Source organism: Mchenga conophoros, linkage group LG1 (assembly GCF_057382185.1).
Source record: "Mchenga conophoros isolate Kocher_MC1m ecotype Shallow Benthic linkage group LG1, M_conophoros_male_GT1.1, whole genome shotgun sequence".
Classification (NCBI taxonomy): Eukaryota; Metazoa; Chordata; class Actinopteri; order Cichliformes; family Cichlidae; genus Mchenga; species Mchenga conophoros.
Genome location: NC_140526.1, coordinates 1,397,306 through 1,467,696, shown reverse-complemented (window position 1 = coordinate 1,467,696; position 70,391 = coordinate 1,397,306). Strand labels below are relative to the sequence as shown.

General features: G+C 43.0%; 5 protein-coding genes across 6 annotated transcripts; 2 read left to right on the top strand and 3 right to left on the bottom strand.

The window, feature by feature from the left end:
- Nucleotides 1-26,479: 26,479 nt before the first annotated feature.
- Nucleotides 26,480-30,037, bottom strand: LOC146582651 (protein C19orf12-like). The gene is made up of 2 exons (XM_085279558.1): nt 29,950-30,037; nt 26,480-26,718 (listed from the first exon to the last, which is right to left on the bottom strand). The coding sequence occupies exons 1-2, from the start codon at nt 30,035-30,037 to the stop codon at nt 26,480-26,482; spliced, it is 327 nt and encodes a 108-aa protein (XP_085135684.1).
- Nucleotides 30,038-39,601: 9,564 nt separating this feature from the next.
- Nucleotides 39,602-44,429, bottom strand: LOC146582650 (protein C19orf12 homolog). The gene is made up of 3 exons (XM_085270946.1): nt 44,007-44,429; nt 42,722-42,907; nt 39,602-40,293 (listed from the first exon to the last, which is right to left on the bottom strand). The coding sequence occupies exons 2-3, from the start codon at nt 42,879-42,881 to the stop codon at nt 40,028-40,030; spliced, it is 426 nt and encodes a 141-aa protein (XP_085127072.1). The 5' UTR covers nt 42,882-42,907; nt 44,007-44,429; the 3' UTR covers nt 39,602-40,027.
- Nucleotides 44,430-46,052: 1,623 nt separating this feature from the next.
- LOC146582649 (tumor protein p53-inducible nuclear protein 1) lies at nt 46,053-46,753 on the top strand. Its single transcript, XM_085270831.1, has 3 exons — nt 46,053-46,187; nt 46,262-46,406; nt 46,525-46,753. Exons 1-3 carry the CDS (start codon nt 46,064-46,066, stop codon nt 46,751-46,753), a joined length of 498 nt encoding a protein of 165 aa, XP_085126957.1. The 5' UTR covers nt 46,053-46,063.
- Nucleotides 46,754-47,195: 442 nt separating this feature from the next.
- Nucleotides 47,196-52,563, bottom strand: LOC146582648 (uncharacterized protein F13E9.13, mitochondrial). Its single transcript, XM_085270705.1, has 7 exons — nt 51,903-52,563; nt 51,567-51,730; nt 50,477-50,559; nt 50,208-50,388; nt 49,970-50,120; nt 49,295-49,422; nt 47,196-47,386 (listed from the first exon to the last, which is right to left on the bottom strand). Exons 1-7 carry the CDS (start codon nt 52,082-52,084, stop codon nt 47,196-47,198), a joined length of 1,080 nt encoding a protein of 359 aa, XP_085126831.1. The 5' UTR covers nt 52,085-52,563.
- A 497-nt stretch (nt 52,564-53,060) lies between these two features.
- Nucleotides 53,061-59,429, top strand: ccne1 (cyclin E1). 2 transcript variants are annotated; one of them, XM_085270577.1, is made up of 12 exons: nt 53,061-53,778; nt 54,247-54,297; nt 54,468-54,555; nt 54,972-55,034; nt 55,137-55,303; nt 55,414-55,549; nt 55,779-55,925; nt 56,015-56,110; nt 56,699-56,833; nt 56,951-57,062; nt 57,148-57,305; nt 58,478-59,429. In XM_085270577.1, exons 2-12 carry the CDS (start codon nt 54,284-54,286, stop codon nt 58,646-58,648), a joined length of 1,287 nt encoding a protein of 428 aa, XP_085126703.1. In that variant the 5' UTR covers nt 53,061-53,778; nt 54,247-54,283; the 3' UTR covers nt 58,649-59,429. The 2 variants fall into 2 exon arrangements, with proteins under 2 accessions (XP_085126703.1, XP_085126622.1); XM_085270496.1 differs by lacking the exon at nt 53,061-53,778 and adding an exon at nt 53,878-53,971.
- The last annotated feature ends 10,962 nt before the right edge of the window (nt 59,430-70,391 follow it).

Below are 70,391 nucleotides of genomic sequence, written 5' to 3'. Positions count from 1 at the left end.
GAGTTTAAAAATGAGTAAGTTGAATGAGGATTTGAAGGGTCTCCCCATTGAAATACATTATAAATTTTTGTTGAATAAAGTTGAATAAAATTAAAAATATAAATGTTAAAAATATGAAAAATAGAAGCAGTGTTGTCCAAAAGAATAGGAATCTAACGGTGTTTGAATGGTTTTTCTAAGTTGAACGGTTTTGAAGTTATAGGATTACAAAAAACGTACGGAATAGATAAAATATAATAATAATAATAACTAGAAAAATTTGCATTTCCTGCGAAAATGCAGTGTGGATGCTTAAAGCTGAAGCTGTATGCAAAAACTAGCTGAAAAAGCTGAAAAGTTGCAGAAATTGTAAAAACTTTGCAGAAGCAAAAGAAGTTTGCTAAAATGGAATAACTTAGCAGAACTGCAATATCTTAGAGGAAACATAATACTTGGCAGAAATACAATAGCATAGCAGAATTTAGCAGAAATATTGTAACTTACCAGAAACATGATAACTTCTCAAAAATACAAGAATTTAGGAGAAATAGTATAAGATAACAGAAAGAATATATTTAGCCAAAAATACTTAAACATTACAGAAACACTATGATTTAGAAAAATAGTACAACAGAGCAGAAATATTGTGATTTACCAGAGACACTGTGATGAACTATGAATATTGTAATTTTAAATTGAGACTATGTTTTAGCACAAATATTATAATTTGGCAGAAATACTATAATTTAGCAGAAATACTATATTAATCACAAATCCTATAAAAAGCAGAAATGGTATGATTAAGCACAAATACTACATTTAGTAGAAATACTTTGTTTTAGCACAAATCCCATAAAAAGCAGAAATACTGTACTATGATTTAGTAGAAAAACTATAATTAATCAGAAATACTAAATTTAGCAGAAATACTATATTAAGCACAAATCCTATGAAAAGCAGAAATAATATGATTAAGCATAAATACTACATTTAGCAGAAATACTATATTAAGCACAAATCCTATAAAAGCAGAAATAGTATATTAAGCACAAATCTTATAAAATAGCAGAAATAGTATGATTTAGCACAATAGTAATAAGTTAAACAGAAAAATTGGAAAAGCAAAATGGACAGCTGAAAAAATGCTGAACATGCTGAGGGTCCCTCAAATATACTTGTTAAATGACAAAAATCTGCAAAAAAATTTATTACAGCCACACAATCACAAATATGTACACATGAGGAAACACACATGCACAGAGAGACCCACACACAAGATCCAATTCAGTCAACCAGTCTAAATATATTGAATTTAAATCTTAGAATGAGATCATCCCATTAAAAGCCTTTCTCTCTCTCTCTCTCTCTCTCTCTCTCTCTCTGTCACACACACACACACACACACACACACACACACACACAGGGAGAGAGAAGTAAGTTTCTAGGTCAGCCTGGGAGCTGGTGAATTTGAATCCACCAATCAGAGAGGCTGTGCACTTTTCCCCACCAAAACAGGTGCATCTGTTTACACACGCAGCAGCACAGAGAGACACAGGATTTTTGCAGTCTATTTCTCATAGTGACGACTCCCCTCAAACAAATGACCGTAATTTCCTAACCGTAGGGGCTAGAACGGTCATTCTTACACCGTTTTGTTCAGAAGAGATGGGGTAATCTTCCAGTGTTAACAATTTAATATTAAAATATGAATTTTTAGAGATATATGACATGGATGACTTGTTGACTTAGAAGCCACGAATTCCCCAATATGCAAATTTGAATGCCTGAGACCACATATGTGATTGGCTGGCTGGGAAGCCGTGCAGGCCCTGATTTGTGGATTTGAATTCCTCAGCCCTCAGATATGATTGGCTGGCTTAGAAGCCACGAAGGCCCCAATATGCAAATTTGAATGCCTCAGGACACTTATTTGATTGGTTGGGAAACTGTGCAGGCCCTGATTAGAAAATTTGAATGTCTCAGTCCTCACAGAGGATTGGCTGCCTGGGGACCTGGCAGAAATATATAGAAATACTATTATTAAGCATAAATACTACATTTAGTAGAAATACTATGTTTTAGCACAAATATTATAAAAAGAAGAAAAACTATAATTTAGCAGAAATACTATATTAAGCACAAATCCTATAAAAAGCAGAAATACTATAATTTAGAACAAATAGTATAAAAAGCAGAAATACTATAATTTAGCAGAAATACTATGTTAGGCACAAATCCTATAAAAAGCAGAAATACTATAATTTAGCAGAAATACTATAAAAAGCAGAAATACTATAATTTAGCAGAAATACTATATTAGGCATAAATCCTATGAAAAGCAGAAATAGTATGATTTAGCAGAAATACTGTATTTAGCACAAGTACCGAAAAGTACCAGAAATACTATGATTTAGCAGAATAGTAATAACTTATTGAAACACAAATGCACAGAGGGACACACAAACACAGGCTCTAATCCAGTCAACCAGTCTAACTATGTTCAATTTAAATCCTACAATGACATGCTGTCAAATAAGGGCAGGGTCCTCTCTCTCCCACTAAACACACACACACACACACACACACACACACACACACACACACACACACACACACACACAGAGGGAGAGAGCTGCCGAATTTAAATCCACCAATCAGAGTGGCTGTTTACGTTTTCCCGCCAAAACAGGTGCATCTTTTTACACACGCAGCAGCACAGAGAGGCACAGGATTATTGCAGCCTATTTCACATAGTGAGGATTCCCCTCAAACAAATGACCATAATTTCCTAACCATAGGGGCTAGAGCGGTCATTCTTACACCGTTTTGTTCAGAAGAGATGGGGGAATCTTCAAGTGTTGACAATTTATCATTAAAATATGAATTTTTAGAGATATATGACATGGATGACTTGTTGACTTAGAAGCCACGAATTCCCCAATATGCAAATTTGAATACCTGGAGCCCACATACATGATTGGCTGGCTGGGAAGCTGTGCAGGCCCTGATTTGTGGATTTGAATTCCTCAGCCCTCAGATATGATTGGCTGGCTTAGAAGCCATGAAGGCCCCAATATGCAAATTTGAATGCCTCAGGACACATATATGATTGGCTGGGAAGCCGTGCAGGCCCTGATTTGAAAATTTGAATTTCTCAGTCCTCACAGAGGATTGGCTGCCTGGGGACCTGGCAGAAATATATAGAAATACTATGATTAAGCATAAATACTACATTTAGTAGAAATACTATGTTTTAGCACAAATACTATAAAAAGCAGAAATACTATAATTTAGCAGAAATACTATATTAAGCACAAATCCTATAAAAAGCAGAAATAGGATGATTAAGCATAAACACTACATTTAGTAGAAATACTATGTTTGAGCAAAAATCCTATAAAAAGCAGAAATACTATATTAGGCACAAATCCCATAAAAAGCAGAAATAGTATGATTAAGCATAAATACTACATTTAGTAGAAATACTATGTTTTAGCACAAATAGTATAAAAAGCAGAAATATTGTAATTTAGCAGAAATACTATATTAGGCACAAATCTTATAAAATAGCAGAAATAGTATTATTTAGCACAATAGTAATAAGTTAAACAGAAAAATTGGAAAAGCAAAATGGACAGCTGAAAAAATGCTGAACATGCTGAGGGTCCCTCAAATATACTTGTTAAATGAAAAAATCAGCAAAAAAAATGCACAGGGAGAGAGAAGTAAGTTTCTAGGTCAGCCTGGGAGCTGCTGAATTTGAATCCACCAATCAGAGAGCCTGTGTACTTTTTCCCGCCAAAACATGTGCCTCTTTTTACACACGCAGCACAGAGAGGCACAGGATTATTGCAGCCTATTTCTCATAGTGAGGACTCCCCTCAAACAAATGACCATAATTTCCAAACCGTAGGGGCTAGAGCGGTCATTCTTACACCGTTTTGTTCAGAAGAGATGGGGGAATCTTCCAGTGTTTACAATTTATCATTAAAATATGAATTATTAAAGATATTTGACTTGTAATGCACCATAACTGAGTAGAGCGAAGCAAAAACTGCCTTGACTTGCCCTCAAACAACGCTTTCTAACTCGAAATCTATTTGGAGTATCGATATCATTCTTTCACCGTAAGAGACAGCAGGCTTTGGTGAACAGTCATGGAAATTTTCAGGTCTCTGTGGAAATCCAACAAAAAGTTATGACGAGAGAAAAAAGTGGTTCATTTCCACAGTTTGAAATCTGAAGAAATCTGAGCGAAGGACGAATTTCCTACCCTCAAACAAGTCCAACTCATTTCAGAACGGTAATAGGTGAGAAAGAAATTCTTGAATTGTGAGCGTCAGGGGTGTCTGAAGATATTCGGGGACAAGCCTCATGTCTTAACTTTGCTTCGTTAAGGAGATATGACGATTCGAATATGCCTCTCATTACAGAAATCCAGCGGTGATTTTGAACAAGCTCTCCATTCACTTTATATGGAGAGTTTTCTGACCTTGTGTTAGTCTGAGGAGATTTGCAAAAATTCTATAAATCCCACAACAATGATGGTGACATTTTCTGAAACCCAGCAAAAATACCTACGTTTTGATGTATAATTTGTGGAAGTTGAGTGAAAATTGAGCAAGTAGCAGGAAGTTGTTCGGACATGAAGTGAAAATTGCAAAACCTTCAGTGGCACACTGGAAGCCAAGAGCATAGCAACCATAACAACACATGTATTTTGTGAAAAATCACAATTTTGCAACTCAAAACTTTAAGAGGCATAAAAGTAAAACAGTAGAAGATTTGAAAAAGCTGAATCATACCTGAATAGCCAAATAATTTGTGAACATTTTAAAATTTGAATGGTTGTTCTAGGTGAAAATATGAGGAAGTAGTTAAGTTTCAAAAACAGGCAAAATTTAGCAGAATTGCAGAAGTTTCCCATTCATTTCAATGGGACAAATTAAAGGAAAAAAGCTTAATATTTTAAAAAGTATAATAGTTAAAAATAGAAAAAATCGTAGCAGGAATTAGCAAAAATAGCTGAATAGTTTAAAGTTTGAACGGTGAAAATAGCACAAAAATTGTGGAAGTAGTTAAACGGCGAAAAGTGTACGGAAGCAACTAGAATAATAATAAAGAATAAAGAGAAACAGGAACTCAATAGTGTGGATGCTTAAAGCATCCACACAACTAGAAAGTGCATTTTCTGAAGAAACTGCAGTGTGAATGCTTGAATCTGAATGTATGCACTGAAATGAAATAATTACTGAATTTAAGTTAAAAATTTTGAATGAGATTTAAAAAAAAAAACCCGAATTTAACCTGAAAACAAAAGTGCTGAACTGCTAAAAGCTGAAGGTTACACAGAAGAAGAAGTTGGAAAAAAGCTGAAAATGTTTTAATTGTAAATTAGAAAACCCTAAGAAATGAGAAAAGAACATTTAGAGTCAGAAAACATCTGAATGAATATTAAAAGGTCATATTCTTTGAATCACTGAATGACTCAAATGTGATCCCTCCACTTTGATCCACACAGTTTAAAAAGTTTAAATGCCTGAGCTTTGAAAGATACGGTGTTGGAAAGAGAACAATAATGGCGACAATTTGAGGGTAAAATGATGGCTGTAACACTGTGGACACAGCAGCAGTTGAAAGAGAAGTGCTTAAGATGAATCTTGGTACAGTGGCAGGCAGAGCTCGTTAAGCAGGCAGGTGTGAGCCTGGTTGCTATAGTGACCGCACCCAATGGCTCCATACACACGTACACAGACATGCGCCTCACTTTTGCTGCTTAAAATGAACAGAAAAGTCAGGCCGAAACAAATCGTTCCCAAATGAAAAGTAAAAGTCGTATTGACAAAATTCTTTCACCGTGAGCGACAGCAGCTTCTAGTCTACTGAATTCTCAGTTTTCATGCCTGTGGAGTTTATTATATGGACGTGGTGACAGTGGAAAGACACCATGCTGTTCTGATTTTCAAACGAACCTTCTGAGCCATTTTAACATTAGAGTCTATGGAAGAGTTGGAGGGAGGAGGCTGTGCATTGGTGACATTTATGAAAGAACCATAACACCTAGTACAATAGTAAACACATTGGATGAAAGAGGACAGCCATGGCTACGTTTTGAGGGTAAAATGATGGCTGTAGAGCAAACACTGTGGACACAGCAGCAGTTTTAAAAAAGATTTTAAGATTAATTTTTTTGCTCCTCTCACTCTAGCAGTTGAGCTGCCTCACTCTAGCCCCAACATTCCGTCCCATACACACCCATTATAAACTCTGAAACGGGTGAAAAAACATCATGAAACTTAAACTGGAACTGAAGAAAAAGTATAATAGATATTGAAAAGATAAATACAAGTTGAATAGTTGAATGTCTTGTCTTCGTTTTAAAGTTTGAATGGTGGCTCTATGTGAACGTATGTTGAAGTAGTAAGAGTTTAAAAATGAGTAAGTTGAATGAGAATTTGAAGGGTCTCCCCATTGAAATACATGGGAAATTTTTGTTGAATAAAGTTGAATAAAATTAAAAATATAAATGTTAAAAATGAGAAAAATAGAAGCAATGTTGTCCAAAATAATAGGAATCTAACGATGTTTGAATGGTTTTTCTAAGTTGAACGGTTTTGAAGGAGTAGGCTTTCAAAAAACGTACGGAAAAATAAAATATAATAATAAAGATTAGAAGAACAATACTGTGAATGCTTTTCAAGCATTCACACTAATAATAAAGATTCGAATAACAATACTGTGAATGCTTTTCAAGCATTCACACTAATAATAAAGATTAGAACTAGAAAGTGCATTTTCTGAAGAAACTGCAGTGTGAATGCTTGAATCTGAATGTATGCACTGAAATGAATTAATTGCTGAATTTTGAGTTAAAAATATTGAATGAGATTAAAAAAAAACAAAAAAAAAAAAATTTTAACCTGAAAACAAAGGTGCTGAACTGCTAAAAGCTGAAGGTTACACAGAAGAAGGAGTTGGAAAAAAACTGAAAATGTTTTAAATGTAAATTAGAAAACCCTAAGAAATGAGAAAAGAACATTTAGAGTCAGAAAACATCTGAATGAATATTAAAAGGTCATATTCTTTGAATCACTGAATGACTAAAATGTGATCCCTCCACTTTGATCCACACAGTTTAAAAAGTTTAAATGCCTGAGCTTTGAAAGATACGGTGTTGGAAAGAGAACAATAATGGCGACAATTTGAGGGTAAAATGATGGCTGTAACACTGTGGACACAGCAGCAGTTGAAAGAGAAGTGCTTAAGATGAATCTTGGCAGAGTGGCAGGCAGAGCTCGTTAAGCAGGCAGGTGTGAGCCTGGTTGCTATAGTGACCGCACCCAATGGCTCCATACACACGTACACAGACATGCGCCTCACTTTTGCTGCTTAAAATGAACAGAAAAGTCAGGCCGAAACAAATCGCTCCCAAATGAAAAGTAAAAGTCGTATTGACAAAATTCTTTCACCGTGAGCGACAGCAATGTCTAGTCTACCTAATTCTCAGTTTTCATGCCTGTGGAGCTTATTATATGGACGTGGTGACAGTGGAAAGACACCATGCTCTTCTGATTTTCAAACGAACCTTCTGAGCCATTTTAACATTAGAGTCTATGGAAGAGTTGGAGGGAGGAGGCTGTGCATTGGTGACATTTATGAAAGAACCATAACACCTAGGACAATAGTAAACACATTGGATGAAAGAGGACAGCCATGGCTACGTTTTGAGGGTAAAATCATACCTGTAGAGCAAACGCTGCGGACACAGCAGCAGTTTTAAAAAAGATTTTAAGATTAATTTTTTTGCTCCTCTCACTCTAGCAGTTGAGCTGCCTCACTCTAGCCCCAACATTCCGTCCCATACACACCCATTATAAACTCTGAAACGGGTGAAAAAACATCATGAAACTTAAACTGGAACTGAAGAAAAAGTATAATAGATATTGAAAAGATAAATACAAGTTGAATAGTTGAATGTCTTGTCTTCGTTTTAAAGTTTGAATGGTGGCTCTATGTCAATGTATGTGGAAGTAGTAAGAGTTTAAAAATGAGTAAGTTGAATGAGGATTTGAAGGGTCTCCCCATTGAAATACATTATAAATTTTTGTTGAATAAAGTTGAATAAAATTAAAAATATAAATGTTAAAAATATGAAAAATAGAAGCAGTGTTGTCCAAAAGAATAGGAATCTAACGGTGTTTGAATGGTTTTTCTAAGTTGAACGGTTTTGAAGTTATAGGATTACAAAAAACGTACGGAATAGATAAAATATAATAATAATAATAACTAGAAAGTGCATTTTCTGAAGAAACTGCAGTGTGAATGCTTGAATCTGAATGTATGCACTGAAATGAAATAATTACTGAATTTAAGTTAAAAATTTTGAATGAGATTTAAAAAAAAAAACCCGAATTTAACCTGAAAACAAAAGTGCTGAACTGCTAAAAGCTGAAGGTTACACAGAAGAAGAAGTTGGAAAAAAGCTGAAAATGTTTTAATTGTAAATTAGAAAACCCTAAGAAATGAGAAAAGAACATTTAGAGTCAGAAAACATCTGAATGAATATTAAAAGGTCATATTCTTTGAATCACTGAATGACTCAAATGTGATCCCTCCACTTTGATCCACACAGTTTAAAAAGTTTAAATGCCTGAGCTTTGAAAGATACGGTGTTGGAAAGAGAACAATAATGGCGACAATTTGAGGGTAAAATGATGGCTGTAACACTGTGGACACAGCAGCAGTTGAAAGAGAAGTGCTTAAGATGAATCTTGGTACAGTGGCAGGCAGAGCTCGTTAAGCAGGCAGGTGTGAGCCTGGTTGCTATAGTGACCGCACCCAATGGCTCCATACACACGTACACAGACATGCGCCTCACTTTTGCTGCTTAAAATGAACAGAAAAGTCAGGCCGAAACAAATCGTTCCCAAATGAAAAGTAAAAGTCGTATTGACAAAATTCTTTCACCGTGAGCGACAGCAGCTTCTAGTCTACTGAATTCTCAGTTTTCATGCCTGTGGAGTTTATTATATGGACGTGGTGACAGTGGAAAGACACCATGCTGTTCTGATTTTCAAACGAACCTTCTGAGCCATTTTAACATTAGAGTCTATGGAAGAGTTGGAGGGAGGAGGCTGTGCATTGGTGACATTTATGAAAGAACCATAACACCTAGTACAATAGTAAACACATTGGATGAAAGAGGACAGCCATGGCTACGTTTTGAGGGTAAAATGATGGCTGTAGAGCAAACACTGTGGACACAGCAGCAGTTTTAAAAAAGATTTTAAGATTAATTTTTTTGCTCCTCTCACTCTAGCAGTTGAGCTGCCTCACTCTAGCCCCAACATTCCGTCCCATACACACCCATTATAAACTCTGAAACGGGTGAAAAAACATCATGAAACTTAAACTGGAACTGAAGAAAAAGTATAATAGATATTGAAAAGATAAATACAAGTTGAATAGTTGAATGTCTTGTCTTCGTTTTAAAGTTTGAATGGTGGCTCTATGTGAACGTATGTTGAAGTAGTAAGAGTTTAAAAATGAGTAAGTTGAATGAGAATTTGAAGGGTCTCCCCATTGAAATACATGGGAAATTTTTGTTGAATAAAGTTGAATAAAATTAAAAATATAAATGTTAAAAATGAGAAAAATAGAAGCAATGTTGTCCAAAATAATAGGAATCTAACGATGTTTGAATGGTTTTTCTAAGTTGAACGGTTTTGAAGGAGTAGGCTTTCAAAAAACGTACGGAAAAATAAAATATAATAACTAGAAAGTGCATTTTCTGAAGAAACTGCAGTGTGAATGCTTGAATCTGAATGTATGCATTGAAATGAAATAATTACTGAATTTAAGTTAAAAATATTGAATGAGATAAAAAAAAAAAACCCGAATTTAACCTGAAAACAAAAGTGCTGAACTGCTAAAAGCTGAAGGTTACACAGAAGAAGAAGTTGGAAAAAAGCTGAAAATGTTTTAATTGTAAATTAGAAAAACCTAAGAAATGAGAAAAGAACATTTAGAGTCAGAAAACATCTGAAAGAATATTAAAAGGTCATATTCTTTGAATCACTGAATGACTCAAATGTGATCCCTCCACTTTGATCCACACAGTTTAAAAAGTTTAAATGCCTGAGCTTTGAAAGACAAGATGTTGGAAAGAGAACAATAATGGCGACAATTTGAGGGTAAAATGATGGCTGTAACACTGTGGACACAGCAGCAGTTGAAAGAGAAGTGTTTAAGATGAATCTTGGTACAGTGCCAGGCAGAGCTCGTTAAGCAGGCAGGTGTGAGCCTGGTTGCTATAGTGACTGCACCCAATGGCTCCATACACACGTACACAGACATGCGCCTCACTTTTGCTGCTTAAAATGAACAGAAAAGTCAGGCCGAAACAAATCGCTCCCAAATGAAAAGTATAGGTCGTATTGACGAAATTCTTTCACCGTGAGCGGCAGCAATGTCCACTCTACCTAATTCTCAGTTTTCATGCCTGTGGAGTTTATTATATGGACGTGGTGACAGTGTAAAAACACCATGCTCTTCTGATTTTCAAACCAACCTTCTGAGCCGTTTTAACATTAGAGTCTATGGAAGAGTTGGAGGGAGGAGGCTGTGCATTGGTGACATTTATGAAAGAACCGTAACACCTAGGACAATAGTAAACACATTGGATGAAAGAGGACAGCCATGGCTACGTTTTGAGGGTAAAATCATACCTGTAGAGCAAACGCTGTGGACACAGCAGCAGTTTTAAAAAAGATTTTAAGATTAATTTTTTTGCTCCTCTCACTCTAGCAGTTGAGCTGCCTCACTCTAGCCCCAACATTCCGTCCCATACACACCCATTATAAACTCTGAAACGGGTGAAAAAACATCATGAAACTTAAACTGGAACTGAAGAAAAAGTATAATAGATATTGAAAAGATAAATACAAGTTGAATAGTTGAATGTCTTGTCTTCGTTTTAAAGTTTGAATGGTGGCTCTATGTCAATGTATGTGGAAGTAGATACAGTTTAAAGAGGAGGAAGTTGAATGAGAATTTGAAGGGTCTCCCCATTGAAATACATTATAAATTTTTGTTGAAAAAAGTTGAATAAAATTAAAAATATAAATGTTAAAAATGAGAAAAAATAGAAGCAATGTTGTCCAAAAGAATAGGAATCTAATGGTGTTTGAATGGTTTTTCTAAGTTGAACGGTTTTGAAGGAGTAGGCTTTCAAAAAACGTACGGAATAGATAATAATAATAATAAAATATAATAATAAAGATTACAACAACAATACTGTGAATGCTTTTCAAGCATTCACACTAATAAAGATTAGAAGAACAATACTGTGAATGCTTTTCAAGCATTCACACTAATAATAAAGATTCGAATAACAATACTGTGAATGCTTTTCAAGCATTCACACTAATAATAAAGATTAGAACTAGAAAGTGCATTTTCTGAAGAAACTGCAGTGTGAATGCTTGAATCTGAATGTATGCACTGAAATGAATTAATTGCTGAATTTTGAGTTAAAAATATTGAATGAGATTAAAAAAAAACAAAAAAAAAAAAAATTTAACCTGAAAACAAAGGTGCTGAACTGCTAAAAGCTGAAGGTTACACAGAAGAAGGAGTTGGAAAAAAACTGAAAATGTTTTAAATGTAAATTAGAAAACCCTAAGAAATGAGAAAAGAACATTTAGAGTCAGAAAACATCTGAATGAATATTAAAAGGTCATATTCTTTGAATCACTGAATGACTCAAATGTGATCCCTCCATTTTGATCCACACAGTTTAAAAAGTTTAAATGCCTGAGCTTTGAAAGATACGGTGTTGGAAAGAGAACAATAATGGTGACAATTTGAGGGTAAAATGATGGCTGTAACACTGTGGACACAGCAGCAGTTGAAAGAGAAGTGCTTAAGATGAATCTTGGTACAGTGGCAGGCAGAGCTCGTTAAGCAGGCAGGTGTGAGCCTGGTTGCTATAGTGACCGCACCCAATGGCTCCATACACACGTACACAGACATGCGCCTCACTTTTGCTGCTTAAAATGAACAGAAAAGTCAGGCCGAAACAAATCGTTCCCAAATGAAAAGTAAAAGTCGTATTGACAAAATTCTTTCACCGTGAGTGACAGCAATGTCTAGTCTACCTAATTCTCAGTTTTCATGCCTGTGGAGTTTATTATATGGACGTGGTGACAGTGGAAAGACACCATGCTCTTCTGATTTTCAAACGAACCTTCTGAGCCATTTTAACATTAGAGTCTATGGAAGAGTTGGAGGGAGGAGGCTGTGCATTGGTGACATTTACGAAAGAACCATAACACCTAGGACAATAGTAAACACATTGGATGAAAGAGGACAGCGATGGCTACGTTTTGAGGGTAAAATCATACCTGTAGAGCAAACGCTGCGGACACAGCAGCAGTTTTAAAAAAGATTTTAAGATTAATTTTTTTGCTCCTCTCACTCTAGCAGTTGAGCTGCCTCACTCTAGCCCCAACATTCCGTCCCATACACACCCATTATAAACTCTGAAACGGCTGAAAAAACATCATGAAACTTAAACTGGAACTGAAGAAAAAGTATAATAGATATTGAAAAGATAAATACAAGTTGAATAGTTGAATGTCTTGTCTTCGTTTTAAAGTTTGAATGGTGGCTCTATGTCAATGTATGTGGAAGTAGTAAGAGTTTAAAAATGAGTAAGTTGAATGAGGATTTGAAGGGTCTCCCCATTGAAATACATTATAAATTTTTGTTGAATAAAGTTGAATAAAATTAAAAATATAAATGTTAAAAATATGAAAAATAGAAGCAGTGTTGTCCAAAAGAATAGGAATCTAACGGTGTTTGAATGGTTTTTCTAAGTTGAACGGTTTTGAAGGAGTAGGATTACAAAAAACGTACGGAATACAGAATAAAATATAATAATAATAAAGATTAGAATAACAATACTGTGAATGCTTTTCAAGCATTCACACTAATAACAATACTGTGAATGCTTTTCAAGCATTCACACTAATAATAAAGATTAGAAGAACAATACTGTGAATGCTTTTCAAGCATTCACACTAATAATAAAGATTAGAAGAACAATACTGTGAATGCTTTTCAAGCATTCACACTAACTAGAAAAACTAGAAAGTGCATTTTCTGAAGAAACTGCAGTGTGAATGCTTGAATCTGAATGTATGCACTGAAATTAATTAATTACTGAATTTAAGTTAAAAATCTTGAATGAGATAAAAAAAAACCCCGAATTTAACCTGAAAACAAAAGTGCTGAACTGCTAAAAGCTGAAGGTTACACAGAAGAAGAAGTTGGAAAAAAGCTGAAAATGTTTTAATTGTAAATTAGAAAAACCTAAGAAATGAGAAAAGAACATTTAGAGTCAGAAAACATCTTTAAAAGGTCATATTCTTTGAATCACTGAATGACTAAAATGTGATCCCTCCACTTGGACCCACACAGTTTAAAAAGTTTACATCTCTGAGCTTTGAAAGACAAAATGTTGGAAAGAGAACAACGATGGCGACGTTTTGAGGGTAAAATGATGGCTGTAACACTGTGGACACAGCAGCAGTTGAAAGAGAAGTGTTTAAGATGAATCTTGGCAGAGTGGCAGAGAGAGCTCGTTAAGCAGGCAGGTGTGAGCCTGGTTGCTATAGTGACCGCACCCAATGGCTCCATACACACGTACACAGACATGCACCTCACTTTTGCTGCTTAAAATGAACAGAAAAGTCAGGCCGAAACAAATCGCTCCCAAATGAAAAGTAAAAGTCGTATTGACAAAATTCTTTCACTGTGAGTGGCAGCAATGTCTAGTCTACCTAATTCTCAGTTTTCATGCCTGTGGAGCTTATTATATGGACGTGGTGACAGTGGAAAGACACCATGCTCTTCTGATTTTCAAACGAACCTTCTGAGCCATTTTAACATTAGAGTCTATGGAAGAGTTGGAGGGAGGAGGCTGTGCATTGGTGACATTTATGAAAGAACCATAACACCTAGTACAATAGTAAACACATTGGATGAAAGAGGACAGCCATGGCTACGTTTTGAGGGTAAAATCATACCTGTAGAGCAAACGCTGTGGACACAGCAGCAGTTTTAAAAAAGATTTTAAGATTAATTTTTTTGCTCCTCTCACTCTAGCAGTTGAGCTGCCTCACTCTAGCCCCAACATTCCGTCCCATACACACCCATTATAAACTCTGAAACGGGTGAAAAAACATCATGAAACTTAAACTGGAACTGAAGAAAAAGTATAATAGATATTGAAAAGATAAATACAAGTTGAATAGTTGAATGTCTTGTCTTCGTTTTAAAGTTTGAATGGTGGCTCTATGTGAACGTATGTTGAAGTAGTAAGAGTTTAAAAATGAGTAAGTTGAATGAGAATTTGAAGGGTCTCCCCATTGAAATACATGGGAAATTTTTGTTGAATAAAGTTGAATAAAATTAAAAATATAAATGTTAAAAATGAGAAAAGTAGAAGCACACCATTCCAAAAGAAGAGGAATCTAATGGTGTTTGAATGGTTTTTCTAAGTTGAACGGTTTTGAAGGAGATAGTCGGCGAAAAACGTACGGAATAGAAAATAATAACTAGAAAGTGCATTTTCTGAAGAAACTGCAGTGTGAATGCTTGAATCTGAATGTATGCACTGAAATGAATTAATTGCTGAATTTTGAGTTAAAAATATTGAATGAGATTAAAAAAAAACAAAAAAAAAAAAACGAATTTAACCTGAAAACAAAGGTGCTGAACTGCTAAAAGCTGAAGGTTACACAGAAGAAGGAGTTGGAAAAAAACTGAAAATGTTTTAAATGTAAATTAGAAAACCCTAAGAAATGAGAAAAGAACATTTAGAGTCAGAAAACATCTGAATGAATATTAAAAGGTCATATTCTTTGAATCACTGAATGACTCAAATGTGATCCCTCCACTTTGATCCACACAGTTTAAAAAGTTTAAATGTCTGAGCTTTGAAAGATACGGTGTTGGAAAGAGAACAATAATGGCGACAATTTGAGGGTAAAATGATGGCTGTGACACTGTGGACACAGCAGCAGTTGAAAGAGAAGTGCTTAAGATGAATCTTGGTACAGTGGCAGGCAGAGCTCGTTAAGCAGGCAGGTGTGAGCCTGGTTGCTATAGTGACCGCACCCAATGGCTCCATACACATGTACACAGACATGCGCCTCACTTTTGCTTCTTAAAATGAACAGAAAAGTCAGGCCGAAACAAATCGTTCCCAAATGAAAAGTAAAAGTCGTATTGACAAAATTCTTTCACCGTGAGCGACAGCAATGTCTAGTCTACCTAATTCTCAGTTTTCATGCCTGTGGAGCTTATTATATGGACGTGGTGACAGTGGAAAGACACCATGCTCTTCTGATTTTCAAACGAACCTTCTGAGCCATTTTAACATTAGAGTCTATGGAAGAGTTGGAGGGAGGAGGCTGTGCATTGGTGACATTTACGAAAGAACCATAACACCTAGGACAATAGTAAACACATTGGATGAAAGAGGACAGCCATGGCTACGTTTTGAGGGTAAAATCATACCTGTAGAGCAAACGCTGCGGACACAGCAGCAGTTTTAAAAAAGATTTTAAGATAAATTTTTTTGCTCCTCTCACTCTAGCAGTTGAGCTGCCTCACTCTAGCCCCAACATTCCGTCCCATACACACCCATTATAAACTCTGAAACAGTTGAAAAAACATCATGAAACTTAAACTGGAACTAAAGAAAAAGTATAATAGATATTGAAAAGATAAATACAAGGTGAATAGTTGAATGTCTTGTCTTCGTTTTAAAGTTTGAATGGTGGCTCTATGTCAATGTATGTGGAAGTAGTAAGAGTTTAAAAATGAGTAAATTGAATGAGAATTTGAAGGGTCTCCCCATTGAAATACATGGGAAATTTTTGTTGAAAAAAGTTAAATAAAATTAAAAATATAAATGTTAAAAATGAGAAAAATAGAAGCACACCATTCCAAAAGAAGAGGAATCTAATGGTGTTTGAATGGTTTTTCTAAGTTGAACGGTTTTGAAGGAGATAGTCGGCGAAAAACGTACGGAATAGGAAAAAATAATAATAATAAAGATTAGAATAACAATACTGTGAATGCTTTTCAAGCATTCACACTAACTAGAAAGTGCATTTTCTGAAGAAACTGCAGTGTGAATGCTTGAATCTGAATGTATGCACTGAAATGAATTAATTGCTGAATTTAAGTTAAAAATGTTGAACGAGATGAAAAATACAGAAATTTTCACCTGAAAACCAAATTGCTGAAGTGCTAAAAGCTGACATTCACAGAGAGGAAGTTGGAAAATAGCTGAAAATGTTTTAAATGTAAATTAGAAAAACCTAAGAAATGAGCAAATAAAATTTAGAGTAAAAAAACATCTGAAAGAATATTAAAAGTTAATATTCTTTGAATCACTGAATGACTAAAATGTGATCCCTCCGCTTGGATCCACACAGTTTAAAAAATTTAAAAGTGTGAGCTTTGAAAGACACGGTGTTGGAAAGAGAACAACGATGGCGACGTTTTGAGGGTAAAATGATGGCTGTAACAATGTGGACACAGCAGCAGTTGAAAGAGAAGTGTTTAAGATGAATCTTGGCAGAGTGCGAGAGAGCTCGTTAAGCAGGCAGGTGTGAGCCTGGTTGCTATAGTGACTGCACCCAGTGGCTCCATACACACGGACACAGACATGCACCTCACTTTTGCTGCTTAAAATGAACAGAAAAGTCAGGCCGAAACAAATCGCTCCCAAATGAAAAGTAAAAGTCGTATTGACAAAATTCTTTCACTGTGAGTGGCAGCAATGTCTAGTCTACCTAATTCTCAGTTTTCATGCCTGTGGAGCTTATTATATGGACGTGGTGACAGTGGAAAGACACCATGCTCTTCTGATTTTCAAACGAACCTTCTGAGCCATTTTAACATTAGAGTCTATGGAAGAGTTGGAGGGAGGAGGCTGTGCATTGGTGACATTTATGAAAGAACCATAACACCTAGTACAATAGTAAACACATTGGATGAAAGAGGACAGCCATGGCTACGTTTTGAGGGTAAAATCATACCTGTAGAGCAAACGCTGTGGACACAGCAGCAGTTTTAAAAAAGATTTTAAGATTAATTTTTTTGCTCCTCTCACTCTAGCAGTTGAGCTGCCTCACTCTAGCCCCAACATTCCGTCCCATACACACCCATTATAAACTCTGAAACGGGTGAAAAAACATCATGAAACTTAAACTGGAACTGAAGAAAAAGTATAATAGATATTGAAAAGATAAATACAAGTTGAATAGTTGAATGTCTTGTCTTCGTTTTAAAGTTTGAATGGTGGCTCTATGTGAACGTATGTTGAAGTAGTAAGAGTTTAAAAATGAGTAAGTTGAATGAGAATTTGAAGGGTCTCCCCATTGAAATACATGGGAAATTTTTGTTGAATAAAGTTGAATAAAATTAAAAATATAAATGTTAAAAATGAGAAAAGTAGAAGCACACCATTCCAAAAGAAGAGGAATCTAATGGTGTTTGAATGGTTTTTCTAAGTTGAACGGTTTTGAAGGAGATAGTCGGCGAAAAACGTACGGAATAGAAAATAATAACTAGAAAAAATTGCATTTCCTGCGAAAATGCTGTGTGGATGCCTTACGCTGAAGATTTCTGCTGAAAAAAGCAGAAAAAGTTGAAAAAACAAAAAACATTGCCCTGAGCGAGATTCGAACCTGGCCTTTCTGATCTATAGGCGGCGTCTCACCTTACTGGACCAAACTGATTCTTACAAAGAAGAGGTGGAGAGACTGACAATTCTGGTGAAATTAGCAGAAGCTGCTTAGTATTGTGCTAATAAGAGGTGAAAAGGCTAAACATTTAGCAGAAAAGAGGTGAATCAGAAGAAGTTCTGCTGAAAAGAGGTAAAGAAGCAAAAAGATGAGTTGAAAAGAGGTGTAGAAGTGCTTGCTGAAGATGGCTGTATGTGTAATGACACACTGGAGAGTGTCAAGAAAGCAGAGCGCATGCAAGCAGGGAACATGTGTAGCAACTGTCACAGGTAGGATTCGAAACTCTGCCCCCGGGTCTCACGGCAGCTGCCCTACCCTCTGAGCCAAATGAGTTCTGGTCTCAAGCAAATATATGATGAGAGAGAAAATGTGCACTGTGGAGCAGAAGCTCAAATTAGCAGAAAAGAGGTGAAGAGGAAGAACTTTGTTGTGAAATGAGGTAAAGAAACTGAAATTTGTGCTTAAAACAAGTGAAAAAGCTGAACTCTGAAATCCTGCTAAAACAGTAGTAGAGGCTGATATTTTTCAGCTACTCACTGAGCCAAACTGGTTCTCACGTAACTGAAAAAAGGTGGAAAAGCTTAAAATTCTAATGAAAACAGCAGAAGAGGCTAAGTGCACTGTGGAGCAGGAGCTCTAATTAGCAGAAAAGAGGTGAAGAGGAATAATTTCTGCTGAAAAGAGGTAAAGAAGCAAAAAGCCGAGTTGAAAAGAAGTGTAGAAGCAGAAGTGCTTGCTGAAGATGGCTGTATGTGTAATGACACACTGGAGAGTGTCAAGAAAGCAGAGCGCATGCAAGCAGTGAACATGTGTAGCAGCTGTCACAGGTAGGATTCGAACCTCTGCCACCGGGTCTCACGACAGATGCCCTACCCTCTGAGCCAAATGAGTTCTGGTCACAAGCAAAGATATGATGAGAGGGAAAATGTGCACTGTGGAGCAGCAGCTCAAATTAGCAGAAAAGAGGTGAAGAGGAAGAACTTTGTTGTGAAATGAGGTAAAGAAACTGAAATTTGTGCTTAAAACAAGTGAAAAAGCTGAACTCTGAAATCCTGCTAAAACAGCAGAAGAGGCTGATATTTTTCAGCTACTCATTGAGCCAAACTGGTTCTCACGTAACTGAAAAAAGGTGGAAAAGCTTAAAATTCTAATGAAAACAGCAGAAGAGGCTGAGTGCACTGTGGAACAGAAGCTCAAATTAGCAGAAAAGAGGTGAAAACAGCAGAAGAGGGTGAGATTTGTGCTGATAAGAGGTGAAACTGCGGAACCAATCAGAGGTACTGCTTCTGTCTGCTTCATCAGGCTGTGTACTTGTATGTATTTCTGCCATAGACTGTTAACCAGAATCTGAGGTCCATATTAGAAAAGCTGCTAAAATCATTAAACTTTGCAGAATTGTAATAAATTATCAATATGAATTACCGGTCTGTGATAGTGTATAAATTTGTAGTTAAAAAAAAAACATGTGGGCCAAGGTGGAATCGAACCCACGACCTCTGGTCTGAAGAGCGGTGTCATTACCAATCGCGCCACCTCTAAGGGGGCGGGCACTTTGAAAAAAAGGGTGATGAGGAGTCAGAATTAGATCGCGGTGAGACGCGAAAAACGCCGTTTTTTGGAGTTACAAAACGTCGTGTAACTCAAAAACTAGGTGGGATAGAAGCATAATTCTTGCACTGGGTGAATCAGCGGACTTTGGTGTACTTTGACTGCGATTTACATAGCTCTTTGTATCTCCGTCGCGGAGATATGACGAGAGAAGAAACGGCTTCATTTTCGGAATTTGAAAAATGAGAGGAGGACAGATTTCCACCCCTCAAACAAGTCTAACTCATCTCAGAACGGTAATAGGTGAGAAAATAATTCTTGAATTGTGAGTGTCAGGAGTGTCTGAAGATATACAGGGACAAGCCTCATGTCTTAACTTTGCTTCGTTAAGGAGATATGACGATTTGAAAATGCCTTCAGTTTCAGTATTTCAGCTCTGAGTTTCACAACCTCCCCATAGACTTTGAATGGGGAGTTTTTAGACCATGTGTCACTTCGAGGCAAATTGTGAAAAAAACGTAACTCTCACAATAATTATAGTGACACTGTCTTAAAGCCAGCAAAAATACCTACGTTTTGATGTATAATTTGTGGAAGTTGAGTGGAAATTGAGCGAGTAGCAAGGAGTTGTTCAGACATGAAGAGAAAATTCAGAACGGACAAGTGTGCAGTGGGAGTTAATTGCATAGCAACCATAGCAACACATGTATTTTCTGAAAAATCACAAAGTTGTAACTGAAAACTTAAAGAGTCATTACATGAAAACGGTAACAGATATGAAAAAGCTGAATCACACAGGAATAGCCCAATCATCTGAGAACGTTTTAAAGTTTGAATGGAGTTTCTAGGTGAAAGTATGAGGAAGTAGTTAAGTTTCAAAGACAAGCAAGTTTTAGCAGAATTGTAGAAGTTTCCCATTCATTTCAATGGGACAAATTAAAGGAAAAAAGTGTAATATTTTAAAAAGTATAATAGTAATAAGTACCAAAAGATATAGCAGTCGAAAGCAGAAATAGCAGAACAGTTTAGAGTTTGAATGGTAAAAATCGGCTGAAAACTGAGGGAGTAGTTAAGCGGCAAAGAAACGGAGCAACTAGAATAATAAAGGATAAAGAATAAAGAGAAACAGGATCTCAATAGTGTGGATGCCTACGGCATCCACCCAACTAGAAAGTGCATTTTCTGAAGAAACTGCAGTGTGAATGCTTGAATCTGAATGTATGCACTGAAATGAATTAATTGCTGAATTTAAGTTAAAAATGTTGAACGAGATGAAAAATACAGAAATTTTCACCTGAAAACCAAATTGCTGAAGTGCTAAAAGCTGACATTCACAGAGAGGAAGTTGGAAAATAGCTGAAAATGTTTTAAATGTAAATTAGAAAAACCTAAGAAATGAGCAAATAAAATTTAGAGTAAAAAAACATCTGAAAGAATATTAAAAGTTAATATTCTTTGAATCACTGAATGACTAAAATGTGATCCCTCCGCTTGGATCCACACAGTTTAAAAAATTTAAAAGTGTGAGCTTTGAAAGACACGGTGTTGGAAAGAGAACAACGATGGCGACGTTTTGAGGGTAAAATGATGGCTGTAACAATGTGGACACAGCAGCAGTTGAAAGAGAAGTGTTTAAGATGAATCTTGGCAGAGTGCGAGAGAGCTCGTTAAGCAGGCAGGTGTGAGCCTGGTTGCTATAGTGACTGCACCCAGTGGCTCCATACACACGGACACAGACATGCACCTCACTTTTGCTGCTTAAAATGAACAGAAAAGTCAGGCCGAAACAAATCATTCCCAAATGAAAAGTAAAAGTCGTATTGACGAAATTCTTTCACCGTGAGCGGCAGCAATGTCTATTCTACCAAATTCTCAGTTTTCATGCCTGTGGAGTTTATTATATGGACGTGGTGACAGTGTAAAGACACCATGCTCTTCTGATTTTCAAACCAACCTTCTGAGCCAATTTAACATTAGAGTCTATGGAAGAGTTGGAGGGAGGAGGCTGTGCATTGGTGACATTTATGAAAGAACCATAACACCTAGTACAATAGTAAACACATTGGATGAAAGAGGACAGCGATGGCTACGTTTTGAGGGTAAAATCATACCTGTAGAGCAAACGCTGCGGACACAGCAGCAGTTTTAAAAAAGATTTTAAGATTAATTTTTTTGCTCCTCTCACTCTAGCAGTTGAGCTGTCTCACTCTAGCCCCAACATTCCGTCCCATACACACCCATTATAAACTCTGAAACGGGTGAAAAAACATCATGAAACTTAAACTGGAACTGAAGAAAAAGTATAATAGATATTGAAAAGATAAATACAAGTTGAATAGTTGAATGTCTTGTCTTCGTTTTAAAGTTTGAATGGTGGCTCTATGTCAACGTATGTGGAAGTAGTAAGAGTTTAAAAATGAGTGAGTTGAAGGAGAATTTGAAGGGTCTCCCCATTGAAATACATGGGAAATTTTTGTTGAATAAAGTTGAATAAAATTAAAAATATAAATGTTAAAAATGAGAAAAGTAGAAGCACACCATTCCAAAAGAAGAGGAATCTAATGGTGTTTGAATGGTTTTTCTAAGTTGAACGGTTTTGAAGGAGATAGTCGGCGAAAAACGTACGGAATAGGAAAAAATAATAATAAAGATTAGAAGAACAATACTGTGAATGCTTTTCAAGCATTCACACTAATAAAGATTAGAAGAACAATACTGTGAATGCTTTTCAAGCATTCACACTAACTAAAGAAAATGGAGAACAAAAAAAGGAAAGAAGGTGCAGAAAAAATTAGGGCCAAAAAGAAACGAGCCCTTCAGGCAGACGCTGCCAAATGTGTAAAAATAACTGAATTGTTTGGCGGTAGCTATGGCATAGCTTCCACAGATTTAGCAACATCAGCAAGTGGTGGAGGCCAGCAGGTGGATAAGGGAAAGGGGAGGCAAGAGGAGGAGAGACCGAGGCGGCCGCCGGTCATAGTGGCAGAGGAACTGAACTTCAGGCAAGAAGTTATGACCTGCTGTCTGTGTCAGATATAAACCAAGTTTAGTTGTAGTTTGTTTTCGTTGTGCTGACTTTTTACAGGCGCTTAGAATAACTGGTATTGCGTACTAGCTAGCATGATGGAGTTTATATACTGCTGGGCGGGTGCTATGAAGTTACTGATAGTAAATTTTATTTTATGCTTCAGGTTAGTTTCTCAAACTCCTCAAAATCTTAACAAATTGTGCCAATCCTTACATGTTGCACCAGGCTGATTTATCATCAAAAGTGGAGAAGTCTGTGACAGAGGAGACAGAAGAGCAGCAGAGAGAGATGGAGAGATGACTTCATGTCATCCATGAGGGATGCATTTGACATATGTTTCACATATTATAGCCCAACAAGTTACTCATAGCAATTTAAATACCAGCAATCAGTTTTTGGCAGACAATCACTTTTTGGCACAACACCGGCTATTGCAGTTAATAATACAACAGCTTCTTGCCATTTTTTGTGTTTCTTTTTATCGCTGTGTAACTGAGCTCAATTGAAAGCCTGCATGCGCTAGTACCTCTTGCCACAAGTTCCCAGAATCCTTTGCGGTTTTACCCCTGAATGACGTCACATTTTTGGTGGGCCGGTCTCTAGTCAAAATGCCCGGGCCGATTTTTTGTCCCAGTCCAGCCCTGCTCCTCACGCTCCTCTCAAACCATATTTTAAAGCCACCACCCGATCTTCCTGCTGACGTCCAAACTGTATTTGTCCATATTGGGGAGACCAAGAGATACAGGGGTGGTGGGCTTTATACCACCTGTCACTAGTGGGGTTTTTGTTTGTTTTAAACATTTTGGACATTAACATTTTAACATTGATCGGTGATATGGGCATAGTTGCTCAGGTGTTTCTTTGACTTACTTCAATAAACAGTCATAGTTTGTCAGTTGATTTAACATCAGTGGTTGGATAATTAAGTCCTATGTTGAACTGATAAAAAGGGTTTTTATAACTAGATTTAATCTTTCCACCTTATGTAAGACTGCTTTCTTAAAAGTAGAATGGGAGGCAGAGCCTTCAGTTTTCAGGCCCCTCTTCTGTGGAACCAGCTTCCAGTTTGGATTCAGGAGACAGACACTATCTCTACTTTCAAGATTAGGCTTCAAACTTTCCTTTTTGCTAAAGCATATAGTTAGGGCTGGACCAGGTGACCCTGAATCCTCCCTTAGTTATGCTGCAATAGACGTAGGCTGCCGGGGATTCCCATGATGCACTGGGTGTTTCTTCTTCACTCACTGTGTGTTAACAGACCTCTCTGCATTGAATCATATCTGTTATTAACCTCTGTCTCTCTTCCACAGCATGTCTTTATCCTGTCTTCCTTCTCTCAGCCCAACCAATCACAGCAGATGGCCCCGCCCCTCCCTGAGCCTGGTTCTGCTGGAGGTTTCTTCCTGTTAAAAGGGAGTTTTTCCTTCCCACTGTCGCCAAAGTGCTTTCATGGGCTCATATGATTGTTGGGGGTTTTCAGTATAAAGCACCTTGAGGAGACTGCTGCTGTGATTTGGTGCTGTATAAATAAAAAAAATTTTCATCATCATTGTGTGAAATTGCAAATGACTGATAAATGTGTTTTGGTCAAGTTGAGACATTCTGATCTGTGTGGTGTTCCTTAAAACTACTGTAAGTTTCTAGGGGGTCTATTATTAGGTTTCCTGAAGAATTATCCTAATTGCTGTCTCAGACTGTGATGTCTGAGTTCTCCGTGCCCATTGCCAGCCTTTTCTCCTTGATTGTAATAAGATGTTTTGAGCCAGAGCGAGCTTTTTCTCCGCTTTGTCAGTGGGTAACTTGTTATATTTTGCTGTCAAAAGAAGTAAGTTGATTTGAGTAGTTGTAGTCTTTATTTTTAATAAGCTGAAGTTCCAAGAGTTTAATCTGTTTTCCTGAAATTTCCATTTCATTTTTTCTCTTTAAATGTTGGAGCTTGTAAAGCTGATTAATTCTCCTCTCCTCCCAGCTTATGTTGGTACTAGTTTGGCCAGTATTTGATCCAAAATCGATGCTGTTCTGGTTTTAACGTATGTAATAAATTCAGCGTTTTGTTCCGTCTATATAAATGGTCTGATTCTTATAGAGTGCTTTTCTGCTCTCCTGGAGTACTCAAAGCGCTCTATACAACATGCCTCATTCATGCATTCACAAGTGCAAACTCATCTACAGTCACAGTCCGATGAGCGCATCAGAGCGCAGCTTGGGGTCAGTATCTTGCCCAAGGATATCTGACATGCAGACCGGGGAAGCCAAGGATCGAACCACCAGCCTTCTAATCAGTAGATGATCTGCTCTTCCACCTGAGCCACAGCCACCCACCCGTAAATGCTAACAGACAGGACCATGGTCACTTATAACTATACAGCTGTGCCAGCAGTTTTTCATTTGTGATAACAGCTCTCTTGACACAGGGAAGTAATCTATGGGGGAGCAAGTTTTTAATGTACTATAGTGACACGAGTATTCCACTTTTCCAGGATTCGGTTCATGCCACACCTCGACCAGGCAGTTTGCTCCATTGCTTTTGCTAATTCGCCACTGCTGCTCTCCAGACGTTCTTCAGGTTCTTCTGTCTGCAGGCGGCGGCGCTCTACTTTCTGCTCGATCTCTCAAACTGGTGTGTTGTGACACAGGTGGTCATCTCACCCATTTTACCAATGCTGTCAATGCTGGACTTAAACTGCGAGCCAAGCGTCCTCAACTCTCTTAACGCTACCTTCAGTTCCACCATCCTGTTAGTAGCACCTTCATGTTGTTGTTCCTCTGAAGGAATTTTGGGGGGTTTGCGAGCTTTGACATAGCTCGGCTTACTTTGGTGTGGTTAGTTGAAAGTTTCAAGGTCATGCTGAGCCTCCAAGCTGTGCCCGTGTCGTTCCACGCTAAGTATCCCTGACAGGATTTGTTTCCCATGCGTTGCGAGCGGGCTTTCCAAATCAGGGACAAATGGCATCCATCATTCTTGATTTTCAGTTAACAAACACTTCTTATAGTGACTAACTACTCCTGAAGTTTTGGAGCTCTTTGGAGCTGCAGTCCCCAACCCCCAGGCCATGGACCGGGCCACGAAAGCTGAACTTGGTTGGCTATGGTTTTTAAGGTTTTTATCGTTTTTATCATTAACTTGGTTCCCTGGGTCTTTTCACGTGTGTTATGAATAAATCTTTTTTGGTACCGGTACTGGTTTTATTTTGTTGTATTTATCCGCGACACCTTAAAGGCCGGTCTGTGAAAATACTGTCGGATTTAAACCGGTCCGTAATGCAAAAAAGGTTGGGCACCGCTGGTTTAGACAGTTTCAGTGGGATCCAAATAATTATCAGCCAAACTGTCCTGTTTTTGTTTTTTAATTTATCCCGTCCGATAACAGGTGAGAACAATAAATGTATAATTTTCTGTTGTAACCCACAGACTGAACCACAGTGTAACGACACTCATCTTTCACCTTTTCACTAAAGTCAAACGTCACTTCCACCTCTAGTTGGTTGTAATGGAGGCGGAGTCAGCTGGTTCCACTCTCCCTGCCCAGCGCGTGCTAGATCCCGTCGGGGATAGCCACCGTGGTACGACACCCCCGCATGTAGAGAAACTTTTAACATGAAATTTTGAGTCACAAAGACAGAAAAGAAAATGTTATTTCCATGTAACTGTCATGCTGCGTTAAACAAATGTGACAAGTTTTATCACGAATACAAAAATATGAAATAAATAAATTTGCAGATGGTACTCGAATTATAACTCCCAAAGTCATTTTGTTCAGTATGTGCGTGACTTTGATTTCAACCTACTCTACCTACAGTTTCAAGTAGATCTTAAACTGAACCGGCAGCTTGTATCACTTCATCGGGTCTTTCAGCATCATCGTCGGCTCCACGTGTACATCCATAATGTACACGTGCAGCGCTGCACCTTCAATCATTATAATGCGAACATTTGTGGAAACACAAAAAGGCTCATCAGTTTGTTTTATTTGAAAAAGATGAAGAAAGATTTTCTCTCCTCTGTGTGCTTCAGGGTTCAACATGAAACCTCTTTATTCACAGAGACCTGACTGTCATGAAAAGTCTGCAGGCAGCCAGAACTCACGGCACACCTGTTCTCAGGTTAAAGTTTTCACCCTGCGCTTTAACTCATCAATGATTGCTTTCTTGAGAGGAATGTCTTTCATCACATAATCAATGAGGCCCTCTACAGTTTCCCATTTCAGATGAACTAAAATAGCCATGACTGATTTAAGGAGCTCGTCCAATTGAGCAGGAGGCATCTCGCGCAGGATCTGAGGCAGAGGCTTGAAATCGTCACTGGTCTTCCAGCTGTAGATGCCTCCGATGGCTGCACCTGGAAGACAAGAGGGTGGATGGAGAGTCACATATGTTGCTTTAGGAGCTGTTTCTCTTCATTCCTCACCATGGAAATGGCCGCTGTGTTGATTCGTGTTATATTTTTGACGGATTATTTGAATAATGTTTCCAGTTAGAAATATTTCTGCCTGTCTTGAAGAGGAGACTGAGAGTAAATTATATCTGATGGGACTGAGGTTCAAGTTCATCGCATGACTGCTAAAATGCTTCGGTCCCCTCAACTCCACAAAGCTTCAAAGAATTTTCACTTCATTGCAACTTATGTGTTGGTTTGGTTCAACAGTTCCCAGCAGAGAGCAGAGTGATGGAGACTCAAAGTTTACCGCTCACAGTTTGCTGATCTGCACTTAAATGGACTGTAGGAGCCATAATTGAATGTATTGAATTTTGATGATCACTGGGTTTTTATTTGTTTGGTTGTTATGAGCAGTGTTGGGAAGGTTACTTTTAAAACGTATTCCATTACAGAATACAGAATACATGCCCCAAAATGTATTCTGTAACGTATTCCGTTACGTTACTCAATGACAGTAACGTATTCTGAATACTTTGGATTACTTAATATATTATCATGCTTTTTACAACAACATGAATGTACTATTGCTGTGTGATTTATTACTATTACTGAAGGTCCGCGACTCCGAACTGTAGTAAAGGGACCTCTGACTAATACGGCGGGGTCCCTGTCGGCTCGTAGCCGAAAACTAGCTTTACTTTGTTGTCTGGGTCAACTTTGCTAGCGAGAGACAGAGAGAGGCGTTGAAAGACTGCTCCAACGGAACTTATTGTTTCGGAGGAAAACACGAACACGGTGTACAGTCGAGTCTTAACAGCTTACTTACAGCTGGGCTCGTCAGGCACTCTTCTTGGCTGCAGTGGTTATTATTATATTTACATGCTTCCAGCTCCCGTTTCTGCTCAATGACAACTCGTACTTTTCATTTTTCTCCCTCCTCGCGCTCACAGACACATAACGTGTATGGCAGTCCATTCTCCCTGCAGCACGGACTACACTGCCCATGATGCTACATTCTTTAGAGCTATGCTTGTAGCATTCTGCCTGTTAGCTTAGCACAACAACAACAACGAAAAGGCGCTCTCTCACCCAGGAAACACGCAGTCGCAGAGAGAGAGAGAGCGTGTCGCCCTGTAACCATGGCAACCGTAACGCTGCCGCCTGGAACAACAGAACGTAGCTGTCAAACAAAACCCAAACAGTCCTGACAATATGAAACAGGAAAGTACCGCAGTGTAATCCATTTATTTCAACAAAGTAACTGTATTCTGAATGCCACCTTTTTAAACGGTAACTGTAACGGAATACAGTTACTCATATTTTGTATTTTAAATACGTAACGGCGGTACATGTATTCTGTTACTCCCCAACACTGGTTATGGGAGTCACGTGGGTGCTAGCGGTGACATAAATGGGCGTTGTCAGTCTGTCATTCACTGGTTTTGATTTTGACAGAGAGGAGGGCGGGTAGCCGTAGTTTTTGTTGTAGTGATGGGATTTCCGGCTCTTTTTAGAGATCCGGCTCTTTCGGTTCGGCTCACTAAAAAGAGCCGGCTCTTTCGGCTCCGAACCGGCTCTTCAGGTTGTTTTGTTGCTTTAATTAATTTATTATTAACAACAATGTAAAATTATGCACAAAAGGAATTACTAACATTAAAAAAGTGGTTTTATTTATATATGTTTATATATAAATATATGCGGTGGCCCCTAGAGACAAAACACGTACAAACTCCAAAACACATTTCTAGCATGAACTGAACTTCCAAAGCAGAGCTACTAGATCACTTAAATTACACAATTGAAAGCATGTGTGTATTGTTTGTGTATTTATACACAGGCACTCATATATATTCAAATAATTTTAAAAAAAGTTCATTTACCTGTTACTACCACACACCAAATCCGGTCGTTGGTACTTGCTGGCTTGTGTAGCCACAAGATAACAAAAGCTCAACACTGCGCCCAGCATCCTGGAGCACTTCTGTTGTCTTTTGTACGTGTTTTGAGTTTTTATGTGCTTCTGAGCTTTAATGTGCTTTGGAGTTTTTACGTGCTTCGGAGTTTGTACGTGTTTTGGAGTTTGTACATGCTTCAGAGTTCGTACGTGATTTGAAGTTTGTATGTGCTTTGTCTCTAGGGGCCACCGTAAATATACTTTTATTTATTCACTCCATATAAAATGTAATAAATAAATCATATAATACAAAAATCAACTATTCACATTTCAACTTTTAACTATTTAAATTTTCAGCTTTTTCCTTTTACAAATTTAAAGTGAAAACAACACAAAACACTGCAAACCACAACACAATTAAATATAAATTATAATATGAAAACTAAAAGAACATGCATATTCTCTGTCATATGGACCTGCATGAATAAACTTTCTGAATCCTTTATCTTCCACTACTGAAAATAGTTGTGGATGATTACTATACCTTTTTAATGTGACGTTGTTGTCCCTGGCTCTCTCTCCCTCTGGCTCTATTCCTGTGCTACTTGAGTGTAACTACCGCCCCTCCCCCCTCTGCCCAGCGTAAAGCACAAGGCTCACGTGCACAGTGAAGCGGAAAAAAAGTGCGAGAGAGAGGGTGAGAGAAGGGGAAAAAAAAAAACCCCACGTGACGGCTCGCGATAAGGAGCCGGCTCGCGTCGTTCACGTCAAAGAACCGGCTCTAAGAGCCATTTCATTCGCGAACGACCCATCACTATTTTGTTGACCGCTGCGCTGCACAACATGTTTCGCCTTGTTACATTAGAGCCTGTGACGTTGTAAGAGTCTGAATCAGGAGCCAATGACATTACTCTGTAAACTCTCAAAGCACTTTAATAAACAAGCAAACAATTCCACCTCTCGCATTATTGCGAAAAGTTGACAGCGCGTCAGGCAAATAGGCAGGCTCCATCCCCGGCCTCTAGCGACTGTGGAAGTCGCTACATGGACAAAAAGTTCACGTACAGCAGTTTATATTTTTGAAGTTCAGAAGTTAAAGCTCTGTGTGAGGGATCGTTTCCTCCCAATTCCACATATTTTTTGAACATGGCAGTCTATCAGTCCAATAACCCAATAAAATAAAAAATCTGATTGATTTTGTCCAAGTTCTCACTGTGTCCTCGATTCTTTCGTTTCATTTGGCCCGATCATCAGCTGCTTTAATGTCTGCTTCACAAATGGATAATTGATGTACTCACCCACAGCAAACCCCGGAGGTCCACCAACTAGCCCACCAACAACCGCACATCCTCCGGTCTTAATTCCTCCTTTCACCGAGTTCTTCATGGTGACCTTGAGATCTGGCTCAGACCATAATTTGTCGAGCAGTTGTTGGAGATCTTTTTTTATTTTGTCGTTCATCTTACTGATGAAGTATTTGGGTAAAATTCTGTCAGTTTCTGCCTGGATGTAACTGTGATGTAATTTTACTGTCAGAACAAATTCAGTTTTATTCATAAAGCAGCAAATCACATCAGGCCTGTAAGGTCCAAGCAGCAGACGTTCAGTCTAATATTTAATCAGAAGAAAAATATTCAGATTTATTTGTAATCATTGATAATATTTTTGACTGTTAAGTTGATTCATGTCGCGAACTTTTAAAAAGCACTCCTGACTCGTCCACAGCAGTGAAAGTTAAAATAAGCTAATATAGACGACATGGATCAGCTGGTGCGATCAACAATGACTGATCAAGTTTAAGTGACAAGTAGCAGAAAGACAGAAAAGCTGTAATGATCTATGTTTCTTACCTTTGCTGTCCTGAGAGGAATGAAGCACGAGCACAAACACACACCTTTATAGCAGGTGTGTGTTTGTGTGTGAGGTGTCAGTGTGTGAGTTTCAGTTTCATTATTTCCATCATACAACTATAAATACTGCAATACTTTCATCAGTGACTGCAAAATGTCTGAAATGATTTGAAGCTTTGTAGTTTGAGCTCAGGAGCTCTGTTGGCCTTTTGGCTGCCCCTCCCTCAGCCTCCACTCCAGGTGCTGCTCATGAGCATCGTCTGATTGTTGGGTTCCTCTCCAGCGTTGCAGGGTCTTTACAGCCTTACAGTTTAAAGCTGCTGGAGGCGACTGCAGTTGTGAATTGGTGCCGTGCAGTAAAAGTGAAATGAATTTAAAGTTACAGATAAGCACAGATGTGTGCTCAGCTGGATTTCAGCTTCACACCAGGGTCTAAATCCACACTCTTCTGTCGCGCTGACACAAAAACACCTTTTATTCTTCACTTTTTGCTGAATGTTACTGGAGCGGTTTGTCTCGTCTCAGTTTGACAGAAGGATCCAGCACCATCACTCCGCCCTGACATCACTGATGTCGGCTATTGTCTCTGTGAATGCTGGAAGAACACACTGGGAATTTTTCACTCGCAGACGTCTGCTTTTGTTTGTGGGCTCATTCCAGAGACCAGGTTCAGGTAAATATCTGAGGGTTTTCATCCTGAGATGAAACTCCAGGTTTCTGTTCAGGAACAAGAGCTGACCTAAACTCATCAGCGTCTGAAGATTAAAGCCAAAACTGAAGGTCCTTAAACCTGCATTCTTTTTAACGGTCAGCAGGGGGCGGTGGATAGCACGGCACGTGGTTAAAATAAGAGGCTGGAGGCACAGAGAGCCAGTGCTGATGAACACAAATAAATGATGCAGCTCAGCGGGGGAGATGGATTCAACAGCAGCCTCTGATGGTAACTCTTACAGACTGCTGCGCACAGCCCGGCTTCTTTCACTACAAATGTTGGATGAACACGATCAGAGCCGACTGAAGACTCTGATTGGCTCTTCTGGAACAGAAACAGAAAGAATCTGATAAACCTGCTTTCTGGAGCAGCGCCTGGCATTTACCGGAAACCTGAAGCTCACTCGCCTTCATATTAAACAAGCAAACAAAAACTTTAAGCTCTGACTTGGTGACCAGCATTTTGTTTAGTTCATTCATTCACTGACTAACAGATGAGTTGGTATCATAATCGTTTTTGAGACAATAAGAAATGAAAGTACCCTGATCGAGTCACATCTGTGCCGTGTGCTTCTGAACTGTAGGTGTTTACGGCGTCTCGGTGCTTCCAACAGACGCTCCAAACATCCAAACCTGTGTGATCACGTTACCCACTCTGTGAGGTGTAAGGACCCTGCCAGTGTTCATTAGTGTCTTAATATAAACCCATTTACCATATTAGCACATCGGTTTCATTTCTTCAGGACGTTACTGGACTGGTTTATCTCGTGTTACTCGTACAAACCAAACCGGACCCTTAACACCGGAACAACTGTCACATGTTAGGAATTTTCACTTTCAATGTGAAACGATATTTCACGCCAGCCGACACCTTCGGTTGGATACTTCTTTAGCTTTATACGCACGTCTTTCAGGACTGGGTGTTTTTCTTTCTTTCTTTTTTTTGTAAGCCCCACAAGATGGAAAAAGCCTCGTATCAGTTTGTGTATTTTCTGTCAAAATTGGTGCACGGTGTACACATGTTGAGAGATTTGTAACTGGCATTATACCTCTACCAAGCATAGCCCAGGTCAATTGCTTCAAACCTGAAAACATATGTTCAATACATCATTTTGGGATAAACTGTGAAGTATGATGCGTCTCTAAGGCATTTTTCTCTGTAAAGCTGATAAACAAGAAGCCCTGATGCGTTTCTCATGATTTCTTTTTTTTTTTTTTTTTTTGCCTGTCCCATTTGGTTCTTTAGCCATCAGAATTGTTGTCTGAAGACCAACAAGGAGACCCAATGGATTTACTTTGCCAAATGGACCATCACGGCCTTGCCGTATTGGTCCATTTGATCGACCTTTGTTGTTATTATTTATTTTATTTTATTTTCAGTTTTACAGACGGGACAGACATGACTGAGGGATAGGAAAGGGAGAAAGAAAGATGAAGGAAAACAAAAACAGAAGGGAAGAGGGACAGTGAGAAAGGGCACTTAAAAAGAGAAAGAAGAGAAAAAAATCTCCTGGATCACCTGTTGAGAGAAAAAGAAGAGAAAACAAGCAAAAACAACAAAGCAACATACTAAACACAACACCATCACGTTAATCTAGCCAAGTGTAAACAGCAGTAAATACTAAATATTGAATGTTGTTTTGTAGCACGCAGGACCGACAGCGCACAATGTGCTTTGAGGTAGCAGCCAATAAAGGTGTAGTTTATGTCTATGAACAGTGAACACCTGTGTGGATCAGCGCGCTTGTATTCAAAAGGTTTCCACATGTAATGGTCTGCTAGAGGATGTAGAGAGCCATAGCCCCGTCCCCCAGGGCATGAAGAAGGCATGGAGGAGATCCAGGCTGCAGGCATCCAGAGGCCCCAGAGTGCGAGAGCCCAAGGAGGACCACCGGAGGAGCATCCGTGCCACCCTCCTGGGAAGAGCTGAGGAGAGCTGCCTGCCGGCTCTGCAGGCAGCCAGCTGTGCCAGAGTGAACCGAGCCACAGGCCCAGAGGCTGGAGGCCCGAGGGCCCCCTTTGCCCCGGAAGAGGCCTGACCGAGCAACAGGCACCAGGCCCCGCCAAGTAGTCACTGGGAGTGAGCTGGTACATACCTGAGCGCCCAGCCCCGGACACCAAGAACCACCAACGCAACCCCTGAGGGCATCAGTTACCAGCAGGGAGTGTGGTGAGGGGAGATAGGCCTTGGAGGGCCTGTGCCTGGTTTTAATGATGTCACAGTGTAGATTCCAGGTGCAACACCTGAGATCCTGAACCCTGAAGTGCAGGACCAGAAATGCTCCCGTAGTATTACGCTGTCATTTTAATGTTGGCTCAGCTACACCTTTAAAAGACTTCCTGTTAATGTTTGTGTCCTGATAACTTGTGTGACATGACCAGAAGTTCTAATATCGAGCTCCATGTACGAACAGTATTTCCTGCTCTCAGCACTTTTTTGTTAACTCTTTGTTGTCTAAGGAGCTTGGAAAGAAAAGCGTCTGGACACCTTAAGTTGCTTGAAGACGTTTCACCTCTCATCCAAGAAGCTTCTTCAGTTCTAAGGTCAAATGGTGGAGAGACCCAGATTTAAACCTAGTGGGAGATACCCCCCACAGAGGGACAAAAGGACCCCCTGATGATCCTCTAATCGCCTGAGCCAAGGTGTGAAACTGGGTGTGGGTCACAATCAGCCAGGGTTTCGGGTGAGTTCATTGTGAAACCTGGCCCCACCTTATCATGCGAATTCCTGAGGTCAGATGGCCCAGGATGTGAGTGGGCGTTAAGGCGTCTGGGGAGGGATCTCAAAACTGGATTATAGATGGCAGAGAGTTGGTGTCGTAAACCACCGCCTCTGTTCAAAGATGGTCGCTCACAGTGCACATAAAAGGTTTCCTTCACTCCTCTTTCAAACCATCTGTCCTCTCTGTCCAAAATGTGAACATTGGCATCCTCAAAAGAGTGACCTTTGACCTTAAGATGCAGATGGACTGCTGTGGAGGTGGCTCTTCTATGTTGTGCCATGCGCTTGTGAAGTGGCTGTTTGGTCTCTCCAATGTAGAGGTCTGGTCATTCCTCGCTGCACTGTACAGCAAACACCACATTGTTAAGTCTGTGTGTTGGAGTTTTGTCTTTCGGGTGTTTGTGTCTGAGCGTGTTGCTGGGTCTGAAATGCACCGGGATGTCATTGATCCTGATTGGGACCCACACCCAGTTTCACACCTTGGCTCAGGCGATTAGAGGATCATCAGGGGTCCTTTTGTCCCTCTGTGGGGGGAAACTCCCACTAGGTTTATATCTGGGACTCTCCACCATTTGACCTTAGAACTGAAGAAGCTTCTCGGATGAGAGGTGAAACGTCTTCAAGCAACTTAAAGAAGTCCAGACGCTTTTCTTTGCAAGCTCCTTTGACTACGATGACCTGGATGACTGAGAACCTTCACAGACTTAACTCTTTGTTCTGGATGTTGTCACAGAGAGGTGAAGGTGTTTTTTTGTGAGGAGCAGCCAATCATGAGTACTTTTTCTTAACCCCCTTGTTGTGTGCACCCCCACTGTTAAAGTGAATTGTTAAATGTTGTCATTTTTATGCTTACCATCTCTACATTGTTTCAACTCTGTGATCAAAGGAATTCCTTTGTCCCCCTCCCCAGCCTCTCGAGGTTCTGGGGAGGCTGTAGTGTTTTATCACAAGCACATCTATAAGACACAGGAGGAGGCAAAGTCTCTGTTCATGCTTCTCATCAGGGCCAGCTCGTCCATCTTATTCCGGAGTGAGCGTACGTTGGAAAGGAAGATCCCAGGAAGAGCAGTTAGCAGTCCGCGTCTTCTCAGACGCACGAGTGCGACAAATATTGGAAGTAAATCCACAGTGTTTTCTGGCATTTTCAACTCCTCACTGCAGGCATGTCATGTGCCTGCCTGCTTCAAGTCCTCTACCATAATCCCTGTCCCCAAGAAACCTAGGATTACTGGACTAAATGACTACAGACCCGTGGCTCTGACATCTGTGGTCATGAAGTCATTTGAGCGCCTGGTTCTCTCCTATCTCAAGACCCTCACGGCCCCCCTCCTGGACCCCCTGCAGTTTGCATATAGAGCCAACAGGTCTGTAGATAACGCCATCAACATGGCCCTACACTTCATCCTGCAGCTTCTGGACTCCCCAGGAACCTACGCCAGGATCCTGTTTGTGGACTTCAGCTCTGCCTTCAACACCATCCTTCCAGACCATCTCCGAGGCAAGCTTTCCCAGATGAATGTGCCTGATCCCATCTGCCGGTGGATCACTGACTTCCTGACGGACAGGAAGCAGCACGTGAGGCTGGGAAAGAATGTCTCGGACTCCCGGACCATCAGCTCCCCTCAGGGCTGTGTTCTTTCTCCTCTGCTCTTCTCCCTGTATACTAACTGCTGCACCTCCACCCACCAGTCTGTCAAGCTAATCAAGTTTGCAGATGACACCACCGTTATTGGACTCATCTCGGACGGGGATGAGTCTGCCTACAGGAGGGAGGTTGAACGTCTGGTGTCCTGGTGCAGCCACAACAACCTGGTGCTGAATGCCCAGAAGACAGTGGAGATTATTGTGGACTTCAGGAAGCACACAGCTCCACTCCCCCCCATCATCCTGACTGACACCCCCATCACCTCTGTGGACTCATTCCGCTTCCTGGGTACCACCATCACCCAGGACCTGAAGTGGGAGCCCACCATCACCTCCGTCATTAAGAAAGCCCAGCAGAGGATGTACTTCCTGAGGCAGCTGAAGAAATTCAACCTGCCAACACGGACGATGATGCAGTTCTACACTGCAATCATCGAGTCCATCCTCACCTCCTCCATCACCGTGTGGTACGCTGGAGCCACTATCAGGGACAAACAGAGACTGCAGCGTGTTGTGCGCTCTGCTGAGAAGGTGATTGGCTGCAGACTCCCATCTTTGCAGGACCTGTACACCTCCAGGACATTGCGGCGTGCAGCTCGGATCTCAGCTGACCCTTCTCACCCTGGACACAGTCTGTTTGACCTGCTCCCCTCAGGCAGGAGGCTCCGGTCCATTCGCACCAGAACCTCTCGCCATAAGAACAGTTTCTTCCCCTCTGCTGTTGGACACATGAACAATAACCACATGACTGTTCCCACCACTAACACATGACCCTACGCTGTGTCACTGCATCATTCCATGTTTGGCACTGATCACCACCTGCACTCATGTATATATCATGTATATATCTATCTTCTTAGCACTTTTAATTCTTATTTTTATGTCTATTTAAGCGTTATCTGACAGTATGTTTGCACTAAGTACCGCAGCAATTTCCTAATGTTGTAAACCTGCTCAACATTTGGCAATAAAACCCTTTCTGGTTCTGATTCTGATCCTTGTGAAGGTTTGTTTCATGTTTGGTAAGCTTCCTGCCCTTTTTATGGCTTCACTGTGTTGTGTATGGTGAACCAATACAGGAATTGAACCATACATTGGGTGTGGGGGAGATTACCCTCTTTATGACCAGGATGTTGTTAGAAACAGTTGTGATCAGGAAGTCACGCACACAGAGACACACACAGACATTCTTGCACACGTGCACACACACATTCTCACATGCATGTCCTTCACGGGAATAAGTCCCAGGGTCAGTGGGGTCTAAGTTTAGACCCAACACCCACCCTACTTTAGTGTTCTGGTCACAATTGACCAGTTAGTCTTAACAGCTCTTAAATTAACATAAGAAACGTCAGTTCAGTGGGCCATTCAGGGGGTTGGAGGCCAAATGGGGTGGAGGTTGGATTCCAATTCATTTTCTATGGTGTTTTCTATGGCCGGGAACATTAGAGATGTAACAAAGTTGATTAAAACGTTCAAAATTCAACTAAAGAGGTGCTTATCACTTTCATATAGTGCATACTGTGGAGGATGTCATAAGACCCATAGGCAATCGGATGTAAAACACAATATTTATGGGTTTTATCATTTGTAAATTGGTCAGATTTGACCCAAACATGACAGGAAGGTAGGGGGAGGAGCTAAAAGCGCTTCTTTCAGATGCAATGAGCTGAGTGGTTGCACTGAGGCCCAGGATCAGATACAGACTGTGAATCGGAGCTTAAATGAGCAGAATGGATTACCTTTAAATGTTCCATTTAATGTAAAAACCTGAAGAACAAGTTCAGATACTTGTATTCTCAGTCAGTGCGCAGTGTAATGGTACAGAGAAATTGCAGACCTCAGAATGGACATCCTGTCTTCTCTCTGGTTTCACACTGAAGTGTTTGCAGGATTTCTGCTGGACTGGTCTGATTACACTCTCAGTGTTTCACTGAAACACAAGCTTTTCTGCTTCATCTTGTTCACACACTTCAGCCCAAACATTCAGCTCAGATCTCGTGTATCACCTCGAAGTTCTTAAGATTTCACGGGAAACCTAAAGCTCTTTATCACCTTTGCTTTTAACTGCACCCTTTGGTTACACCTGGTCTGACCTTTCAGCTTCATTCAAACAACTTTAACATCTGAGTTTGTTGAATGTGGGTAAGCTGGTCATGTGCTGCGTGTGGATTTTACACTCGTTTTTTTTCCATAAACGTGCTGTTGATGTTCTTCAGCTGCACCTTCTGACGTTTCTTTGTCTTCCAAACCCAAAAAGGCGAGCAGGGAGCTAAAGATGAACATGCCGGAGGAAACTGATGTCTGACCTTTAGGAGCTGTTGGTCTGAGAAAACCGGCTGCCAACTTCAAGTATAATTCTCCATATTTTACATTTGCACAGTATGTGGAGTACTTTATTCAGGAGAATGAAATCATTTGTAAGGACACAAAAATGTTCAGCAGTTTTTTTCTTTTATTTGAATCAGAGTGAAGAAAATACATTGACTTTCTACTCCGGCACAGATTATCTCTAATTTATGTTTCTAACTGAGAAATACGTCTGGTTAAAATTCACTGACTGTGTTTGTCCATCACGAAGGCCAACACACACACAGAGTCATAAATGTTAAGACGCCTGTTCTCACATTAACATTCCGATTAACAAATTGATAATTGTGGTCTTGAGATCAGGATTTCTCATCACTTTATCAATGAGGTCTTCAGCAGTTTTCCACACCAGGCCACGTAAATGTCGCCTGATTGCGTTGAAGAGCTCTCTCCTCTGGTCATCAGTCATCTCCCCCAGTTGGTGTTGGTGTTGGTGCCATACTCTACACCCTTCTGCTGCTGATCAGTGTGCTGTGACCCTTAAGCTGTGATAACCTTTGCATTAAGATATGTGGTCCAGTATTAAAGATGAACAGTCCATAAATATCTTTGTTGGGTCCACGTGACACTAATTCTCTGCAACAGCTACAAGAGCATCTTCTGTGCAAACTGACGTGGGTCCAGTTTACCTTTCACCTCACTAAGAACACGATCTCTTCTTTAAAGCTATTCATTGCAATGGATTTGTTTTTGGTACAGGACCTTATGAGGACACCCAGGCTACGAGACCAGCGTGGACCATAAGAGATTTGGGACTGGTGTCTAAAGACAAAGCTAAGCTCTTTCCTACACTCCCACGATCCTACCAGTTAATCCATCAGGCTACCTGCTTCTGTAATACTGACCTTTCTAAAGGTTCCTCCCTGCTCAGACACAAGCTGCTCCATAATGTAGCTCTGTTACCTACTGAAGTCAATATTCCAGCTGCACAGCTTCATAGGAAGCGAGTCAGCTGAAAACATCTGGAGCATCAGCAACAGGACGCAGCAGAGCCAGGACTGCTGCCCTCCTCAGCTCACAGACCATCACAGGCTGATGTTGAAGAAGAGGAAGCATGGAGCTGTCCCACTTTACAGATGTGTCGCTGCCATCAGAGTTTCTCATTTTAAACATTTGATGTGTTTTCTGTTCTACTCAGAATAAAATCTGAGTTTATGAGATTTGGTAGAAGCTGATTTCTGATTTGGTGAAAATTGGGTCAAAGTCAACCAAATATGAAGATCAGTAAAAACTTTATATTGCCCACAATCATCAAATTTCACAACAACATACCAGGTCTTCCTCGACAGACACGAGTACCAAGGTTGGCTAAGCCCAAGGTCAATGTTGACCTTTCAATTCAATTTTATTTATACAGATCACAACAACAGTCGCCTCAAGCTGCTTTATACTGTCAGGTCGACCCTACAATAACACACACAGAGAAAACCCAACAATCATATGCCCCCCTATGAGCAGCACTTTGGCGACAGTGGGAAGGAAAAACTCCCTTTTAACAGGAACCTCCAGCAGAACCAGGCTCAGGGAGGGGCGGGGCCATCTGCTGTGATTGGTTGGAGAGAGAGAAGGAAGACAGGATAAAGACATGCTGTGGAAGAGAGACAGATTAAATAAGTAGTATGAGAAATGCGTTGTGTGACAGGCGACGCAGAGAGCTGTACAACAGTTTTTATTTGTCCAATGCAACGTCCTGCAGTGTCACAATGATGTCATAACACGCTGCAATAAAAACATGATAAAAAACATCAGAGGTGTAGTACCAGCCCTCGGTCTTCGGGGGGAGTAATCATTTTACAGTGTACCAGCTGAGCTGTCAGTCATCAAAGCTGCTGAACAAATATTGAATGAAAAGCTTGAAATCTGAGAGCAGCAGCACTCTAAAAAGACCCTGATGCAGAGTGTGTGAATGAGCAGATTTTCTAATCCAGATTAAATTACACGCTGGTCCCATTCAGGGATTAAAAAAGCCAAAGTAACAAAGACATCAGTGCTGCACAAACATTGCTGAGAACTTCGTCTGTGTGAGCTGCGAGACGTCCGTGATTCAGTTCAAAGGTCAGGTCCACGTGGAACCATCCCTCAGTCCTTGTAGCGCACCTCCGCTTTCAGCTCCTTGGTGACGTAGCTAATTAAGGCAGCGGCGACCTGCTGCTGGAGGGTGGAGTTCCCCATCACGAGCGAGACGAGCTGGGCCGCGTCCGTCCAGTCCAGGTTCCCCAAGACGGCCGTGATGGACTCGTAGAGCTGCCTCTGCTGCGGGGGAGGCAGCTCCATCAGGATCTGAGGCAGAGGTCTGAACTGCCCGCTGGTCAGCCAGCTGCCCAGGAGACCGCCGACGGCGCCGCCTGACAGAGATGCAGAAGAAGAACACCAGCGCGTCAGAGGCGCACACACAGGCGTAAACAGGCTTAAGTAACAGCTGTGGCCGAGGTCAGCGACGTCCAACTTTAAACGTCTAAAGCTTTAAACACAGGCTGTTCACATCAATACATTTATTGATTGATTATATTATATCTATTATGGAAAAGATCAGAGCGTGTTAAGGCGTGTGCTTTCAGGCCATGCATGTGAGCACCTGTGAGGACATAAAGCCTCCTGGTGGACAAACTTGTGACTCCCTTGTTGAATTATGGGATTCGCCAGAGTTTCAGAAAACTTGACCTCTGACCTTGACCTCTTATCAAATGAGATGTTAGTACACGCACCGTGCTGTGAATTTTAAACTCTGCGTCGCCTCGTTCTCAAGTTACCAGATTTACAAACTTTGGTGACCAAAGTGCGTCTGTGTTTCCATCAATGCAAACGACTAAATTCAGCGTGTGGTTAAAAATAATCGTCACACAGTGAATCAGGTAAACTCGCTCATGTGAAACGGCTCTGCCTTTACCTGTTCGTTCACACAGGTGTGCTTTAACTCTCCTGTCGGCCACACAAAGCGATTTACATAACGCCAGAGGCCTTTCAAGATGGCTGCTGTGTAGGGCTGAACGATATATCGCATTTGCGATAATATCGCGACATGATCAAGTGCAATTTTCTAACCGCAAAGGCTGCGATTATACTCTGGACATGTCCAAATTCATGGGCTGCATCCTCCTGAGGCCGCATTTGTAGACCGATTACGTCACAGCGACGCGCCGAAGGCTGTCCAAATTACTACCATATCCCAGAATTCATAGCGCGGCCCAGCCAAACTCCAGTTTCCAGCAATGGCGGCCGCTACTAAGTTTTAAAATTACTCATACTAATCTTTCTGGGTCACAAAATAAACTTTTAACATATTTTCAGGCGAGAAAGTAGTTGTGTAAACATCAAATATCTGCTCGGTTTATCAAGATATCCCATATTTGCAAAAGTGCTTCGACGTTTTCAGAGGCGTCTGCTACCCACCAGCTCGACAGCTAGCCGGGAGCTCGAGGGTTACTGATGCGGCCGAGAACGGCACAACTCCCGGCACATCATTTTCAGATCACCGCGGAGTTTCGCTGCTCGGGTTAAACGTAATATATAAGTCACTTAGACAACCTAAAAATGTTATTGTTGGGCTTTTTTCAGTGTTTTGTTTGTTCGTGAGTAAATCGGTTTGGCTGAGATTAAAGTTATTAGATTAGATAAAATAAAACTTTATTAATCCCCCGGGTGGGTTCCTCCTTGGTTTTCACACAGCTGACTAAACGTCAAACAGAAAACTTATTAAACAGAAGTATGAGACAGTCGAGAATTTACACCAGTGTCTGGTTATATTTTAGATAGCAAGAAGCAGACGGCCGAGTTTATTAAACTCCACCGAGACAGCGGTGACGCTAATCAGAACTAGACCGTCCAATTTCACTCCTTTAAAGTTTAAAGGCGTGTTTGTGTGTGTGTTTATACAATTGCTATTATGTTTGCACTTTATGTGTAATGTGACTGACTGCAGAGATCAGTAAGATGTGTGTATTTTTTATTTATTAGTTTTATTTATTTAATATTATTTTTTAATTGAATGACTGTCTAGTAGTTCACAGATGTGGAAAAACTGAGTGTGGTAAAGCCACTGATTTTGTTTATGTATATTTCTGCAATCTGCACATTGTACTGACTTTCATTTTAATGTTTACACCAGGGTTCCTTGTCAGCACTTTATGCTCAGATGTTTGTAAGCTAAAAATAAACTATTGTGTATGTTCAAATATACTGTTGTGATTGAAGAAGTTAAATAAAAATGTCAGTCATCAATTCATGCATCACCTCATGTCATCATAACAGAGGTCTGTCTTCCAGGAAAGAACAGTTTAAAATTAATGTAATATAGTATTGGCCATACTATATGATGTATTGCTTGTCTTTGTTTAATAATACAGAAGACAAAGACCTTAAAAAATAATCGCATATCGCATCGCAATCGCAATATTGGGGCAAAAAATCGCAATTAGATTATTTTCCATAATCGTTCAGCCCTACTGCTGTGTGGGGAGGACTTTGCTGGTCCAGGTTACTGAGGCTGCCCGCGTGACGATCACTGCAGCAACTAAAGCCTCCAAACGTCTTCTTACCTGCAGTTACTGCAGAGGACTCGAACCTGCTCGTGTTTACTGCCTTCTACCACAAAAAGCACAAATCCTCAGAGCGTGTTATTACTCTGACAGCTGTGGCAAACACGCGGCCTCGTCCACAGTCAGGTTTAAACCGACAAACTCAAACCCAGCGTCCTCCTCTGTTTCCTTTTATGTCTTTTTATCTCCTTCTGCTGAATCAGCAGATTTAATTCCTCCTTCTTCTTCTTCTACTTACCGACAGCGATCCCCGGAGGTCCGCCGAGCAGCCCGCCCACAAACGCAGATCCTCCCGCCACCATCGCCCCTTTGGTGGAGTTCTTCACGGCGACCTTGATCTCCTCGTGAGCCGACACTTCACAGCACAAACGCATGACGTCGTCCATCCGGGCGGGCATCTCTGCGACTCCACGTGGTGTCTTTCCTGAAAACAAGGTTCAAAAATGAAGATGAGTGTAAGTAGTTATTCCTTACACAGCGACGCACACCTGGGACAGGTGAGCTGCCAGCGTCACAGTTTCACAGGTAAATCTGCTGTTAGCGTGTCGCAGCTGTCACATCTTTAATCGCATTTCTGTGGTTGCTGCATCATTGATGCAACAGTGTGTGAGCTCCGTGAGAGAGGCAGCGGTGACTAACGTCACACACAGCGTGTCACAGTAACACACGCGTGTGCGACACGAGGTCACGTGTGTACTGACTCCGTGTCTATCTGCGATCACACAAACCACCCAACCTGAGCCTACGCTGCTCAGCGGTTGCGATTTCTCTCGCGTCTCCTTCTCTTCCTTCTGCTCCGCCTCCACCTTTCCCAGCATCCACCTGTGCCAAATGTGCAGCTGTATGATGACGCATGAATAGAAATAACATACAGTAGAAATGCAGCACAGACACAAAAGTGGAAGCAGCACGTCTGACCCTAAAATAAAAACCAGTTTCAGTTTTCCATCAGCTGCTGACTGTGACATGTAACAAAGAAAAGTGAGATTCAAAGAGCAGAGTGTCATCCACCTTCAGCCTGTTTGCATAAAACTGTCACGCACACGCGAGGCACGGAAAGGACCACAGCTTGGTTTCACTTTTACTTTCCAACACAGCCTGAAACCATCAGACGGCCTGTGATCATTATAATTACTCGAATAAACCACATCCACGGCCCTGCTGCGTTATCTTTCGTGTTTCTTAGGGGGCTGTCAGAGCTCCGGGTTCAGGACAGGCTCCGTGTAAACGCGTCGGGCACAATCACAGCAGTTGGACTTAAATTAGACGGTTTCTGAGCGGAGTTTGGTGGGACGGGCTCGGCAGTGACAGGTGTAGCACACCGGCAAACAAGAAGTAACTACAGAGTCAGGACGTGAACATCAGCTGCTCTGTCTGATTCACAGAGTCGGATAATCTGAACCGGTTGGATTCAACTGCGAACTCGGGACTTTTTTTTACCGAACACTCAGACTCGTTCCCCTCTCTGTGTGAGGCTGCAGAGGTCAAAGGTCACACAGCTGATCGGAACACATTCTGCTTACCTTCAGTCCGTCACTGTCCGCAAACTGTAGACAACTTCCGGCTCTGCAGATCAATGAAGGAGGAAACACACGAGCCTGTTTGATTCTTCTTCGCTGAACACAAACCGGAGAAACGGAGAGAAGACGGTCCGGTGCGCCGGTCCGCTCAGGAACTCACGTTAAAACACTCACGCTCTAATCTCACTCTACTTTTGTTTAACGAACGCATGCGCACAAAGTTTGATACGCTCAAAGAGCACATGCGCACTAAACAAGCCGGAGACCGGAGAAACTTCAAACAAAGTTTCTACACGGAGAGTTCTGATTGGTCGCTGCAGCTCGCTACGTCACCCAAGCCTCCACATTGGTCGCTTGAATTAAAAAGAAAAAAGAACTAAATTCTTTCTTCGTGTTTTGAAAGTCAGCTCGGTTCATTTCCAGCATCCTGCAGCGCGCTGTGGTCGTTTCTGTATATAAGGATTTAGATTGTTTTGATATTGTGGTATATTGTTCATTGTGTTGCTCGTATGTTGTGTTTTAAATTGTTGTGCACTTCGCTCTGTCCTTCACATTTTACTTTATTAAATATTATGATATTTAATTATCTGCTTGATTTTCTTATTGTATTCATTCTGTTTAGCTTTGACCTCCTTCGGCTGTTTGTTTGGTCGGATGTTACCGAACTTCAGACCAGAGGACGTTTCTGTGTTTTATGTTTGACTCATTTCTTCTTCTTCTGCTGAATCGAAGAAAAATGAAGTAAATCGGACCTCGCTGTCCTCACCTGCAGTACCTGCGGCTGCCACCAGGAGGCGCCGCCCCCTTTGTTTTAATATGTGAAGCGTTTGTTTCATTGAAGCTGCGTCCCACACACGCCCCGAGTGGGGTGAATGTGGGACTCGGGACCTTGTAGCTGTCACAAACATTCATATCTGATCCTGCGTCTGAATCCTGTTTGTCTTGTTTCCTGTCTGAGAGCAGAGGGACTATTTAACCTCCTCGCATCCTAATATCACCGTTTCATAAAGAGAAACAGAGCGCGGTCCAAGCACCGGCACAGCGAGCTGGAGCAGCCTCCGCGTCCATCACTGACATGTTTACATTTATGCTATTTGCATCTTTATTTCACGCTTTCTTCCTATTTTTACTTCCTGTTGCGTCACACTGCCACAAAGACGTTACCCTCATCCGTGTTTGTGATTGCTGAGCTCCAGATCGCTGAGCGCGCGGGTTAACCCAGCGAGCAGATAACCTGCTTCCGGTGACCTCTGACCCTGACCGGTACGCTGAGGAGTGACCTCAGGCCTGCCGGGTCTGCCCGGCTGAACTCGGCTCAGTGCGAGGATCGGGGCAGGGGGCGGGGCTTTGTTTGTTTACGTGTGATGCAGTGAGATACGCTCCGCCTGATTGGGTGGATTTTGGTGACGTTTGAGGCAGCGGGGGAGGAGCCTGTGTGAGATAAACAACCTGTGGATGAAAACAAGCACAGAGAGAACCGGAAGCTTCAAAGCAGCGAAAACATCGACTTATCGGAGCAGGTGGGTCTGAATCTTTAGTTACACCCACGCGTGACCTTTGACCTGCACGCGGTTAGTGTTAGAGTCTCTGTTCCGCCGTACCTGAGCACGGGCAGGGTGCTTGTTCCAGCTGGAGGTACACGGAGTCCTGCCGAGGTCTGTTTCTCACGCACGCACAGGGGCGCGTGTCTGTTAGTGAGTGCGTGCACTTCTGTTGTGTTTCACGCGCAGATGTTTCTGTAAACACGATGAAGCTGAGGGTCACGTGATGAAGCGGAGCTGCAGTCAACATGTGAGCAGGACAAACGCACAGGAACAACGGTTCTCAGTTTAATAGAAAATAAAGTTTTATTATTTTAAGATCTTATAAACTGCAGTTGAGCAGTAATGTGGAAACAGGAGGTGAAAGGTCACGACCCGGCTTCCTGTCTTTGTGGAACATCACCTGGGGTCAAGCTGCTCAGGTTTCTGAGGCCTCGGCGTCATGAGGGAAGCTTTTTACCTGTGATGATCTCACCTGTGTGCTGCTCTTTATCCACAGGTGCTGTCAGAAACGTCGGGATGATCGGAAAGATTCTTGCTCAGCTTATCGGGAATGCCAGCGAGGACCAGGAGTCAGCAGGAGAAGAACACGAGACGCTGCGGGAGTTCGAGGACGAGGGCTGGGTCATCGTTACCCTGCCAGGTGAGAAAGTCAACCTGCTTCAGGTGTACACGCTGTAGCGCCGATGCTTCTAAACATCTCTGATCCTCATGCAGAGGACGGGCTTCTGTCGGCTCCAGACGGGGACCTCCTCGAGAACCTGCTGATCGAACACCCGAGCATGTCCGTCTACCAGATGAGACGCGGGGTGGGTGGAGCCGAGGAGGAGGAGCCGGGCTCTGATGAAGAGGAAACCTCAAGGTTATGATGCTGACGATGCTTTCATTCAGATAATCTGAAACCAGTTTTACAAACACAGAAGAAGACAGCAGGGCAGGTGGGCGTGGTTTATAATGTGGCTTCCTGTGTGTCTCTCCAGGCCTGTGGCGGTAAGGCGGCATGTATCCTGGCGTCTCGCCGCCTGGGGGCTTCCTCTGCCGTACAACATCCAGCTGCCGGCGGCGCAGCGTGCCAGGAGCCGTGCTGAAGGCAGGAAGCTGAGCCGCGGCGCCCTTCACAGGCAGAACCTCACCAAGACACGCTTCTGCCCTGCAGAGCGGCGCTACGGACACTTCAAGCAGCCCTGCCAGCGTCTCTACAACTACTGACTCCGATATCGGCGCCGCTCAGGCTTCACCTCGCCGTTACATCACGTGACATTCACCACTTCCTGTGCAGTAATCAAACAGCTGAAAGAACCACACGTTTTTCATTCTTCTGTAAACTTTATTGTCAGCAGGGCGAGCGCCGCGCGGCAGAACAGTCACTGCTCAGATTAATGTTGATGATGTCAGAGCTTCGTGCTCTGTCGCCGTGTTCAAATCTGTCATTTTGGCGGCTTCGCTCTTCTTCTTCTGCGTGTTAAAGTGTGTGATGAGTTGACCTCTTGACCTTTGCAGCGTTCCTGCTGCTTTTCTACTTTTTATTTGACACAAATGTGAGATTTTAATTTTTATTTGTGTGTATTTATAAAATGTTTTAAAAAAGCAAAATAAAGTTTTTGAGATTTTCTAAAGCTGCGGTCTGCGTGTCTTTATGGTGGGGGCTCGTTCACTGCCGGAGCTTCCGGATTTTCCCCATGAACCTCTTCACCTGCTGCGGGTCCACCTCGTTGGCCCAGTGCCCGCCCAGCTTAAAGTGGGAGCCCACTATCATCGCGTTTGCATCCAGGTAGCTCTCGACATTGTCATAGGTCACTCCTGAGCCAATCAGCACGGGGATTCCCACAGACTGGGAAACGTCTGGAAAAACAGAAAAAATCACTTTAATGAATTTCTATTTAAGAACACGTCAGCAGTCGAAAGCTTCGTTTCCCACCGTCCAGCAGCACACGAACGCATCTCAACCCTCCAGACTTACAAACCCTGAAGTCCACCTGAGGCTGTGAGCAACGAGGTTTAGAATTTGAATTAGATCATTTAGATTTCATTTAAACCTCTGAATATTACAAAGGAATCTAGTAGATCGCTACTAAACGCACTGCAGGCTGGACTCGGCACAGAGAGGCGTCGGGGTGAGGGCTGCTGTGGTGCTACTTCCTGCCTCTCAGTCGATATGTGACCCACCCTGATTAGGCTCACCTGTTCCCACTCTGATGATCCTTCTGTTCCCTGACACAGTCCGAGTGTTTTCCTGGCTCCGTGTTGGGACCTGGACTTTGGGCCGTGTCTCTGATACGTTTGCCTCGTTTACTGTCAGCTGTTTGGACCTTGGGTTGAAGCATTGCTAACTAAAACGCAGCCGCTGCTAGCATGCGTGGTTTGTTTATCTCGCCTGGAGCAGCCTCTGCTATATAAACATCATCACCGAGTGCTAACTCCTTGGAGCTCAAAGGTATCTGACTGCATGCTGCGCAGGTCCTTTGGGTCGGTGCAGGACAGTGTGTGTGCAAACAGGCTCACTGCATGCATATTCTCTGGCTTCATAATGACTTTGCTCACCTGAGGCGTGCCCTCTCTGACCTGCCAGAGTCTCCTGCCTGTGCGCAGAGGGGTGTGGCAGATATAAGACTGACACATTAGAGTGTGACAGAATAGAAAATACGCTTCAGACGCCTTCACCACCTGCAGAGCTGCACTCAGTGAACCTCCGCTCACACGCGTGACCTGGTGAATGTGTCTGAACATGACCAGCACCTGTGTGTGTGTGTGTGTGTGTGTGTGTGTGTGTGTGCGCGCGCAGCAGTGGCATGTACAGCCCTCAGACTGTTTACAGGCTTGAGTGTCCGGCTGCTATAAATATCCTGGCTGCTGCTGCGAGGATGCGGTGCAGAGTTCAGACTCAGTAACCTGAGCTGATACAAACCTTACTGACTGATTACTGCAGGATTTATGGTCCTGTGCATGAAGCTGCATGAAGCTGCAGAGCAGCACCTCAACGCTGATTGCTTAAATGTTTTAAACAGGAAATGGACCTACAGATGAGGAAGCACAAAAACACGGCACTCATCAGTAACACCTGAGGGCAGGTATAGCTCTGGGTTTATCTCAGTGAATGTCGGTGGAGCCATGACTTTCATTTCTAAGCTTTCGATAGGAAATGGACTGGTTCTTTTCTACTCTGATCACTTAAGGACACAGAGGGAAAAACGAGTGGATTTACCTCCCACAAACAGCTCAGGTGGGCTTGACCCCCTGCTGTGAGTGTGACATTTAAAATTCAGACTCTTTGGGCGCCGGTTTAGCTCAGTGGTTCGAGTGCGACCCGCGGCCCTCTCTCCCTCGGGGTGAGGGGGACCTCTTCTGGACAAACGGGGTAAAAGCAGGAGGACCTGAGGTGAGGGGGCTTAAAAAAATGTCTGATATGTTGTGAAATACTGTTCTGAGAATAAAGTGAAGTGTGCATCCGCCCACGCAGCACAGCTGATGAAGACACACCTGAACCCTGCAGAGCCAATCAGCTGTTTCTGTGCTGCATGCAGGTGAATCCTTTCTGCAGCTCTAACAGGAGTCACCTGACCTGAGATTTTAACTTCAGATTTTAATTTCAAAATAAAAATCCTTGTAATGTCTCCTTTTTATATTCTGCAGCGAGAAGCTGCTAGGATTCTGATTGTAGACGATAAAGTGATAAAATGCAGTGAGTGACGAGAGTCAGGCTAACATCTGGACAGTGTGTGTGCGTGTGTGTGTGTGCGGCAGGGGCGGGACCTCGGAGCTCCTCGGGGTCGGCCTGCAGTCCTGTGGCTGCTCCTGTGATGATGACGCCGTCTGAGAGGAAGAACTCAGCAGCACGCGCCGTCTCTGCGACGCTCACGTCTGACGTCAGGGCGTGAGAGCTGGAAACACACACACACACACACACACACACACACACACACACACACACACACACACACACACACACACACACACACACACACACACACATGTGTGGATGTTACACACTGGAGATGATAAGTGGTTTGCACTGTAATAGAAATCAAACCTTGTGTGAGGTGTGTGAAAGTTTCATGATTTGCTGCTCAGTGGGGTGGATGCTCCTCCCACAGCAGCAGGTGAGCTGCCCTTCAGTGTGTCTGCAGTAGACACCAGAAGGACACCACAGGGGACCATCAACATGAAAGCCGCAGGTCCAGGCAACATCCAGGACGGCCTAAGAGCTCGCCAAAGTGCTGACACACATTTTAACACCTCTCTCGCCCAGGCTGGCCCCATTCACGTCCCAGTGCCTGAAAGCTCAGCTGTGACAGGCATGAATGACTGTTGGCCGGCCGCTCATCCTGATTATCTGCAGCTGTACTCAGACACAGGAAGTGTTTTCACGTCTTCTTGCATCACTGAGTACTTCATTCTTTACTATAACTGCACAGCAGGTGACCTCACCTGTGCTTCTTCTTGATGTCGGTGAAGATCTGCACGTGCTCAGCTCCGATCTGTTTGCGGTACCGCAGTAACTCCCCGGCGCCGGCGTTCAGGAGGCCTTCGTCTGCCACGTGAGCAAAGACGAAGGCCTCAGCCCTGATGAAGTCCAGGCCTGGAAGCACACAGCGCCGTCACCGTGCTGATCACACGTCCTGCATCTTTCCAAACACATCAACATGAACTGAATGAACAACTGAACCTGAAGCCAGAGCCACAGCCAGAGCCTGCTGATTGGCTGCAGTCAGGATCTGCGCTCCTATAGGCAGGGACGGACAGGCGGCCCTAACGCTGCAGCAGACGGCGGTCATGCAGGCGCTCACCTCGGGGCCCGCGCTCAGAGAGTACGGCACATCGTGCATGTTTTCAACGATCAGTCCATCCTGAAAGACGGGATTGGAGGTTCGGTTAGCGCCTCGCCTGTGCAGACTGCAGAGCTGTGAGGAACGCAAACAACGTGCACAAACGTACAACCCCTGCGTCTCTGTAGATCGCTGCCTCCCGGCACGCCGCCTCGCTGATTTCAGACATTTTCAAAGAGCCCAGTGGGCTACCTGAGGAAGAGGAGGAGCCTGTTATAAAGGGTCTCAAAGAGTACCCTCAACACTTAAGGATGTGGGCACCGATGTGCACATCATGCATGTACAAGAATACGAGCGCAAACTGTGATGTTTTTCTCTGCAGCTCCTCCTACTCAAAGTCACGAGTACACCTGGTGACACATCAGGACACAACCATGATCACCCGGACGAACAACAAAACACCGCATATTTACAGCGTGTCATTATTTATTCAACACTAAACCAAAACGCAGCGTGTGAGAAACTATCAGCTGCTGCTAATCGATGCAGGTTATTGACTAACTGATCATCAGCGGTGTGAGCGCCTCTGTAAAAGCAGAGCTTTGGTCTGTTTGCAGGGCGACCGTGTTCAGGTCTGTTAACACAATCCCAAAATATTCCTACGAGTGGACGTCCCAGCAAGTTTACCCCAAGGTCAGAGCGTGCAGAAAGTGTGTGTTAGTGTGTGAAAGGTCAAAGGTCATGACAGCAGAAAAAGTGAGAGCAGGCCTTGTTTGGACAGGAGAACGGGGCCGAGGTTCAGGGTTCAGGGTGGGTCATCGTCTGCATCGATGTACTTATTGTGTATTTTGTTGCCGTGTATCTTCGTATGAAGTTAAGGTCGATCGTACTGCTGCGAGTCTCAGCCTGCAAAAGGGATGTTTGATCTCGACTCACATTGTCCTGGTTAAATAAAGTTTAACTGCCCCGTCACAGGGCGACCACACTGGTGTGCGAGGCTGAAATGTTACACGTCTGACTTAATCAAGTTCATGTCTGAGCGCAGCGTACGCAGGAAAATGTCACATATCAGCTAAATCTGAGCCAATCAGAATGTGCGATGTTGTCTTAACCTGATGACGCGCAGGCCCACGCGAAGCTGGACGCCAGCTCACCCTGAAACCGCATTTTGCAAACCTCTGTGCTCTTACTGACCTCCCCCTGCCACGACCAAACACTTCACCTGAACCTGGAGGACGCCGACAGGTGGACTCTGTTACCTGGCAACGCTTTCACGTGAATCATTCCGATAACGACGGATTTTAGACGCCCAAACAGCTCCAAAAACTTCATCCTTCCCTTTCTGTGCAGACGCCACAGAATGAAACCTGTTTGTGTCGTTCTCAGGAGGGGGTCATGTGACTGACCAAAGGTCGACTTTGTTCTGTTCACCAAACAAAAAGAGTATTTCAGCTTCACCGAAGACACGAACACAATCATCTCTGGAACAAGTTTCCTGGCTGTAAATCAGGGCCAGCAGGACGTGTCTCATCTATTTAACTTTTACGCTCTCTGAGGAAGCTGAAGTTTAACCATTAATGTTTGTCTGCACTCACCTGGCTCTGGGTTTCCTCTCAGACTCACCTTCCTCCACTTTCACCCACTTATTAAAACTTCTATTCTTCATATAGCAGCAAACCTCGAAGCTCCGTGCCGACCGCAGGAAACTCAAAGCAGTCGTTCTGCGCCTGGCAGCTCCATCACCCTCCCTCCTCTGCACATGCTCAAACCATCTCATCCTCTCTGACTCTCAGCTGCTCCTCTGATGGACTCCTCCTTCTCACTCCCAGTGAACGTCTGAACATCTTCAGCTCATCCTCTGCCATCTCCAAACAGCAGAGCTCACTGCTGTCTTTGAACCTTCCCTTTGTCTCGTGCTGCTACCCTTCCGTCACGAATCACCCCTGACATTCATCTCCACCCGCTCCGCCCTGCCTTCTTCACCTCTCTAGTGCACCGTTCATTGCTTTGGGTCCACACCAAGCCTCCTTGTCCTCCTTCCTTTGTCCAGAGGACACTCCCTGCAGTTTCCCTCAGCTTTACTTTCCCAGCATCCTTCCTTCACTCACTTGCTCTTCTTGATGTCCAAAGTCACCCTGCAGTCAACCATCCGATACTGTCCAGCTACATCCTCCCTGACACCACCTCAGTCTCATATCTCGCTCAGATCACACCTTCTGTACCTTCCTCCACCCCTCTGACCTCCACCCTGTGGGGCGTACACACTGACACCCTTCGACCTCACGCTTCATACTGGTGACCTTGCCTGTTACTCCTCACCTCCACAGCACTGCTCAGGCTCCTCCTTCAGGATTACTCCTGCTCCATTTCTCCTCCCGTGATCAGAGCTGTCTGTAAATCACGAGGAAGCCTCGGTGCTTCCCACAGCTCAGAGGGATCATCGTGGAAGTCTCCACTGTCCTGACCTGTGCTGCTGTGTTTGTAAATGCAGATGCTGAGCTCTGTTACGGTCATGTCTCAGCAGCAGGAGGAAGGATGGTACCGATGTGACGTTATTGCATTTCCTGTATAAACTGGTTATTAAAACCACGGCCTAATGAATTATCATATTCAGCCTGCAGCAACAACCGTGTGAGGACGCTGTCATGTGATCACGTGACCAGCAGCCACAGATTTGCTGACGTCAAAGGTTGGTTTGCCTCCTGCCACTTTATCAGATTTAATGGTGAAGTTGGGAGCCCGGGGAGGAGTCCGGAGGCGGCTGAGCGGGTCACTCCGTTACGGTCGGAGGCGGGGCGAGTACGGCAGCCCGCAGTGGACATGTGGGAGGCGATACGCTTCATTTTCCCGCTGAATCACAACCCGGTCCCGTGACAGACACTGAAGGTAACGTGCACGGAACCCGCTCGCTCACTTGCTGCGTCATTCTGCCCGCTTTGCGTCGTTTTCCGCGTCTTTCTGCGCCGCTTCTGCCTTTGTTTACATCTGACACACAGCCACGCGGTGCCCGAGCGCTTCCGGTCTGCGAAGATCCGCCCCTCGCAGCTGTCAGCGCGGCACTCACGCCCCCATTTTTACCGGCAAAACTAAAAACTCACCGTTTCCTTCACGCTCGCGACCATCCGCGTAGAGTTCAGCCAGCATACCTGCCGCGTGCCCTGCACAGGTGAGCGGCTGAGGTGACGCAGCTCAATGCGGCTGTAAAGCGGCGCAGAGGGTGGAGATTTAGCGCCAACTGGAATCTACGCCTCCTGACGTGGAGCTCATCTGCGCTCTGCGAGGCGCCAGCTCGGAGCAGTTAGCCCGGCCTAAGCTCAGAATCCCGGGCACCGCGAGCAGGAGAGCACCGGAGGACAGAGAGCACACACCTGGAGAACACACTTGGAGAACCTGAGGGGAACCCACTGCGGGGTTAAACCTTCCTTTGGAGCTCTCGGCGGAGCAGGGTGAACTTCAAGGGAGGAACTTGAGGTGAGTTTCTGCAGCTGGCTAAAAGTTTGCGTGAGTAGAATTGGGGCTTGATTGCCTGCAGGGTAATGTGACCCAGGCTCCCACGTTAAACCCCCACGGTCTCCGGTCCAGACGTGGACAGCCCCCGGGGGTTCGGCTCTTTGTTGGCCGCTCCGTGTCCGCATCAGGCGGCCATGATGTGCAGCCGGACTCGGTAAAATATCGCTGTTTTCGGTTAACCGAGCCCCGTGGCCGCCTCAGACCAACCTTGCTCGGTGTGGCGTGGATGTCGGGGCAGTTTCCCGGGTCTCCGAGGTCCGGTGGGGGGGCTTTGGGGGCACTTGGAAGCGGCCTGCTGCCCCGCTCTCCGCGCCAGGCTGAGCCGGGCTTTGTCGGGAGGAAGGCGGCTCGGAGTGGGGGTTGGGGCCGCTGTACGTCGCACTTTTACGGCTGTTTAAGTCTAAATTTCAAGTCGTTTGTCGTCCACAGGTTTGCTCCCACGGACGCTTCCACGGCCCCGACTATAATGAGAGGAACACGGTGAGTTTGGCCCACGCAGGAAGAGCCACCAGGAGCTTTAGCCTCACGGGCTAACTAGCCTGTTGTTTCTGGACCGTGTGAGCGTTTACCCGTGCTAACCCGGGTTTGTTCGGCTGATTGTGGATATGGCAGCGCTCGCTAACAGCTGCTGTTTGCTTTGCTTGTTTCAGGGAAGACACAGACGCAAAGAGTGCTCCTGCCGAGGCCCCCAAACACACCACAGTCCGACCGAGGAAGAGGAAGGCAGATGTTGCTATTGTGAGTGTCCTGAAAGGCTGGCAGAGGCTCCAGCAGGCCCCCCACACACACACACTCTGCTGGGGTGGGTCATTGATGTGTTTTGTCACAAAGAGGGTCACGCAGGGTTCCAACAATGTTGGACATCATATTAGAGCCACAGTGAGGAGAGCTGACAGAAGCAGTGGGCCTTCATCTGAGGGGAGATGGTGAACAGCACGGAGGCGCAGAGCGCGTCTTTAAGCTCAGGTTTTTTGTAACTGCAGCCCGAAGGTCAGCGGTCACCTGATCCAGCCCTAACTTATTAGCTTTGCCAGGAAGACGATTTGAAGGCTGATCACCTGACACCAAGCGCGGTCCACAGGAGGGGCGCCTCCAAATAACAAAAGCATGAGAACGATAACTCCAGGGTTCCTTCTTTTCTGTTTGTTCCTCAGGTTTTACCGGATCTGGATGAGGAGGTAGCAGAGATGACGAAGAAGAAGCAGCGCGAGTGTGAGGTGGGTCTAATTACCTGCAGCGACTCCACGCCCACAGTCTTGGAGGCGTGTGTTCCTCCTCCACCCTTCTTCGACTCTAACCGAGCTCTTCCTGTCTCCCAGCCGGGCTGGAGTCCTGCAGCTGATCGCGTGAGTCCGCAGAGGTGGATCTCCACGCCTGATCAGGAGGAGTGCCCGCTCGTCCCCCTGGTCAACGCCAGCTTTCCTCATTACAGCTTCCACACCACATGTGTGACACCCGTGCACCACGCGCCACTGCCCGCGCTCTGGTGAGTGGTGCTGATGGCTGCTCAGCCCTCAGTGGTCGGGGGTGTTTTCCTTTAATCTGTCACCTGTACCTGTCCCGTGTCAGCGATCTGTTTGACTCTGTGTCTGTCAGCTGGGCCAGTAAGGACGCCGTGTGGAACAACATGCTGGAGAAGGACAAGTCCTACACCAGAGACGTCCACATGATGGACAAACATCCACACCTGCAGCCCAAGATGAGGGCCATCCTCCTGGACTGGCTCATGGAGGTCAGTACTGAGTCTGTGAACCTGCAGCACCACCTGATCTCAGGTGTGTCTATACGTGAGATTTTAGCTTTACGCTAACCTTTAGCTTCAGGCTGCAGGTTTTACTGTGGACGATCCACGGCAGACGCAGCTCGGCGTCCCGGAAACCATGAAATCATTCATCTAAGAATAAACAGTAAAGATGCAGTCACCTTAATGTACTCAAGGTGTGTGTGTGTGTGTGTGTCAGGTGAGCGAGGTCTATAGGCTGCACAGGGAGACGTACCACCTCGCTCAGGACTACTTTGATCGCTTCATGGCCACCCAGAGGAACGTCCTCAAATCCACGCTGCAGCTCATCGGCATCACCTGCCTGTTCATTGCCGCCAAAGTCGAGGTGGGGAGGGCGGAGCTCTTCGGTACCGTGCGGGTGCTTTGTTGCGGCGTGTCTGCTGCGTTTCTTATCTTTAAATGTTTCTCTCCCAGGAGATGTATCCTCCCAAAGTCCACCAGTTTGCCTACGTGACAGACGAGGCCTGCACAGAAGACGAGATCCTCAGCATGGAGATCATCGTCATGAAGGTAAAACGCACGACCTGCCTCGGCCTTAACCGAGCTCTGAGCACACCTGTGTCCTCACCTGTGAGACACGGCCTCTGTGGCGTCATCAGGTTTCCTTTGGTTTCTCAGCTGAAGACTCGGTGACAATTTCACTGTTTGGTCCATTTAATTCAGCTTGATTTATGCAGCGTCAAAGGTGCTTTATACGGTCAGGTACAGAGAAGCCCCAGCAGCCAGACGGTCCTCTATGAGCCAGCACCTGGTGACAGTGGGAAGGAAAAACAGGAAGAAACCTCCAGGAGAACCGGGCTCAGGAAGGGGCGGAGCCATCTGAGCAGTTTAATGATGCTCATTGTGTTTAAAAAAAAAATCAATTTTAGTTTGAATCAAGTGATCTCGATTCCTTAAATCCTGGATCTATTTTGAATATAAATGTATTTCGTCAGAAACAACACAATCTCAGGTTAAAGCTCACAAAACTATTCAACAACCAGCAAACGGCCAAAGCTGTGAACGCATCATTTCGTGATGTCATTCTGTCATCGCAGCCCTTAAACCTGCGTCAGATGGGAGATTTGGGTGTCTAACGTGGACTCGTCTTCTCTCTAGGAGCTGAAGTGGAGCCTGAGCCCACAGACTCCCGTGTCCTGGCTCAATGTTTACATGCAGGTGGCTTACCTGAAGGACGCGGACGAGCTCCTCCTCCCCAGATACCCGCAGGCCACCTTCACGCACATCGCAGAGGTACGCCGTCTGTTACCATAAATGAATTGTGCCGATGTGCTCGGAGACGAGCGTCTCTCGCTGAGGTGGGACCGTCTGTCTCCCGCCGAGTGTCTCTGATGGTGCGTCTGCTTTCAGTTGTTGGACCTGTGCATGCTGGACGTGCGCTGCCTCGAGTTTTCTAACGGCGTTCTCGCTGCTTCGGCGCTCTTTCACTTCTCGTCCCTGGAGCTGGTGGAGACCGTGTCAGGTAAAAATCCTTTTCCACACTTCCTGTTTGTCCCTGCTGGTGTGACTCCACCCCGACTCACCTCCTCCTTCTTCTGTCCGTGCAGCTCTGAAGAGGGTGGAGGTGGAGGAGTGCGTGAGGTGGATGGTGCCGTTTGCGATGGCGCTGCGAGAGGTCGGCAGCTCGCCGATGAAAACGTTCCCGGGAATCTCTGCGGATGACATGCACAACATCCAGACACACGCCCCCTACGTGACCTGGCTGGTAGGTCCAACAGCTGTGTGTGTGTGCGTGCGTTTGTTTATTTCCCCTCACAGTCCCCGGTTTGTAACTTTATTGATAAGTTTGTCGCTCCGGGGCACAATCGGCTGTTTTTGACTATTTCACCTTTAAAACAGCTTCTCGCCTTGTTTGGTTTCGTTCTTTCAGGACAACCTCGTGTCTCAGTTTACCGTGTTAACACAACTGATCTGAAATCAGACAAACATAAAATCAGAGTTTTATTTTTTACTGTAACAAACACAAACATGTTTAAAGAATAATTTTCATAACTTGAAATGCAAATATAAATTGTAAGTTTTCAAAACTATGCACAAGTTTTGCAAATAAAGTTTTTTGCAGCCATTTACCGAAAAATGCAGCCAAGCATATTTTTTATAACCATTTCAAAGTATTTACAGAACAACCAGCTGTTCTGCATCAAATAAGAGTCACACAAGTTTTATTTGTATTTGTGCCGCTCCAAAAAATAGTTTCTGTCCACTATAAGACAGAGGAGCACGTCCCAGCCTGACGCCTGCAGGCTGGGACGTAGATCCAGAGATTTTTTATCATCTCTGGATCTACGTGGCCTCTCGACACAAGATGAGATACCTTTATTAGTCCCACAAGGGGAAGTTTAAAAACTTGTCTATAGATCACTGCATCTCCATGTCGCCTTACATTGGTCGTGTGATTAGGACACGCCCACGTGTGCGTTGACCCCCAAAGCGTTAATATCAGAGCAGAAATTCAGACAGAATAATTTTGTAAAAATGATGAACGACGGCAGAAAGACGTGAAACGCGCTGCCACCTCTGGTTAAACGAGCTCGAAGCAGAAGAACTCCGTCGCGGCGGCGATGACCGATCGGCGCTTTAATGGTTGAAAAAAATGACATTAAATGCTCACACAAAAACTTTAAAGACAGGATTCAGAAAACTGCTCAGGATTGTTTCCGTTTCCTCCTGAGAGCCGAGGAAAACTTACGTCGTTTTTTCCAGCATGGGTTGCAGCGAGGTTAAGGCCTGAGCGGTCATCGCAGGTGGCAGATAGAGGGCGGAGTTATGTAGACTCCTGGGCGTGTACCGCAGGTGTCGATGGGGACAGGATGTAGTAAATGTGGAAAAAGGTCCAAACGTGTGCTTTTTCACATGCGTGTTCCTGCTGTGTTACAGGAAAAGGCGTACTCCTACCAGGAGGTGGAGCTGCAGTGTCACGGCGGCTGCCCCGTCCCCTCGGGCGTCTTGACTCCGCCCCTGAGCAGCGAGAAGACCGAAGAGCCGGATCGAGGCGAGGCCACCGTGGTTAAGATCAGAGCCAGCATGGAGTCTCCGCCCCCCCAGTAGCAGAGCGCTGCTGACGCCGGCGGGACAGGAAAGCTCGGCGTGTTGGATTTGAGTTTCAGCTGAGATTAAATTTTTAATTCCAGGGAGGGAAACAGCAGCGAGGAGACGCGTCACCGCCATGGGGACGTGCTTAAGCTCCGGTCTGAGCGCGAGCAGAAGAGACTTTGTTTTCATGCTTTTTATTAGCGGTGCTGCTGAACGCTCGGATCAAGTCCAACCACGCCTTTATTTTCTATGCAGAGGCCAAACTGAGGAGACCTTTAGTGCGAGCGAGCGCGCTTAAATCTATTAGTGGCCTCATTTGCCCCCAAACTATTTCTAGGGTCGTGTTTGGCTCTACGTGCTGCTATAAAGTGGGCTGAGCATGATGGGAACTGCGTGCGTGCGTGCGTGCGTGCGTGTGTGTGTGTGTGTGTGTGTGTGCGTGCGTGCGTGTGCGTGCGTGCGTGTGTGTGTGCGTGTGCGTGTGCGTGTGTGTGTGCGTGTGTGCGCGTGTGTGTGCGCGTGTGTGTGCGTGTGCGTGTGTGTGTGTGTGTGTGTGTGTGTGTGTGTGTGTGCGTGCGTTTTCCTTTTTAATGGGCACAGTGTGGCCATGTTCTGCTTGGGGACCAGTAGCTTGGCTACCTTGATGGACAGGTGAACCAGCCGGGCTTCAGAAGCTAAATGTTGACTGTCTTGAACTTTGACCTTTTTATCCCAAAAATGTCTCTACATGATTTGTTTTGTTTGTTTTTAATGAAATGCTGCTACATGTTTTCCAATAAAGGTTTTTAAGCTCTTTAACGTGATGAGTGTGAGATGGGCGAGCTCAGGCTGCGCTCCACCAGGTGGCACTGTGACACCGTCAGACGCTTTAAGCTGATAGGAAGGAAACGGGAACTCTAAGAGCATCTCTGGCACTCAAACATGAGTTCACTGCATTCAAACAGGAGGTGAGGTGTTAGGATAACACAACGGTAGTGATGCTGACAAAAAGAGCTTGAACTGAAGATGTTCTGATATTGACTGGCAGTGAGACGGGATCAGAAACGAGTCCATCAGAGGGACGGCTGAGGGGGGAGGGTGGGAGAGGAAGAGCTCAGAGGAGGTTCATGGATGTAGTGAAGGAGGACATGCAGAGGGTTGGTGTGACAGGAGGATGCTGGGATAGGAGGAGGTGGGTGTTACATGTCTGTATCTCACTTCTGCAGGTTTTCCTCTGATCTGAAATGTTTTTGCATGCAGGAAACACGCAGACCATGAAGCTCGGTCTGAACCTTTTACATCCTTCAGGAGTCAGTGGCCCACACTACACCTTTAACTGTAATTCATTATTATCAGGAAGTCCTAAAAACTCCCTGAAAAGCCTTCAGCTGATCCAAAATGCTGCAGCAAGAGTCCTGACAGGGACTAGAAAGAGAGCAGATTTCTCCTGTATTGGCTTCCTTCGCTCTCGCTCTGCAGGCCTACTTGTTGTTCCTAGAGTATTTAAAGTAGAATGGGAGGCAGAGCCTTCAGTTTTCAGGCCCCTCTTCTGTGGAAACAGGAGACAGACACTATCTCTGACCTCTGTTTCTCTCACATTGCTGACAGTTTGATGTGAGTTGTGCTGATTTTAGATTTAATTTGAAGCTCAGACCCTCCAGAACACAAACACGTGACTCTGATCTTCATGGGGGACTCCCAGAATGCACCTGCGGGCACAGGTAAAGTCACCTGAACCTGAGTCAGCTGGGTGGAGAAACTCGTGTTCTGTTCTTTGAACTCTGGATTGGAAACACAGCATGAACCAGCAGATTAAAGCAGAGAGCGTGCTGGTCCGGTCTGTGAGCCTCGATGACGGTAGCTCAGCTTTATCAGACCGAGGGTTCACTTTGTCAGGCTCTGGGGACACGAGCTCCTCGGATGGAGAGCAATGTGGACGTCTCAAAGATGATGGATGTGCTCGACGAGGGCTGACGAGTTCTTCTAAAAGCAATCAGAAACTTTAACAAGTCTAAATTTCTGCCATTCCAGGTCCCCCCCCCCCCCGACCCGCTCCTGAAACCGCTGCTTTGTTAAAGTTTGTTTATTTTAAAAGGTTTTTGATTTTGTTCTGTCAGTGCTCAGAGTGCTGGAGGCTAACAGCTACAGCCAATCACCTTGAATCTGAGCCGCCAGTTTGGACCGTTAATCAAAAACGCTTCACTGCGGTGTGACGTCACCGATCAGCTGCTGCTGCACCAACACCACCTCCGACTTCCAGGAGTGTCTGTGAATTTTCCCACTCAGGAATTCACTTAATCCTGACCCCACAGGAAGGCACGCTCGCTCCTTCAGGATCGTCTTAGTGAAGAGTGGGCTTGTTTCAGCCTCTCGAGGGTAAAAAGGCCTGACCGCTGGTCTCATTATGTGCCGAAGGAGCTGTGGATCTGCTCGCCTGGTTTCATGTCTTCACACAGGTGCATGAAAATAGCTCCGTGATCTGTCGCTGTTTTAATCAAACTTTTTATCAGGTTCCCTTTGGAGTCCCAGCGTCCGTGAGCCGCTCAGAATCAGACGATGTTTTTGTATTTATATGTTTGTGAGGCCAGTTTGGGTGGGCTGGAGTTTTGCTTTCTTCACGGTTTCTAAAGTTTCACGTGGAGATGTGCTGGAGAAAAAAAGAAGCAGCTGCAGATCGGGGGGATCGGGATCCACGTCTGGCTTCTGGTAAAGCAGCGTGGTGGATGCCTCCGGGCTCCTGGTGGGGGTGGAGGGGTGGTGTTTCCTGCCTGTGTGAAGTGATGTTTGCTCGAGCTGAGCGGCGTCAGAACCAGGCCAGACCTCCCTCAGGGCCGTGCCACCGCCCCATGTAAACAACTTGCTCCAGTGTATGTTAGCAGACACTTTGATGTTAGCAGCTCTCCCGCTTTCTCTTCTCTTACTCTTAAATATTTCATTCATCGCGTTCATGTCGCCTGGAACGGCTGCTGTCGCTCTCAGGCACCGCTTTGGGTAACGCACACTTTCAGCTCAGACTCAGTGAGTCCACTAAAGTTTGTCAGGTCTGCAGAAGCTTTGAGGGCTCGAGGAGGCGCTGGACAGGCTCCTGATGGTTTAGCTGGGATTGTACCTCCCTCTGGTGGACACTTGCGATAACTACAGTTTACCTGTGCAGGACTTAAATCCTGATGTTATTGTTACTGAAGCAGGGTTTCCTTGTTGAGCTCAGTGTCTCAGTGTTCATCACCTGTGTGTGTATATTAAAGGTGACCTGTTCTGCCCTCCCTCCTTATCTGGTCCCGCCTCAGTGCAGCCCTTTAACTCATCCTCTCTTTGAAATAAGCCGTTTTAACGCCAGTTCTCTCCTCATTGGCTGCCCCTCAGAAGTTCTCTTTAAGACAGAGACTCCAGCATGATCTTAAATGGGCGGGACCACTAAGAGCTGTCGCCCAATAACCTTGCGATAAAATCACCTCCTCCTTTTACTGTGAAGAAGCTTAAATATGTTAAAATGTTCACATTTACTAAACCGTGCGTTTATAAAACCGATGAGAAAAATAAGTCTCAGTTTCTCCGTGGGAATGCTGAGTAAATCGGCTCCTTGGACTTAACTACCTTACTTGTGTATAAGCGCAGAGCGTGTGATGCCTTTCAGTCCGACAGTTAAACTGACTCAGACCTGTGGCTCAGCTGATACAGACGATAATGATGCAGAACAGAGTGAAAAGTGCCACATCCCTCCTGCTTTGAATGCTTACACATTAAAGCCACCCACTGGGCCTGGTTGGACCCTTTGGTGACCCAGTTCTGGGCCCCAGGCTTTACTTTTAACATCTCTGGATTTAGACAGCTTCACATTTTGTTACAGACGTTTATTTCTGCTGTAAAATGATAAGAAAATAATTTGTTCTTAAACTAATGTGAAGTGAAAACATTTTAAAATTGGGGGAAAAAACAACACAAAACAGAATTTTATGTATTCTTATTAACATACATACATTTTTGTTATTTCCATACACACGTTCAAACAACAAAAACTAAAAAAACGGCTGCGTGTTTTATGTTTGTGTAGTTAAAGTTAGGTCTTGTATGTTGTTCGTTATCTCTTAAAACTTAGTGGAAAAATGAAGATGTGAACTGAAAACATTTACACACATTTACATTTAATTTTATACACATTTTAAAACATGTGATGCATAAAATTTAAGTTTTAATTCTAATAAATGACAAACTATAAGCCATTTTATTTCCATAAACAAATTTTGAAACTATTTTTGCTGCAAACTGAAATGTAAAATAAAACATGTTTATTATTTGTTAAAACATTCATAGAAAAACTAAAAATATATATTTTATTTCCATAGACTTATGTTCCTTTTTTCTTTAAAAAAACTGAAAACATTTAAATAAAAAAGAACAAATCACAGAACGTTTTATCTAAGAAATGTTTATGTTATCAAAAAAAATGGCAATACAAAAAAAATCATCAAAATAGAAGATTACTGCTGCATCATCCGACCCGCAACCGACGACGCCACGAAACGACGCAGACTCGATCCTCTCGGCTCTGTTTCAGCAAATGTTATTAAAATATATCCGACCCTTCATTGGCCAAGGAAACATAACTGGCCTCACCATGACTCACCGTGTGATTATCCCGCCTTTAAGTCTGATGTCATTAGCCTTTTCGAGTCCAAATTCCGCTTCAGGCATACTTGCCAACCTTGAGTGATATATATATATATATATATATATATATATATATATATATATATATATATATATATATATTAGGGTTGCCAACTCCCTGAAAAATAAATAAGGGACACCTCGTGGCCAGGGCCGGGCGACCCAGTTGTCTTCACCCTTCCCAGTGTGGTGAATTTTCTAGCTCTTTTTTTGTGTGTGAAATTATTTTTTTAACCATTTGACTTGAATTTGATTTAAGTAGATGTGTATTCTTTGTGATATGAACACATGTGAAACAAATGATCATTTAGCCATTTATTTTTAGCTCACAATGACAACATTAACACAGTAAAACAGGTCTCTTTCTTAAACAGAAGCCTGTCATGCTTAACTTTTGAGAATATAAGTAAATCTTTCTTTAAAAGAACTCTGTCCTGCTTAACTTAAAATAATAGAAAACAATAGAAAGAAAATCATTCTTGTAACAGTGCACATTTAGTGCATTTAGTACAATTGGCTTCAGCTGAGGTATTATTTCAGCTTTTCTGATGCTAATCAGCTGCTCCTGTTTGTAAACCCGCTTGTTCCCATGATTACGCATCATAACTCATCATCATTATTCATCTATGTATTACTTTTATGTATTAGTCATCTATTTGTTGTAATCATCTATCCTCGCAGTTGTTTATTACACAAAATAAATTATATTATCACACTTCTGGCCACATAGCGCTGATATTCACTGCACATGCCCATATTAACTTTTTCCAGCCAGGTGTTTTCCTTTTCCCATTCTTCCCTTTCTCTGAGGGGAACAAACATTGCTGCTCTAATGCTGGGCTCACACTGTGCGGTTTTTGGCCCATTTTGAGCCGATTTTTGAGTGATCGGACCGATTTTGGCCTTCATCGTGCGTCGTGTAGTATACGTGGGGTAACGAGAAGTGATTAACACCTCACGACCAGCTCCCGATCATCAATCGCTCGTGAGCCGCTCACACTGCTCGCGCGCAAACACGTAAACGTTGGTGTAAAAGATGGAGCAGCACGGCTGTGCAGCGTGTGATCTGGACACAAGCGATGGAGGCACAACTTGTAGAACTTTGGAAAGCTCATCCGAGCCTTTTCGATGTGGCATCACAAAATTATCACGACCACAACAACCGTGAAAATAGTTGGATTTACACTGCTGCTCAATCACAGCTGCCTGATCATGTTTTTCATTAGCAATTTAGCAAAGTTGATGGTGGTGGTGTGTCTGTGTGAGTGAAAGACAGAGAGAGAGAGAGCGACAGATTTTCTGTTATAACCTTCATGTTATGGACGCACAGTGTGAGCACTCAGGTCGCATCAGAGCATCGGGTCGTATAGTGTGAGACCTGCATCGTGACCTACCAACTTCTAACCCCTGCGAGTCAATCGTGCAGTTTGAGCAGGAGCTGAATAACGTGACTGAAAAAATCGCACAGTGTCTGCCCAGCTTTAGGTGTACTGTCGTCCGAGACTTGCACCGCAGTGTCAGCGTTTGTTTCCCTGTTGGCCATGCTTCTTGTTGTGGTCATCTGTTGTCTTCCGGTATTTTCTCCGCAAGCGACCTTTCCTCGACCAATGAGATGAGCGGTAATCTGAATTGTCATACTCGAATTGTCATAAGTGTGCTGTCAGCTCATTGGTCACAAAGCAGGAGAGGGGCTGGGAATTATGTTTTCCAACAAAGTGTTAATTCCATTAAAAGTTATAGACTACTTTTGATTCTCACTGTATTACGGGACAAAGTGCGTCGCTTATTAGCTCAATACGGGACATGTACTTTTGTTTCTAAATACGGGACGATTCCGTATTTTAAGGGACGGTTGGCAACCCTAATATATATATATATATATATATATATATATATATATATATATATATATATATATATACACAAAAAACTTGAATTTTACAGTGTTTATAAAATAAGTTATTGTCACCTTTATTGTTGTCGGGCCGGAAACAGCGGGAGTGCCCAAATTCAGAGGCTGCATCCAATTGAGGACCCGGCGTTTGCGGTCTAAGGCTACGTCCACACGTACACGGGTATGTTTGAAAACGGAGATTTTCCGTTTTCGTTTTGAAAAATAATCCCGTCCACACGTAAACGCAGAAATGAAGGAAAACGCTGCTATGAACATGCCAAAGCAGCAGTTGGCGCTATATTCCTAACCGTGCAGAAATGTTGGCCAATCAGAAGTCTAGAAGCCTCGGTGGGAAATAGTAAACAAAGATGGGGCATAGAAGCAGAACCGAGTCGTATGTGTGGAGGGACAGTAACTGTGTGTGTATGTAAGCATTTAAACACTGCAGAGAGTAGAATTAACAGTAACAGTATTGTAGAAATTCATTTCACCAAAACAATAACGTGGCGCACAGTGTGACGTCAAAAAATGCGCACACCTTTGACGCTGCATTTTCTGCGTTTTTCTCGTCCACACGTAAACGCAAAAACTGAGTTTTCAAAAATATCCACCCTGGCAGGCGTTTTTAAAAATCTCCGTTTTCAGTGACCGAGAACGCCGTTTACGTGTGGACGAAAGGTGCAAACGCATAGAAAAATCTGCGTTTTCAAAAATACCCGGGTACGTGTGGACGTAGCCTAATTGTGGCGGGTCCTCCGAAAGCCGGGTAGGCTGGAAGTGAGTGACTGTGACGGTCTATAGTGATGGGATTTACGGCTCTTTCGGCTCCGAACCGGCTCTTCAGGTTGTTTTGTTGCTTTAATTAATTTATTATTAACAATAATATAAAATTATGCACAAAAGGAATTACTAATGTAAAAAAAAGTGGTTTTATTTATATATGTTTATATATAAATATATGCAGTGGCCTTAGAGACAAAACACGTACACACTCCAAAACACATTTCTAGCTTTAACTGAACTTCCAAAACAGCTGCCTAGATCACTTAAATTACACAATTGAAAGCATATGTGTATTGTTTGTGTATTTATACACAAACACTCATATATATATATATATATATATATATATATATATATATATGTACACAAATAATTTACCTGTTACTACCACACACCAAATCCGGTCGTTGGTACTTCTGAGCTTCTGAGTTTGTATGTGCTTTGTCTGTAGGGGCCACCGTAAATATACTTTAATTTTTCACTCCACATAAAGTGTAATAAATAAATCATATAATACAAAAATCAATTATTCACATTTCAACTTTTAACTATTTAAATTTTCAGCTTTTTCCTTTTACAAATTTAAAGTGAAACAACACAAAACACTGCAAACCACAACACAATTAAATATAAATTAAACTATGAAAACAAAAAGAACATGCATATTCTGTCATATGGACCTGCGTGAATAAACTTTCTGAATCCTTTGTCATCCGCAACTGAATATAGTTGTGGATGATTACTATACCTTTCTAATGTGAGTTGTTGTCCCTGCTCTCTCTCTCTCTCTCCCTCCCGCTCTGTTCCTGTGCTACTGCCAGTGTAACTACCGCCCCTCTGTATGGGCTCAAATTGTGGTCATAAATATTTTGTACTTGTAAACAGTGTTGCCAACTTAGCGACTTTATCGCTATATTCAGCGACTTTTTCTCTAAAAAAAAGTCGCAAAAAAAAGACGTGAAAGCGCGTATCTCTTTTACTCTCAACAAGCAGCGGGTGCTGTAACGCAGTCAGTTCTTCTTTTACTCTTATGCTGTTTTGTGGATCACAAGGTTTAAAACTACTTATAAACACACACACAAATTAACTCCACCAGAGCGCCTGTTTCGGGTCACTTTTGCCGGTCCAAGCCCGGGTAAAGGAGCAGGGTTGGAATTGTGACATTAAAAAAAAAAATTGCTAAAAGAAATTTAATTTGTAGTTCTAAATAAACTCTAAATGCATTTAGGACGTTTTTTACTCACTTTATGTCTCTTCCACGATGTTATTTCTCTCTCCAACAACGTAGGTTACAATTAGATTAGCATGACCAATTATGCAAATTAGGCGATGACGTCATTTAGCGACTTCTAGTGGCTTTTAGGACAGCCAATAGCGATTTTCCTTACTGAGGAGTTGGCAACACTGCTTGTAAATCACGATTTGTATGTGTAAAAAGATTTGTGTGTGGACTTAGCCAAAAACTTAGCCACCTCCGGTGGGGGGCAGTGTTGTGGAAATGACACAATTCGAGTCCATACCCTCTGCCCAGCGCAAAGCACAAGGCTTGCATGCAGAGTGAAGCGAGAGAGAGAAAGAAAGAAAAAAAACAACCCACGGCTCGCGATAGACTATGTGCACGATAGCATATGTTACTTCCGGTGCGGAAACTCCTGTGGGGAGCTTTGTTTCCGGTGTCCTATTCGCGCCTGGTTTACGGTCCAAAACAAGTTAAGCAAATGAATGAATCAAGCGGCGATTTACATTTCTATAGATGTCTCGGGCATTTACCCAATATATCTGTAAATGATGTTCATCGACTTGTCGATATTTTTCCCCCGCGCCTCAGAGCAAAAGAGAAAAGGGATTCAAATGTTATATTTCTCAGCTGTCCCTCGTTTATCGCGGGTGTTATGTTCTAAAAATAACCAGCGAGAGGTGAAATCAAGGAGCCAATTTTATTTTTTGACGGTGCAAAACGTTTGGTGGACATCGTGGACATACAGCACTGCACTTCAGAGTCACACTGCTAGCATCGATGCAGCGATTCCGTACTGTACAGGAGAGACGTCACGGAGGAGATCGTCTGCAGCGATCAGGACGCAGGACACAATGTGATGTAAAAAAATAAGCATGCAAACTTGCACTAAACAATCTGCGAAACAGCGAGGTGAAAGGTGAACCGCGTTATAGCGAGGGACCGCTGTAATTTTGAAGGTAAGTCACAACATACCCTTCGTAAATACTAATGTATAGAAACCCTTACAATCATTCATTTTTGTGTGGCTTTTTTCAGGGTTTGTTAACATGCTGTGTAGGTGTGTACTTGACTAGCTGATCTCGACATAACGGGGAAACATCTGGTTTGACTGTTCTTCACCTGTAGTTTGAATGCTGAACATTTGCCTGTTTAAATCATGAGACCAGTCACTATACAGAGATGCTTCTGAATGTGGACGATGTGTCTTCTGCTGCAGTGATGCAGTTCTGCTTGTGTTGAGTGATGTAAACAACTGATCGATCTAAACGCTTTAAACGTCAAAACTGATCATTAGACTTTTTATGACACAACAGTGGTGAGTGTTCCCACCTTCTGCTCTTTGTAAATCTTTCCGTTTTCGAGTTTTGGACATGATTGTGGAGGATATCTTCGCAGTAGTGATTGACTGCAAAGTAAAGCTACCGGAAATGTACAACCCTACATCCGGTCTCAAACCAGGAAGTTAGCATTTTCTCGTGCACAGGGTCTATTAGGAGCCGGCTTGCGTCGTTCACGTCAAAGATCCGGCTCTAAGAGCCATTTCGTTCGCGACCGACACATCACTAACAGTCTAGCCTTCAGAATTACGCCACGAGCTCTCTCGGTGGAGTGAAAACCAGCCGTAAATTCTCGACCATCTCACACTTCTGTTTAATCAGTTTTTTGTTTGGCGTTTATTCAGCTGTGTGAAAACCCCAGAGGAACCCTCCCGAGGGATTAATAAAGTTAAATTTAATCTAATCTAATAACTTTAATCTCAGCCAAACCAATTTACTCAGGAACAAATAAAACACTGAAAAAAGCCAAACAATAACATTTTTAAGTTATCTAAGTGATTTATATCACCTGAGTAGAGAAAGACGGCGGGGGTTTGAAAACGATGTGCCGGGAGTTTTCTGTTCTCCCCGGCTCAGGTATTTGAAGTTTACACAGCTACATTCTCGCCTGAAAATGTGTTAAAAGTTTATTTTGCAACCCAGAAAGTAATAAGAGTAATTAAAACTAAGTAGCTGCCGCCATTGTTGGAAACTGGAATTGGCTGGGCCGCACGATGCATTCTGGGATATTGTTTTTCAATTTTGTTGTCCGGGTGGAAAATTGGGAGAAATTCGGGAGAATGGTGGGTCTGAGAAATTTCAGGTGGGGCACTGAAATCCGGGATTCTCCCAGAAAAATCGATAGGGTTAACATGTATGTCTTCAGGTCCCAAAGTCAAATGAACACTGCGGCATCACTGAGAGTTACAAACTGTAAAGTCTTTCATCTGTAATAAAATGATTTATGATTTAAACAGAATTTATTAAATATAACAGAGTTAGAAGTTAGCAGGAAGTTAGTTCGCTAGCTTCCACCTAAGCATGATATAGCATGTTCTGACTGAGAGATTTCTGAACAAATTCAAACGTACAGCTCTGCTATCACTTCCAACATAAATGAAGACAGAAAACTAAACAGCAGTGACGTTTGCAAGGTTACTGAAGTTGTGCTAGCTTCTATATAGTGATGTGCTACGTGATCGCTAGCTACACAGCTATGTTAGCATAACATTAGCACAGTGAAGCTGGAGGATGAACTTTTTTACACTCGATAAAAGTTAACGTGAGGGTTCCCGATGGTTAGGGACAAATGCAGTCACATGGCAGGATGCTGTAAAAGGACCAAACTTAAGTCAGGAGAACAACTGAGATAATCCATCCACAATACGAGGTTAGTCATTCATAGGGCTGGGCATCGTCACTGATTTCTAGAATCGATTCTATTCCGATTCACCAGGTCCTGAATCGATTCGATCCACGATTCGATTCAATTTGATTTGAATCTGGGAAATTTTGCTTCAGACAGTCAGAAATATTATAATTCAGATCAGCACATTTACATATTTTTGTATCTATAAAAAGGAAGCTGACACTTTCCAGACTTTATCAAAGGTGTGAGCGTCACAGCAGAGGCCTTTGTGTCAAAGCAGCTGAAGATAAAACACAGAAAAACATGAAGGTGATTTTCCTGGCCTGGATTTTATAAAAATATTCTGCAGTAGATCATCAAAAATGAAAGAAAACCATTAATCAACTTGAACATTACCTCCTAAGTTACAGCGGTTTTATTAGAGACACAGCGTTTTGCATTTTGCATAATTTTTAAAAGTTTAAATTTGTTCAGTAGCATATTGAACGGCAGAAATTAGGTTTTCTTTT

Excerpts from the sequence above, each read along its gene's own strand:
- LOC146582650 (XM_085270946.1), bottom strand. The coding sequence starts at position 42,881 with ATGCCCGCCCGGATGGACGACGTCATGCGTTTGTGCTGTGAAGTGTCG. Across the intron at positions 40,294-42,721 it reads ACCTCCGGGGATCGCTGTCG|GCGGCGCCGTCGGCGGTCTC; the intron begins GTAAGTAGAAGA and ends CATCTCTGTCAG.
- LOC146582648 (XM_085270705.1), bottom strand. The coding sequence starts at position 52,084 with ATGAGATGGTTTGAGCATGTGCAGAGGAGGGAGGGTGATGGAGCTGCC. Across the intron at positions 51,731-51,902 it reads GAGAGGAAACCCAGAGCCAG|AACAAAGTCGACCTTTGGTC; the intron begins GTGAGTGCAGAC and ends TTTGGTGAACAG. Across the intron at positions 50,560-51,566 it reads TCACGTGAAAGCGTTGCCAG|GTAGCCCACTGGGCTCTTTG; the intron begins GTAACAGAGTCC and ends CCTCTTCCTCAG.
- LOC146582649 (XM_085270831.1), top strand. The coding sequence starts at position 46,064 with ATGATCGGAAAGATTCTTGCTCAGCTTATCGGGAATGCCAGCGAGGAC. Across the intron at positions 46,188-46,261 it reads GGTCATCGTTACCCTGCCAG|AGGACGGGCTTCTGTCGGCT; the intron begins GTGAGAAAGTCA and ends ATCCTCATGCAG. Across the intron at positions 46,407-46,524 it reads GATGAAGAGGAAACCTCAAG|GCCTGTGGCGGTAAGGCGGC; the intron begins GTTATGATGCTG and ends GTGTCTCTCCAG.
- LOC146582651 (XM_085279558.1), bottom strand. The coding sequence starts at position 30,037 with ATGAAGAACTCGGTGAAAGGAGGAATTAAGACCGGAGGATGTGCGGTT. Across the intron at positions 26,719-29,949 it reads ACCTCCGGGGTTTGCTGTGG|GTGCAGCCATCGGAGGCATC; the intron begins GTGAGTACATCA and ends CTTGTCTTCCAG.
- ccne1 (XM_085270496.1), top strand. The coding sequence starts at position 53,952 with ATGATGTGCAGCCGGACTCG. Across the intron at positions 55,035-55,136 it reads AGAAGCAGCGCGAGTGTGAG|CCGGGCTGGAGTCCTGCAGC; the intron begins GTGGGTCTAATT and ends CCTGTCTCCCAG. Across the intron at positions 56,834-56,950 it reads CCTTCACGCACATCGCAGAG|TTGTTGGACCTGTGCATGCT; the intron begins GTACGCCGTCTG and ends GTCTGCTTTCAG.